The sequence below is a fragment of the Chiloscyllium plagiosum genome, chromosome 26, assembly GCF_004010195.1.
Source record: "Chiloscyllium plagiosum isolate BGI_BamShark_2017 chromosome 26, ASM401019v2, whole genome shotgun sequence".
NCBI classification, from domain to species: Eukaryota; Metazoa; Chordata; class Chondrichthyes; order Orectolobiformes; family Hemiscylliidae; genus Chiloscyllium; species Chiloscyllium plagiosum.
The window spans coordinates 31,372,213-31,444,301 of record NC_057735.1 but is presented as its reverse complement, the minus strand read 5'-3'; the positions used below and the strand labels follow the sequence as shown (position 1 = coordinate 31,444,301).

The 72,089-nt window shown below is 40.5% G+C and overlaps 1 protein-coding gene and 1 non-coding gene across 6 annotated transcripts; both read right to left on the bottom strand.

Annotated features, from left to right (window-relative positions):
• Positions 1 to 12,129: 12,129 nt before the first annotated feature.
• trnaf-gaa lies at positions 12,130 to 12,202 on the bottom strand. The gene has a single exon. It is a non-coding gene; the product is annotated as a tRNA-Phe (tRNA).
• Positions 12,203 to 46,700: 34,498 nt separating this feature from the next.
• On the bottom strand, positions 46,701 to 69,820 carry ube2t (ubiquitin-conjugating enzyme E2T (putative)). Of its 5 annotated transcripts, none has more exons than XM_043716814.1 (7): positions 69,756 to 69,820; positions 69,000 to 69,123; positions 64,077 to 64,146; positions 62,717 to 62,822; positions 58,956 to 59,054; positions 49,157 to 49,246; positions 46,701 to 47,101 (listed from the first exon to the last, which is right to left on the bottom strand). In XM_043716814.1, the coding sequence occupies exons 2-7, from the start codon at positions 69,106 to 69,108 to the stop codon at positions 46,967 to 46,969; spliced, it is 609 nt and encodes a 202-aa protein (XP_043572749.1). In that variant the 5' UTR covers positions 69,109 to 69,123; positions 69,756 to 69,820; the 3' UTR covers positions 46,701 to 46,966. The 5 variants fall into 5 exon arrangements, with proteins under 5 accessions (XP_043572749.1, XP_043572746.1, XP_043572744.1 ...); XM_043716811.1 differs by having other exon boundaries at positions 69,702 to 69,780; XM_043716809.1 differs by lacking the exon at positions 69,756 to 69,820 and adding an exon at positions 69,440 to 69,740.
• Between the last annotated feature and the right edge of the window lie 2,269 nt (positions 69,821 to 72,089).

Genomic DNA, 72,089 nt, shown 5'->3' with positions numbered 1-72,089 from the left:
ACGTTTTGCAATCAGAGAGGCAACAAATGAATTGATCAAATTCATTCCAGTTAAATTAATTTTGGAGCATGAAGTAAGAGGACAGTTAAAATTGATTAAGGAGAAATTAATAAGTCAGACTTCAGAGACCACTCATTTGGTCTAGGTGTCAAATTTTAAAGAATGATTAAATAGAGCTTGAGAGTTGGTTAGATGGCATTTAAGAGTATCACAGCATACAATGAAACAGGAAATGGATAAGTAATCACAAATTTGCAATTTTGCAATTGGGGATAAGGTATTAGTGTTACTTCTAGTTACAGGTGATCCTTTAAAAGCCAGGTTTTGTGGACCTTATCAATCAAGAGGAAATTAAGTGAGGTGAACTACTTGATAAGAATTCAAGACAGGAAGGAATCTCTCAGGGTGTATCATGTAAATATGCTCAAAAGGTACTTTGATAGGGAAAGAATGCACGAGGAGAAGTTGTTAATGATTACAGCACAGAAGGAAGAACCAAGTTCAGAGGATTCTGAATTGGACATTCCTCAAATCAAATTGGGCAATGAGGAAGTTGTCAATAATTGGGATAAACTATTGAGTTACCTTCCACAAGAAAATCAAAATGACCTGAAAGAGTTATTATTATCACATAGGGAGATATGCGAAAATAAACTGGGGAAGTATTAACCTAATTGTGGTGTAGATGTAAGAGATGCTGTTCCGATTAAGCAACATCCTTACAGGCATAACCCTCTAAAGTTGACACAGGTTCAAAAGCAGATAGAGCACATACTTCAAGATGGTATAATCGAAGTGGGTTACAATTACTGGAGTTCACCCATAATCATGATGCCAAAGCCAAATGGTACCAATGGTGATGTGTGGACTATTGCAAAGTCAATGCCGTTACAAAGAATGATGCGTATCCAATTCCACAGTTAGAAGACTGTGTTGAAAAAGTCTAAGTAAATGAGCAGCACGGTGGCACAGCGGTTAGCACTGCTGCCTCACAGCGCCAGAGACCCGGGTTCAATTCCCACCTCAGGCAACTCTGTGTGAAGTTTGCACATTCTCCCCATGTCTGCGTGGGTTTCCTCTGGGTGCTCCGGTTTCCTCCCACAGTCCAGAAATGTGCAGATTATGTGAATTCGCCATGCTAAATTGCCCAGAGTGTTAGATATAGGGGAATGGGTCTGGGTGGGTTGCTCTTCGGAGGGTCGGTGTGGACTTGTTGGGCTGAAGGGCCTGTTTCCACACTCTAAGTAATCTGTCAAGTTGGACTTGCTCAGAAGCTACTAGCAAGTAGCTCTGTTAGTGAGAGCAAAGGCAAGTTTGGCTTTTGTAATGCCAAATGGACTATATTAGTTTGGTGTGAAAAATGCTCCAGCCACACTACAGAAACTGACTAATAAGGTCAATGCTGGGTTACCCAATTGTGTTGTTTTCATTGATGACCTAGTGGTTTTTAGTCACTCATGGAAAGAACATTTACAGTATTTATTGGACTTGCTCGATTGACTTCAGAAGGCAGGGTTGGTGGTAAACCTATCTAAAAGTGAATTTGCTAAAGCCCAAGCCACCTTCCTGGGCCATGTTATTGGACATGGTCAAATGGCTACACGGAATTTCCCACACCGTTGACGAGAAAAGCAGTTCCTGGGATTGAATGAATTTTACCAAAAGTTTGTACCAAACTTTAGCAGTGTGGCTGCTTGACTCACCCAATTGTTAAAAAAGGCAAAAAGTTTCAGTGGACAGTGGACTGTCAAAAAACATTTGACAGTCTAAAACCTGTGGTAGCCAGTGCCCCAGTATTAGCCACACCAGATTACACAAAGCCTTTCAAGGTGGCTAGATGCCAGTGATGTGGGTGTTGGTGCGATGCTCCTGCAGGAGGATGATGAGGGAATAGAAGACTCATTGGGTATTTTTCCAGGGAGTTGGACATTCATCAATAGAAATATTCAATGGTGGAAAAATAGACCTTGAGCTTGGTGTTGGCAATACAACATTTCAGTGTTTATATTATCAGTAATGCATCTGAGACAATCATATACGCTGATCACAACCCATTGACATTTGTGGAAAAATTTAAGGACAAAAATGTCAGACTGTTTACACGGAGCTTTTTGTTGCAGCCATTCAATTTGACAATTATGCATTTGGCAGGTCGCAAAAACCGGGCTGTTCGGTGGCGGGTGTGCCACGGCCTGAATTTGCATGTGATTATGCATTTTTGCCTGTCAGTAGTTAGCATAGTGTATATGTGTGTTTAGACTACTAACTGGGTTTTTGAAGGGTTTTAAAATAGAAGCCATCTTTTGATATCGATGGTTCTTTTTTTTTTAGGGAGGTGTCACAACACTCTCTTTTTTCTAAAAGCTGTTCCTTTGGTCCAGAAATTAAAGGGTATTGAGAAGCCTTTTGTTTATATGTAAGCATGAGACTTCAGGCCAAATTGGTCATGTTTTAGAAGTGACCTGTATAATGAAAGGGGAGTGGTCAGCTCTCTAGCTGAGCAGTTCAGTCCAGAACTAGTTAGGAGTTCAACTGTGTGGAAACAGGCTCTCTCACTCTGTCTCTCTCTTTCTGCCCTTCTAACTTCAACCTGTAAGGATTTGTTCAATTTTTACTCTTTTTTTTAAGAGGGTTTGCTTATTAGGACTGTTGTGTATAATTGGAATGGCATAATTAAGTCTCGTTTGGACAGACTAAGTTCTGTAGGGGTTCTTTATTCTGTCCTTTGTATTTCATTTATAATTTTGTGAATAAATTTTTGTCTGTTTTAAAACCTAGTAGTCAACCTAGCTAATGTACTCCAGGTCATTTTCACTGTACACTTATCAAAACACATTGCAAAGTTATGGTCTGAGCTGCCTGCTTAAGAATATTTTGAGTGGTCTGGCTTAGTCCATAATAGTATCTTTGTGTAGTCAGCAAATTTAGCTATCATACTTCACAAAATCATTAGTGTCATGGTCAACCATGAATTATTGTGCACAGTATGAAAATGATATCATATTAAAACCATACAATAAAGTCCACATTAGTTGTATATATGTACTGAAAATCCTTCAGATCATGAGATTATGTGTTGATTCCTAATGTCAAAGGATTAATTTACAATGAAAGACTGGAAAAAAAATCATTAGTCTTCAAAGTACTGAATTGAGGGGCAGTAAGGTGTTAAACTATTAAATAGTATAAATCCAGAATACTATTTCAAGGCAAGTCAAAACTTGAGGAAGGGCTAATTGAGTACAGGCGGAACATCTTCATACAAATAGTGAACAAAATTGGATTGATCTTCTGGGTAATGTAATAAAAATGGAGACCAAAAATTTATTCAGAGAATAAATAACTTCATTTATTTTAAACTCATGAGCAATCACCACTAGATACACACTCCAAGAATAAAAAAAGACACATCCTATCCATAACATTGACAATAGAAACTTTACAGCATAGGTCTTAGGAAAACGAGTAGGTCATTCAACTGTTCGCCATACAATGTACATTTAGTGTCCCTTCCTAACTGCTCTTTGAATGCGATGGTGAACTGTTTAATGAACCTTGATAATCTTTGTGGTGAAAGCAGCAGTTTCTTTGAGGAAGCATCTTGTCTCAGTAATAATTAAGGAAAGGCATTATATTTCCAGCCTAGTATGTATATTACTTGGAAGGATCTCCGAGATGGTGGTATGCCCATGCAACTGTTGCCAGTGTCCGTTAAGGAAGCAAGAGCCAAGGGTTTGGAAAGTGCTGTGAAAGAAACATGGGGAGTTGCTGTCATGTGTCTTGTTGATGGTATGCTATTGTAGACATAGCATTCCGCCCCTCCAGTAGAATGGTATCAGTTATGAAGTGAAGCGCTCTGGCAGTTTATCCTTGGACTTCAAAAAATTTAATGGCTGTGGACAGGGCTGGTAAGGCCAGCATTTGTTGTCCATTCCTAATTGACTTGGACTGAGTGGCTTGCTAGGCTATTTCAAACTGGATTTAAAATTCAACCACATTGCTTTAGGGCTAGAGTTACATCGAGACCAGATCATGTAAAGTCAACAAATTGCCTTCATTGAAGAAAATTAGTGAACTAGACGGATTTTATGCAAATCAATGATAGTTGTCTTGGTCACCTGCTTTTACAATTTGTGTTGTGAATTGAATTTAAATGTAAACAGTTGTCATGTACTGGCATGCATTGGATTACACTTCTAAATTGTGCCTTGCAGATGGCAAAAATATTTTGGGATGTTAGAAGTCGAGTTACTAGCTGCAGAATACCCAGTATCTGACCCAAACTTGTAAAGATGGTATTTATGTATTTGGTCCAATTAAGTTCCCTGTCAAGTTTCTGGTAATCACCCATAACATGCCCAGGATGTTGATGGTGGGTATTTCAAAGGTGCTAACACAATTGAATTTTGTTGGTGTAGTTGTTGTTCAGATAGCTAGTTCTCACATGGCAGACCTATAATTCCTTGAATTATTTCAATACTTTAAAGTTTAAATGAGAATCTTATAAAGTGAAGAGATTCACAGCAAGTTTCTTGTAGTCAAATATCTAAACGTTAGTGCTAAGATAAACTTTGAAACTGGTACAGTTTTAAGTATGAATTTGTTTAAATTAATCACAGGTGCCTTAATTTATCAGTTATTTTTGCCTTCAAGAGTTTTCATCCGTTACATTGATCCCTTGCTTTTGATTATCCTAAATTTTAAAGCTGAAGAAACAATAACATTGATATGATAGCAATTATCAGCCAACTGTGCAAAAATGAGAACTCTTTCAACTTACAAGAGTTGAAAAGGGTTCACTGAAAAAGGAGGGAAGTTTCTACATCATATTTATATTTAGTAGTTCAAAGAAGGAGAGAGTTATTTTAGTTACAATTGCAATTAATGGTTCACAGTAGATCTTATGAGCAGTGACTGCTGATCAAAGGATTAATTGGTACTCAGCATAATCTTTTCATTGACTTTATCAAATTTTTGCTTTAGTACATTAATTCTTATTCTGAAGTAAATTAATAACTAAATGTTTGTCACCTTATCAATTAGTCATCGCCACATTCAAACAGGCAAAACCATAATGTTTTATCTCAAAACATTTAGTAGATATCTTGTTTAGTATATAAAATGTAAAATTCCCAACATAGTTTATAACAGTTTATTTTGAATTCATTCATGGGACATGGGTGTTGCGACCTGACTGGCATTTATTACCAATCCCTAGTTGTATTTGAGAAGGTGGTGCAAGTTGCCTTCATGAACCACTGCAGGTTCTATGCTGTAGGTAGATTCACAATTGTGTTACAGAGGAACTTCCAGGACTTTGACCTAGCGACAGTGAAGGAATGGCAATATATTTCAAAGTCAGGATGGTGAATGGCTAGGAGGGAACTTGTGTGTGGTGGTAAATCCCATGTATCTGCTATCCTTGTTGGGTCATAGATTTGGATGGTGCTGTCTAAGTAGCCTTGGTGAATTTCTGCAATATATCTTGTTGATAGCACACACTGCTGCTACTGAGCACCAGTCGTGGAGGGAGTAGATATTCATGAATGTGTTGCTATTCAAGTGGACTGTCTTGTACTGGGTGGTGTCAAGTTTCTTGACTGCTTATGAACTGTATCCATCCAGGCAAGTGGAGAGTATTGCATTGCCCTCCTGACTTGTGCCTTGTAGATTGTGGGTTGAAGATTGTGGGTTGAAGAGTGTGGTGATGGAAAAGCACAGCCAGTCAGGCAGCATCCGAGGAGCAGAAGAATCGACGTTTCAGGCATAAGCTCTTCAGGAATTTCTGGTTAATAATAACTCCCAGGATGTTGATGTGGAGGAATTCAGTGATGGTAATGCTATCAAATGTCAAGGTGTGGTGGTTATACTGTTTCTTACTGGAGACAGTCATTGCCTGGCATTTGTGTGACATGAATGTTGCTTGCTTAAGTGGATTGTTTAAATAAGAAGTAAGCAAGATTAAAACATGCGACCATGTAGTCTGCATGCTCCACTAGTATTCTTAGATTGGTAGTTGTAGATTGTGAAGCACAGTCAGGAAGTTTGGATAATATTGAAGGCTTCAACTTGCCCTTTCCTCACCAGGAAATGTCTCTAAATGTTCACTTGCATTTGTAATCATCCAATATCTTCAGGGATGAGTAAGTAGTGTTTGTCTCTTGCAAGATTAAAATGTCTCCATTTTACTTTATAAAGTACTGAGAAGGTTCAAGCAACTATCTGAATGCCTGTTACTACGCTACAACTATGCTTCATCTGTGCTAAAATAAAATATTATGAGTTGGCATACCCAGAAGAATATTGGGCCATTTAGTTTCAGTGTGGTCATGACACATATCAGGAGATGATTTCAGTTGTTAATACCACTTTTGAGATCATTAATACTCAAAATTGTTTGGATAGTTGGGAAGGTAGCTATATAATTAAAACCCCATAGAAAAAGGGTTGGAAGATCTCTAAAGAATTTGAAGTTGTCTTTAAAACAGCATGGATTAAGTATTAAAGCAAAAATTAACTTGATAGTGCGGAATTTGGATAGTGCTCAATAAAAGACATATGTTGCTGAAGCTTTTATATTGCTTTCAATAGGAAGAATGTGAGAATGACAAATTTCAAATGATCACAACAACTTATGCTACAAATTCAAAGGATGTTGATTGGTTAACAAGTCAATTCTGATTGGCTGAGGTTTCACCATGGAGAAAGCAGTGAGGAAACTATATGCTTCCTAAGCTCCATGATAAATGAAAAAAAGCACAAGGCTTAAACATATTGCTTTTCTTTGTACAGAATGGGTCCCTGTACATGAACGTTGGTCATTTCTAGCAAGTGTAAATGAGTCATGTTGTGAGTGAATCATAGAATCATAGAACCCCTACAGTGTGGAAGCAGGCCATTCTGCCCATTGAGTCCACACTGACCCTTCAAAGAGCATCCCATTCAGACCCACCCTGTAACCCTGCACACAATGGGCAATTTAGCATGGTCAAGCCACCTTAACTGAATATCTTTGGACTGCGGAGGAAAGTGGAGCATCCAGAGGAAACCCACACAGACATGGGGAGAATGTGCAAACTCCACATGATGATGTTTCCCTTTTCAGCAATATTAAGCAAAACAAGAATGGAAATTTCACTTAACAGTCGTGGTGATAGACTACAAGAATTCAAAGTATCAACAATACTAATTAATACTAAAATGTAAAAGCTCAATTAAATGTGGCTATTACATTAGTCTGAAACAGAATAAAATTTGGAAATAGATTGGGTTTCAACCCTCATTTCATTCTGTATGAATCTAGCTCTGGTGAAAAGCTGAAAGCCCTTTGCACCCAAACTAAATTTATACTGTAAGTTTGCCTTCAGTTCTGTGATGAGTAAATCACTTTCTAGTGTCACATAATTGTTTATTAAAATAAGCTAATTCCTACTTTCATCTCAATATTCAAGTTTTCAGCATATTCAAAATATGAACTAATGCAGATCATAACTGAATGAAATGTATTGTCTTTTACGGTGGCCAATATTTCATTCAGTAGAAACTCTCAAATAATAACACAATAGTCATTCCTGCCATCCAGTGGACATTTGTTCTCAGAAATAAATTGAAAAACTAAAAGGCAGTGTTTTTATTTCAAAGCATTTTAGCACATCTTTTAGATGTGTATGGCATAGAATATGATTGATCTGTCATCAATTAACTCTTTAGCTCTGACTTATCCCACAATCCATTATATTAACACAGCAGTTTGGTAAATCAGAAGTCACATTGTGATTATAAATATCTAATCTGTTGAGACACAAGACCACACCTCTGGAGTAGTTGGGACTGGAACTCAGGGTTCAAGTTTTGGTCCAGAATTAAGGAGACTACCACCAAGCCACAAGAGTCCTTGGAAATCAGGTTACATGCTTGTCAAGTTAGATTATGAAAGCTACATTGCTAAAGGTTCTGTTAAAAAGCATGAGATTTTAGGCCATAAACATGGAGTTTCTAACAACCTTAATGTTTGTCTTTAAATCATTTTCTGCCAGAATATTGCAGCCAGGAACAATAAAATACCTTCCCTACAAATTTTGCAGTGGTGTTGTTTGGAGTCCAGAATACTTGTTCAAAAAGCAGTGACGTGCAAGTCAAAGATTTCCTATAATCGAGTTCAGCTGTTCTCAATTTATTTTAACATGTTGGAAACCAGATGAAATGATATGGAGCAGGATCTTTGTATGGACATCAAGTCTCCAATATGGATCCAAAGGGGGATCCCAAGTCAGCCCTTGCCAACAGTGAAGACTGGCTCTGCAATTTTCCCAGAGGCAGCCTCAGGTGAATTGCTACCCATTTAATGACAGCAGGTGCGATGCAGTTGCTGCTGGGTCAATCAAAGGGCTGGTAGTCCTGTGGCCTCGGCAACCTCACCAGGAGAGGTCAAAGCTCTTGACGCAGGTCAGAAATCAAGAAGACTCCTCAAAATGGCCAGAAGTGAAATGGCACTATATGTGAAAAACTTAAAATAAGATGAGCCAGGCAAACAGCATTCCCATAATTAGCACAGGAGAGCCATGGAAGTGCTTTTCCTTCCATTTGGTTCCCTCCTTAAGAAATGGGTTCTGCAATAAAACTGATCCCACAAGGACTTTTGCTGAGCAGCCACCTCTCCATGAAGCTGGAGGCCAACTGCTTCAGAAAGGCTCAAATTTGCACCTTTAGTTATTTTAATGCCTATTTCCATTTAGTGGTCAGCTGATCTGCATCCAATTCCTCCATGGGAACACATTCCTAGTAGCCGGATTGTGCCAAATGGCTCCCTTCTGTTTTCCTGGCCCACTACAGCTGGAAAATGCTCCCCATCTTCCATGGGATCGAGGATTTTGCTTTCTATGAGGCTTGCATTGTTCTTATCAACCTCTCTGATCTCTGTGAATTCCGGTCACTTGCTGCATTATTATGAGCAGCAGTGATGAAGGTAAATACAAAATCATTTAAGGATAAGTGTGGAATGTGACATTCCAGACAGCAATCTGAAAGTGCAAATGAATAGCAGACTTCTTGAGCTTCAATGTTGTGATTTAAGGTATCATCTTGAAGCCTTCAGTTTGAATGTCTGCCTTGCAATCCATCCCCATCTATTGAGGATCCAGTGCTTAATGAGAATTGGACATGGTGTTGATTTGAACTTGGCAGATTGTAAATGGAATGTATGAGCACTAGTACAAAGCATTCTCTCCTCATGTTGTAAACAGCTAATTTAAATTAGGCAATGTTTCTTTTCTCTCAATAATTCTATGGTTTCAAATAAACAACTAAAAAAAATCCAGTTTTACATTGCTGTAGTAGAAAACATTATCAACCAGATAAATGAATCAAAAGTTTTTTTTTATTCAATAATGGGATGTGAGCTGCCTTGACAAGGCCAACCTTTGTTGCAAATTCCAAATGTCCTTAATAGGATGGTAAGGAGGTGCCTTCTTACTGCAATTCCACTTGCTGCAGTCCATGTTTTAAAAATACACCTACAATATTTTTCCGCAATCAGTGAAGATAGACAACTGCACCTCCTCTATGATAACATTCAACACTAGAGCCTGCAAGGATGCATTCTCAGCTCCCTACTGTATACCCTGTATACCCATGACTGTGCAGCCAAATTCCAAACAAACACCATCTACAAGTTTGCTGATGACACGACCATGGTAGGACGCATATCAAACAGCAATAAGTCAGAATACAGAAAGGAGTTAGAGGGGTTGGTGAAGTGGTGCAATAATAACAACCTCTCTCAATGTCAGTAAAACAAAAGAACTGATCATTGACTTCAAAAGAAAGGAGGAGAACACGCCCCTGTCTAGATCAATTGAGTGGAGGTTGAGAGGGTTGGGAGCATTGAGTTCCTGGGAGTGACAATAACCAACAATCTGTTCTGGACTTTCCACGTGGGTGTGATGGACAAGAAGGTACAAAACCGCCTCTTCTTGCTCAGATGGCTTAGGATATTTGGCATGTCCCTACAGACCCTGGGCGGCACGGTGGCACAGTGGTTAGCACTGCTGCCTCACAGCGCCTGAGACCCGGGTTCAATTCCCGCCTCAGGCGACTGACTGTGTGGAGTTTGCACGTTCTCCCCGTGTCTGTGTGGGTTTCCTCCGGGTGCTCCGGTTTCTTCCCACAGTCCAAAGATGTGCAGGGTCAGTGAATTGGCCATGCTAAATTGCCCGTAGTGTTAGGTAAGGGGTAAATGTAGGGGTATGGGTGGGTTTCGCTTCGGCGGGTCGGTGTGGACTTGTTGGGCTGAAGGGCCTGTTTCCACACTGTAATGTAATCTAATCTAAAAAACCCTCACCAACCTTTACAGATGCACCACAGAAAGCATACAATCCAGCTAGAAATGGTCTGGTGCAGTATCTGCTCTGTCCAGGCCCATAAGAAACTATAGATGGTTGTGTGTACAGCCCAGACCATCACAGAAGCCAACCTTACTTCTATGGACTCTATTAACACCTCTCATTCCCACAGAAAGGCTGCCAACACAATTGAAAACCCATCCCACTTCTGTAATGCTCTCCTATAACCTCTTCTATCAGGCAGAAGATACAGAAGTTTGAACACACCCACCAAGAGATTCAAGAACAATTTCTTCCCTGTCGTTATTAGACTGATGAAAGAACTCTTCACATAATGTTGATCTTGCTTTGTGCACATCCTGTGTGGTTTAACCTATATGTCGCACACTGTCCAAATATTTTGTTCACTCTATGACCCATATGTCCTTGCTTACTATGATCTGCCTGTACTGCTTGTACACAAAGCTTTTCACTGTAGTTAGGTACACATGACAATAAATCAAATCAAATCTTTATATAAGATCATAATTTTGAAGGGGATTGGGAAAACGCTGAACATTTCAAAGTTTTGTTGGGTGAAGACTAATATTCCCAGGTCTCCCAACTGTCTTAGTAATGAGATCTAACTTACTTGTAACTTGTACTTGATTGTTATCATACAAAGGACTACATCTTGTTTAAAATAAAAGTCTTTTGTCATTAAGACTCCCCAGTAGTCAATATTTGCTCTGTATTGCATGGACATTGGGAGGTTTGGCACATATTGATGGAAGGAAATATTACATGGCAAATTACTAATACTTTTCCTCTCCCATTGTAAAACCAAGGTCCTGGAACCCAATCATGGAAAAGGGAATGGTGGCAGCAAACTACTCTAACCACAAGGTGGCAGTCGTTGTTATCACATAATAGCAGTAGGTGTTGAAGCTTAATAACACAAGGTAACAATGGTGAGAATTCCAAATGACTCAGAAGCATTTACAGCTCAAACAACTTCACAGCTTTAAGAATTACACATGCAACTACCGCAGTTGAATAGTCAAACAGCCTGCAAACTAAAATTCATGGAAAAATCAACAAGGAAGAAACATCAGCTAAAGTTCAAATGGTGGCACAGTGGTTAGCACTGCTGCCTCACAGCGCCAGACACCTGGGTTCATTTCCCACCTCAGGCGACTGACTGTGTGGAGTTTGCACGTTCTCCCCGTGTCTGCGTGGGTTTCCTCCGGGTGCTCCGGTTTCCTCCCACAGTCCAAAGATGTGCAGGTCAGGTGAATTGGCAATGCTAAATTGCCCGTAGTGTTAGGTAAGGGGTAAATGTAGGGGTACGGGTGGGTTACGCTTCAGCGGGTCGGTGTGGACTTGTTGGGCCGAAGGGCCTGTTTCCACACTGTAATGTAATCTAATCTAAAATCTAAAAAAAACCTTTTACTTCACACCTGGAAAGAGAAATACTGAAACAAGTTTGAGCTTCAGAGACCGTTTGATGCATTCACAGATGTTCGTCAATGAACAGTCAGAAGAATTTGATTTGGTGCAGATTTGAGGGTTTGTCAATTTGATTATTTGACTGTTTTGGAATACTCGCTACGCAGCGAGTGAGAAGAAATTTGCCAAGAGACAGGAAGCAAAAGGTCCAGAACAACACATCTATTACTACAGGGGCACAATGCAGAGTGTGATGCAATCAAATCAACCATTGTGCCAGCAACACAAGGTGCAGAGCTTCAAATTCACTTGCCTCCATCACAGCTAAACAAAGGAGGGAGCACTCAAGCAATGCTGCTTTTGCCAAAACCTGGGATTGCACCAGAGACCTTTAGATCTTCAGTCTAATGCTCAACCAACTAAGCTATTTCAGCTATGGAGAGAAGCTCATCGGATCTAGCACTTTGCTCGCTGCCACATTCACTTGGGGTTTGCCCTGCATATTTGTTCCAAACCTCCTCACAACATCAACTTCTTCCTCCAAAATTCCTCGACATCATTCACTCTGTTTTCTCGCTGGGCAGGTTGCTTCAGCCATTGCCTCTTTACGCCAACCTCTCTACACTGTCATTCATTCTGCACAATCATTTCTGAAGTTGACAGCAAGTTATACCTAGCCATTGTTGATTCCATCAAGAATTAAGAATCTGTTTGAAAAGTCCAGTTTAGATTCACAGCCCTGAAGCAAACAGTTACTGGACCTCCATGAGTAAAGTAAAACACTGTTGTGTTGAGGGATAACTTTAAATTAATGCTGCAGAATATAATGACAGAGGTTCAAGAGAAATCCTTTCAGAGCACAACCACATTTGCTACAATTATGATGACAACAGGGAAATTTAAATGTCAGAACAGAAAGAGTCTAACAGAACAAGATAGCATGTAAACACAGTTGAGTCTGTGATATCAGATCCATTGCCTAAACAATACCAGGTTGGGCAAATTTGTGTTTTAGTTCATTCATGGAATATAGGTATCTCTGGATGAACCAGCATTTATTGCCCATCCTTAGCTACCTCGGAAAAGATGGTGCTGAGCTGTCTTCCTGAACCATTGTGGTCCATTTGGTGTATGTGCACCCACAAAGCCATTCAGGAGAGAGTTACAAGATTTTGACACAGCAACCATGAAGGAATGTCAGTATATTTCAAAATTTAGATGGTGAGAGGTTTAGAGAGGAACTTACAAGTAATGATGTTCCCGTGTGTCTGCTGACCTATCCTCCTTAATGGTATTGGTGATGGGGTTGGAAGGTCCTTTAGTTAGTGGAAAATATAATTGTACATGTATATGCATTCATGTTACCTGTCAGAAAAAGCATATGAGAAGGTTTTGCATAATGTAATGATTTTGAAAGGATTAATGTTTGAAATGCATTCAACTCCACCAAATCTGATAATGTCATAAAGGGAAGATCAGAATTCCTGTTGGGTGAAGACCTAGCAATCTTCACAACATCTAACTTACTAACCTAACTTATACGATTGCTACCATGCAATGAACTATATTTATTTAATTAAAAAGTCTGGTCATTTTACTCTACCGCTGTGAACCAAGTGGGCCCTGAGACACAATTATGAACGTTATCAAGTTTCTGAGTGCTGTTGCAACAGAAAGTGAAGGTTATTCCATCACACTCCTGACTTGCACATTAGTAATAGTGGACAGGCTTTAGGGAGCAGGAAGTGTGTGCTTCTGATTTGCTATTGCAGCCACAGTATTTCTATGGTTGGTCTTGTTAAGCTTTTGCCTAATAGTGACTTAGAGGGTATTGAGGCAATCATCAGGGCACAATGCCACTTCCAACCTTATTGTAATATAAAGAGAATGGATATAATAATGCATTGGTGATGTATAGAACAATGTAACAGCAGTAACAGACGTCATCAGCAAGGGACTATGAAGGAAGAATGGGGCAACCTGTACCTGTAAGAAATGTACTTACAGGAACAGTAGTATTATGTGTGATAATGTGAATAAAAGAGTTTGCAGAAACCTACCAAAATAAGACTGTATTTAATCATAGTAGAAAATCATTGTAGTCATAAATCACCAGAAGAGACAAAGATAGTGACCTCTCCATTGTGCAGAATTGAATAATAAGTTATAAGTATCACAAGTATCAAGCCACAAATGAGCATCATCTCCTGATTCGGGTTTCTAATGAAGTCATCGTACCAATCCAAAGTGAATGCACATTCTCAGTACTCTGCATGATTTCAATATAGCGATACGATCCTTTGTTATTATTGTTATTGAGATGATAACTTACCATGAGAACTCAAGTAAATCAAACTTTACCATTCCTGCATGACCACAGCATCAAAACTCTAATGCCTGCATTACTTTTGATTATTACAGTCCATGCATACTGCCATTAAGTCACAACATATCAAAAATCACACATATTGCAATGTCAGATATATCAACATCTGGCCCATTTTATTCTCTCCTAATTAACCTATTAACATGACTGCATGGTTCACATACGCTCTTCATTCTCTTTATTATGACAAACAGTCAAGAATATAAAACCAAGACCCTCAGGATGTGGATGAATTATCCTCACTTATTCCTTCAGCTTCTCATCCTCACCTTGTCAAGCTTCATAAAGCATTCTTGTTCACCATAGAGTCATAGAGATGTACAGCATGGAAATAGACCCTTCGGTCCAACCCGTCCATGCTGACCAGATATCCCAACCCGATCTAGTCCCACCTACCAGCACCCGGCCCATATCCCTCCAAACCCTTCCTATTCATATACCCATCCAAATGCCTCTTAAATGTTGTAATTGTACCAGCCTCCGCCACTTCCTCTGGCAGCTCATTCCATACCCGTACCACTCTCTGTGTGAAAAAGCTGCCCCTTATGTCTCTTTTATATCTTTCCCCTCTCACCCTAAACCTATGCCCTCCAGTTCTGGACTCCACCACCCCAGGGAAAAGACTTTGCCTATTTATCCTATCCGTGCCCCTCATAATTTTGTAAACCTCTATAAGGTCACCCCTCAGCCAGGCTGAACCCACATACATCTCAAGATCTTATTTTACAACAATGATACAAATCCACATTCTCACATGGGGGACAGTAGCAAGCAGCCAAAGTTTTCTTTTACAAGCCATATCTGACTGAAGATGATGCAGATGTTTCAACATTGGCCTTCCCTATCATTGAAGATTTGAGAACTCATTTAGTCAGGTTTGCTGTTTAATTGTAGAACATCATTCAAAACTGGAAGTAGTAAAACTGCAGAGTTTTGGCCTGATCCATAGGTTGTGGGATTGTTTGCCAGTGAGTAAGCAGTTTTGTACAGATATAAGTCCCATTGTGAAGCTTCATCAGATCAACCACTTCATTGTTAAACATCCCTGATATTCCTTCTGGCATTGAAATAGTGTTGGTGCAGTAACTTGATGGTAACATTAGGGTGAAGGGATATACTCAGCATTGGGTTAAAAGTTTGTTTCAAATGCAGTTCTGCTGCTGATGGCCCATAGTCCATATGGATTCCAGTTTTCAGATGCTAAGTCTGTTCTTATTCTTTACATTTTAACACATTGATAATAGAAGCTATCTTCATTACTAAGAAGGTAGTTCATCTGCACAAAGACTATGAAGTAGTTGCTCCTCCCAATACCATTATGGTCAGATGCTTCTGCAACAGGTAGATGGGTAAGAATGAAGTCAAGGTCAGCAGTTTTCTTCCTCATATTGATCTTTTGACAATTGCTACAAGGATTTTCTTTTTTTGCCAGGTTAATTATTTAGGTTTTCCAGCAATGAACTCTACACCTCCCCAATAATTTTCAAACAAGCAAATTTATCTCAGGGTAGAATATATCTATAGGTATACAGCAGGGTAATCCCAAAGAATCATAGGTTTTTATATCAAGAGAAGGGTTTCTTAGGATATAACTTTGAGACCATAATGTTATCTATAATTGTTTATGAACATTTAATATTGGAATGAGTTCTAAATTGCGTTGTTAGAAATAAATACCACCTTATATGGTTTGAAAATTATTGGGGAGGTGGAGAATATAATACTTAAAGACAGTCAATACACTTATACAAATAGTGGCTATTAAAGAAAAGTAAATAATCAATGTTATATTATCTTAATAATAAGTAGGAGCTATAGAATTAATTAAGAATAGTTATAACATGAATATTCTACTTTAGATTTACATCCAGTGTTTAAATCTGGCATAGATCTGGCATGCATATGCAAACAAATAAGATGTAGTGAAAACTATACTCACAAAGGAGATATAGTTAGTAAGTTTGCAGATGACACCAAAATTAGAGGTGTCATGGACAGTGAAGAAGATTACCTCAGAGTACAACGGGATATTCATCAGTTGGGCCAATGGGCCAAGGAGTGGCAGATGGAGTTTAATTTAGATAATTGTGAGGTGCTGCATTTTGGAAAGGCAAATCAGGGCAGGACTTAGACACTTAATGGTCAAATCCTGGGGAGTGTTGCTGAACAAAGAGATCTTGGAGTGCAGGTTCATAGTTCCTTGAAAGTGGAGTTACAGATAGATAAGATAGTGAAGAAGGCATTTGGTATGCTTTCCTTTATTGGTCAGAGCATTGAGCATAGGAGTTGGGAGGTTATGTTGCGGCTGTTCAGGACATTGGTTACGTCACTTTTGGAATGTTGTGTGCAATTCTGGTCTCCCTCCTATATGAAGGGTGTTGTGAAACTTGAAAGGGTTCAGAAAAGACAAACAAGGATATTGCCAGGGTTGGAGGATTTGAGCTATAGGGAGAGGTTGAATAGGCTGGGGCTGCTTTCCTTGGAGCATCAGAGGCTGAGGGGTGACCTTATAGAAGTTTATAAAATCATGAGGCACATGGATATGAACAACGTCTTTTCCCTGGTGTAGGCAAGTCCAGAACTAGAGGGGATAGGTTTAGGGTGAGAGGGGAAAGATTTAAAAGGGAACTCAGAGGCAACTTTTTTGTGCAGAGGATGGTGTGTGTATGGAATGAGCTGTCAGAGGAAATGATGGAGGCTGGTACAATTACAGTATTTAAGAGGCATATGGATGGGTATATGAATAGGAAGCATTTTGAGGGGTATGAGCTCAATGTTGGTAAATGGGACTAGATTAATTTAGGATATCTGGTTGGCATGGACGAGGTGGACCGATGGGTTTGCTTTCGTGCTGTACATCTTCATGACTCTATGACTTTAATCCAGTGTAATTTCTTTAGAGTATCTTTGTCTCACCCTAGAGGAATTGGTGGTAAAGTTGACCCTTTTATGTCCTAAGATTGCTCTGGCTCTCTGTTTGTATGTACATGTGTATTGCCTTTTAACACTTCCAGGCTAATTCGGCACCAGTTTGAATGATATTTCATCATTCATTCTTATCTATAAAACAAACAAGTCTTCACTTTGCTTAGATTGTCTCTTTATGAATAATTGACGTTTAACTGGTCCACCCATCTGGCTTTTGTCACAAGTGCTTGGCAAATCCCTAGCCTCAAGGATATCAAGAAATTCTCAGAATTTCTGTACACTGTTTCCTTTTAGTGTTTCAGCATGCATTCAAAGGTTCCTTAGACAACATCCCGTTTCTATTAATTCATATTAACTTAATTAACAACTAATTTTTTTCACTAAATTGTCACTTCCTTTATAATTTTAGAAGGAGCTTAACATAAACAGTGTTATGATCCAAGCAGATGTTGTTACTGGAGAAGTCAGATTCCAGTCATGAACCTGATATGTTTTTAATTGTTTTTATTTTAACAAAGTGGTCTCTTGCTGAACCATAAGCATACATGCTGCACATTTTGCTTTCACAATAATTTGGACATGTGTTACAAAAAGAGCATCGATCCGGTAGAATAATCCAGATTATCTACATAAAATACAAGTTCAAAGATTTTAGACACAAAGTAAAAGTAGAATCCATTACTACCAGAACACTCCTCTCTAAATGAGAAAGAAACAAAGCAGCTTGTGTACAGCAGCCAAAACATCCCTTCTGGTACAGTTTACAAAGCACCACTTATGTAATGATTTGGAGATGCCGGTTTTGGACTGGGGAGTACAAAGTTACAAATCACGTAACACCAGGTTATAGTCCAACAGGTTTAATTGGAAGCACTAGCTTTCGGAGTGCCGCTCCTTCATCAGGTGGTTGTGGAGTGCACAGTTTATTTGCTATAAATTCTGTGTCTTACAATTGTGCACTCCACATCCACCTGATGAAGGAGCGCCGCTCCAAAAGCTAGAGCTTCCAATCAAACTTGTTGGACTATACCCTGGTGTTGTGTGATTTGTAACCACTTACGTAACATTCAGACCAGCTTCTCTGTATTTAAAAGCTTGGTAGGCTTACGTCACTTGTTGCTTCAACTTTTAAACTGGAACTGCAGATGGCTTCAACCTGGAGCTATCACAGACTTAAACTTCAAAGTACACAGCTAAATAATCACTGTTGGATTTTTTTTCCCTACATTCTAGTCTGTGTCTAACACTAGTGTTTAATTCCAAGGTAATTCAATTCACTAACCTATCATTTCCTTCTCAGAAGCACTGCTCTATTCGGCCATTTTAACCCAAGGTCTTCACAGGACTAAGATTGCCCAAAGTCAAAATTGAAACGAACATGTTCTCTCTCTCAGTTAAGTGTATTTCCCTTAAAAATAAATGAAAAAAAACAGATTCCAGAAGTCTCTAACCAATCTTTAAGATTCCATTCTTTATTATGTTGGGTCACGAGCAATCTGAAGTGAACAGAATTGTGCACAAATTCATTGATTCTATAGTGAGGCTACAAAAATTATCTTTTAAAATAAATCATCATAGTTAGAGAAATACATACAAGTTAATAATTAACTTCAGATGCATACAAAAGCCCACCAGTTTCTAATTCAAAAACAGAAATTCAAGATTACAGCAAATAACATTAAAAATTATACATATAAATTCCACAGTTTACCATCATAACAGCAACAGCAAAATGATTTACAATTGTTCCTTTCAACAACTTTCACCATATTCAACAGGTCTGATTCTTTCAATTACTGTCTCTCCTCAAGGCCTTTGAACAAACTGATTTGGAGATGCTGGTGTTGGACTGGGGTGTACAAAGTTAAAAATCACACAACACCAGGTTATAGTCCAACAGGTTTATTTGGAAGCACTAGCTTTCAGAGCACTGATCCACAACCACCTGATGGAGGAGCAGTGCTCCCAAACAAACCTGTTGAACTATAACCTGTTGTTTTGTGATTTTTAACTTTGAACAGACTGAACTTTAAGAAATGCTCTGTTCACTTAAACCACTAAAAGAGTTTTAAAACTCCTTTCCAGCTCTGAAAGCTTGAGCTGCACTTTCCAAACTGCCCTTCCACTGGTATGAAACAGTTCTTCACACCTAAAATCTGATTGTGACTATAGATCTGTTTTCCTGTGTGTCATAGAAGTTGAACTTTGTAAACATTTCATCATTTATCTCCCCAGGTCAAACCTAGACCTAGTCATTTAGCCTGAGTAAGTTACATATGTTCATAGAAATTATGCTTAAATTCACTGTTTGAAATCACTTCCTGACCTTTGTCCAAAGAAATAAGCTACCTTCTTAGTGCAGAAAATGAAAATCTATTTTAATTCAACATTAAAATTGTCATTTCCCAATAATAAAAATCATAATATTTATTTTAATACATTAATCACACTAGCTTGACCAATAATGGTCCCACTAAATTAGACTTGGTTATAGATGTTGAAATCTCTCATCCAGCAATTATTCTATGTCCTTACTTCCCTTAGTGTTCCTTCCAAGTTGTGTTCACCATGAAGGAATAATGATTCATCAGCTGAGAGAAGGTGATAATCAGCACCACATCTGATCTGATGCCATTGGATTTCATTGGGTCCAAAGTCAATGCAGAGGACTCCAGGGCCACTTCTTTACAACTGTATATCATTGTTCAGTCACTTCTAATGGACACACCTGTGGATACTGATGAAGGACTCGCCAACGTTGCTTGAAATGTATGCTTCTATGAGTATAATTACATTAGCCTATTGCTTGATTCATCTGCTGGAGTGCTCTTGCAATTTTGATACAAAACTTCAGTCAGAGGAGGACTTTACAGAATAAATTGGACTGGGTGTGCTTATGTTGTATCTGAATCCAATGTCCATATTAATGTTTTATCATGGCAATTTACTTCAATTGATTGGCTGATGAGGCCATTTCACAGAACAGTAAAGAATCAACCACATTGCTGGGGACTGGAGATACATAGGAGATACATTGGGTGAGAATACCATATTCCTGCCTTAAAGGATACTTAGGAATCAGTTGAGTTTTTAATGGAAATCTGGTAGTTATGTGATCACCACTATTGATTTTTTAAATTCCAAATCTATTTAATTGGAGCTTGTGTCTCTGCAGTATCAGATCAGGCCTCTGAATTACTAATACAATCAATTAACTAATAATTATTATAACACCGCTCAGAATAATTTGGATTTTTTGACCCTTTATCACATTTAATGCAATTCTAATCAATTTCAGTGTACCAGTTATGTCAAATATGATTTGCCTTTTGATTTCTCAACACCTCTTCACCACATATGAGCCTCAAGTCATAAAATGATTAAACATTTATCATTTATTTAGATACATCCACACCAATACTTAAGAGACTTGTGCCATCTAAGCCAAAGTATTCTACTTGATCCCTGCCAACCCATTAGTCATTGATGCACTGTGCTCACAACATGTAATCTCTATAGGATGCACAGCTGGAACTTTACCAGAGTTACTTTGCCAGTATTTCAAATCCCCAATACCTCTGCTACTAAGAAAGGTCCACCACATTGATGCAATGGTCAAGAAAGCACAACAACATCACTAATTCTTCAGGGGGCGAATGAAATTCGACATGTCCATAAAGACTTTTACCAATTTTTATAGATACGCCATAAAACCATTCTATCCAGATGCATCACAACTTGCTATGGCAACTGTTCTGCCCAGGACATAAGAAACTACAGAGAGTTGTGAACACAGCCCAGTCCTTCATGCAAGCCAACATTCCATCCATTAGCTCCATCTATACATTGCACTGCCTTGGAAAGGCAATCAACATAATCAAAGACCCCTCCCACCCTGGTTATAATCTCTTCCAACCTTTTCTATTGGGCAGAAAACACAAAATCTTGAACACAAACATCTTACCAAAAGAGTCAAGAACAGCTGCTTCCCCACTGTTGTTAGACTTCTGAATAGACCTCTCAAATTTTAAATTTAATATTGATCTCGGTCCATGTGCACTGTCTCTGCAGCTGTAACATTGTATTCCTTGCTCTGTTCTATTACGCATATGCACTTTGTATGGTATGATCTGCCTGTACTGCATGCAAAACAAACTTTCCACTGTACCTAGGTACATGTGGCAATAGTAAACCAAATCAAATCAAAAAAGGTGAGATCAGCAGTTTAATAGGGACACCATCACATTTTTCATTTTTAGTCACACATCATTCTGACAGGGATGTACACCATAATTTCTTTATCACTCCTAAATCAAGATCCCACAGTTTCTCACCAAAACTACTGTCAGAAGATCATCTCCTAAAGGATAGCATTTCAAAGAGAGTGCATGACACCACTTTCTCAGTCTTATGATACCCAAAGCTGAGAACATTTTTTTTCAAAACCTAATAAAGCATGTAGAACAAATGTAGAAATGGTGCAGATTGCTTTGTTAATTGTGGAAAAGCAGGCAGTCCAAAATCAATTCAGTGTAAATAATCTTATATTGGTCAATAAAATGTGTTACTCAAACTTTAAACACAAAGATATCAATTTTGAGGTTGTACTTCAAATAATGAAGACTAAGACATTGGAACATCTGAAATAAGAAAAACAAATGTAAGTATTGCTGAAAAAGATGCATTTTATCAAAGCTTTTCATCCCACACTCATCAAAACACTTCCCAAGAATAACAATGTAAGGAGAAACAAATATTTACACTGTATGAGAAGTGAATACTGATTGACTATCAAGTGGAATCTGATTGGTAGAAGTGTCGACGCGAAGAATGCACCAGGTTATGATGACTGACAATTAACTACCAAGCTATGTTTGAATTTTCAATCAGGCAGGTTGACTCTGATTGGACAAGGCCTTATCCTGATAACTTAATTAGTCAATGCTTCTCATTTACTCTGTTGGATTAAAACAGGTGCAGCATGTATGTACATGTTCTTTATGTCTGCAAAGAACAGAGTTCTGTTCATTAACATGTGGTTCCTAGTTACACACAAATGCACCACACTACAAGCCTAACTAATAATCCTAAATTGATTGTCAGTATTGTTTTTTGTAAATTCTGGATAATTCAGTAAATTTTGAATAATCACAGAATCATATCTAATGTTGAATATTGTATTTAAGTTTTGCAAGTACAGCCTGGTTGGAAACAGTTAGTTCCTTGTGTATTGTAAATAGCCAAAGAGATATGCTGTTTGATGTGATCTGCTAATTTCTGGGACTTGTCCTATGGAGCCAAATTCTCCAACAGACTGTATGCAATCTCTTTAATATGCAGATGGACTCTGCCCTATTTCTTTTAATGTTCTGCAAAAAGATTTTGCATAATTTCTCCCTGAGGTAAAACAATGGAACTCATAAATCTATTTAGTCTTTCATTTCAAGTATTCAACATTGGCTGCTTGCTAATTCCCACAAGTGAAATTTCCCTTGTCCCAGCAGCACATGAATCATTGTTTCCAAAGCATATTCCATCATCTCATTCTGTCCATAACCGAACAGCTTCAAATTGCTAAACAGAGAACAGTCTAGATCTTTCTTGACAGAGTTAACTTTCTTTTTGGAAATCTGATTATATTTATTTCTTGTGTAAGAAAATAAACATTTTAGACAGATTAAAATGAACAACTCAGGTTGGATATCACTGTAATCAGCAACAGAGCATGAATGCTCAACATAGTCATTTGACATTTCTCTATCCAATGGAGTGTGTTGATCCATCAATGTTAAATTCACCATGTAAAGTTGTATTGAAGTCTATACAAGCATGCTGACGTTAATGGATAGTATGTGCATAATTAACAATTTAGAAACTCTTCTAAGGCTTAAAAAAGATTTATATAATCTTAACCACTTTTAATAGAAGCAGGCATTTACTGCAAGCAAGCTAACACGGTGTATTACATTTAAACACTGAGAACAGTGATTTAACAATGGCGTATAACAGATTAAATATTACAAATACTTGGTAAAGGGTCACAATTTTGATGGAAGTCTTCTTCTGATGCTCTTACTTCTTTCCGTCTTCAAAGTCTCTTCACCATATCACTTCTTTTATCTTAATTGGTATATGCAATCCTTGAAAGGATTATTCGCCCATTTTTAATCATGACCCTAAACCTACTTGAGTTTAGATTAGATTCTCTACAGTATGGAAACAGGCCCTTTGGCCAAACAAGTCCACACCGACCCTCCAAAGAGTAACCCACCCAGACCCATTCTCCTACCCTATATTTACCCCTGACTAATGCACCTAACACTATGGGCAATTTAGCATGACCAATTCACCTGACCTACACATCTTTGGATTGTGGGAAAAAACTGGAACACCCAGAGAGAATGTGCAAACACCACACAGATAGTCGCCTGAGGCAGGGATTGAACCCAGGTCCCTGGCCCTGTGAGGCAACAGTGCTAACCACTGAGCCACCATTCCTTTGATCATGTCATGAGAAAATAATATACTGTATGGCATTTCCTTATCAAAGATCACTTCAAGTATATAATGAACAGGCATTTTATGATTTACCTATTCCTGTTTTCTGCATGCCTGGTAGCTGCTACATGCATCTCATTTTATTAGTTTGACTGTTAAGAATAAGTATAAGTGAAGCTGAGGACTGCAGATTCTGGAGATTAGAGTCAAGAGTGTGGTTCTAGAAAAGTACAACAGGTCAGGCAGCATTCCAGGAGCAGGAGAATCGACGTTTCAGGCAAAAGCCCTTCATCAGGAATGAGGCTGTGAGCCAAGGGGGTGGTGAGGTGGGAAGGAAGATGAATTGGTAGGACAGGTCAAGACGGCTGTGCCAAGTTGAAAGGTTGGAACTGGGATAAGGGGGGGGGAGGGTAAATCAGGAAACTGATGAAATCCATATTGGGCTTGGAGGTTCCTGAGGTGGAAGATGAGGTGTTCTTCCTCCAGGAATCGGGTGGTTAGGGAGTGGCGATAGAGGAGGCCCAGGACTTGCATGTCCTTGGTGGAGTGAGAGGGGAGTTGAAGTGTTTGGCCACAGGATGGTGGGGATGGTTGGTGCGGGTGTTCCGGAGATGTTCTCTGACATGGACTGTGTAAGTAGGTGTCATGTTTCCCCAATGTTGAGGAGAGCATCAGGAGCAACAGATACAGTAAATGACATTTGTGAAAGTACAGATAAAACTCTGATAGATGTGGAAGGCTCCTTTGGGACCTTGGATGGAGGTGAGGTGTGGGCACAGGCTTTGCAATTCCTGCATTGGCAGGGGAAGCTGCCAGGAGGGGAGGGTGGGTTGGTGGGGTCATGGACCTGACAAGGGAGTTGTGGAGGGGATGGCCTTTACGGAAAGCGGATAGGGATGGGGAGGGAAATAGATCTCTGGTGGTGGGGCCCGCTTGTAGGTGGCAGAAATGGCAGAGGATGATGCGATGTATACGGAGGTTGGTGGGATAGAAGGTGAGGACCAGAGAGGTTCTGTCCTTGTTGTAGTTGGAGGGGTGGGGTTCGAGGGCGGAGATGCGGGAAGTGGATGAGATGTGCTGGAGGGCATCATCAACCATGTGGGAGGGGAAATTGCAGTCTTTAAAGAAGGAGGCCATTTGTTGTGTTCTGTGGTGCAACTGGCCCTCCTGGGAGCAGATGCGGCAGAGGCAGAGGAATTGGGAATAAGGGATAGCGTTTTTGCCGGAGGCAGGGTGGGAGGACATGTAGTCCAGGTAGCTGTGGGAATCGGTGAATTTGTAGAAGATGTTAATGTTGAGTCAGTCACCGTTGATGGAGATGGAGAGGTCTAGGAAGGGGAGGAGATGGTCCAGGTGAATTTAAGGTCAGGATGGAATGTGTTGGTGAAGTTAATGAAGCACAAGGTGGGGGCACAAAGTGGTGTAGATACAGTCATCAATGTAGCCGAGGAAAAGATAGGGGTTGGTGCCGGTGTAACTGTGGAAGATGGACTGTTCCACGTACTCAACAAAAGACAGGAATAGCTGGGGCCCTTTCGGATCCCCCTGGCTACCCCTTTTGTCTGGAAGAAGTGGGAGGATTCAAAGGAAAAAGTATTGAGGGCGAGGACCAGTTCAGCCAAACAAGTGAGAGTGTCAGTGGAAAGGTACTGGTGGGGATGTCGGGAGAGTCAGAAATGGAGGGTTTGGAAGCCTTCATCATGGTGGATGGAGGTGTATAAGGACTGGATGTCCATGGTGAAGATGAGGTGTTGGGGGTCAGGGAAACGAAAGTCTTGGAGGAGGTGGAGGGCGCAGGTGGTGTCTTGAACGTATATGGGGTGTTCCTGGACCAGGGTATAAGGACAGTACCGAGGTATATGGAGATGAGTTTGGTTGGGCAGGAGCAGGCTGAGTCGATGGGTCGGCCGGGGTAGTCAGGCTTCATGGATCTTGGGTATGAGATAGGACCAGGCAGTGCGGGATTCCCGAACTTTGAGGTTGGAAGCTATGGGTGGGAAATCCCCTGAGGTGATGAGGTTGTGTATAGTCTGGGAGATGATGGTTTGGTGATAGGAGGTGAGGTTGTGGTTGAGGGGGCAGTAAGATGAGGTGTCTTTGAGTTTGGTGATCTGACCTCTGCACCACTGAAGTCAAATGCCAATTCTAAATGCTGAATATAATGGAAGCATTGTAAGGCAACTTGCACATTTTCTTTGGATAAAACGTCCTTGCCAGTATAAGATAGTTTGAATGTTTCCCTATATGTTAGCTCATGTAAGATATACAACAAAGTCTGGGGATGGACTTTTTCCAGACTCTCAATCATGCTGAGGACAATTATAAGACAGTTGGGAAATCATAGCAAGAATGGAAAAGTTAGATTCTTGACATTGAGAAATAAAAGTCCCGTTTTCCACATAAGCTTTCAACAGTTCGAGGATAATCTTCCTAGTGAGGGGCAAGAGGCCTTTTGCATGCAATGACATTTCATTATTAATCTCAACTCATTAATGCAGGTTGCTACTTTCCCAGGGTGCAGAGGGAAACTAAATAACACTAAGTTCTAACATTACAGAAAGCATTATCCTGGCACTGAAGTTCATCAAAATCTTCTCCAGGTGTCATCTTGACCAGCTTTTTCCAACATCTTAGGGCACAGTCCTTGGGAAGTGGTACTTCGTCTAGGGAGGTTGGTATCAAAAAACACCAGCCTTCCCACATCATCAAAGCACATCTCCAAACACTTTTTAGCACTTCATCACTGCACTTTGAAGCTCATCAACACTGACATTGCAAGGCTGCTACCAGGCCAATTTGAGCACAGAGACAGGCACCCATCTTGTGCATTGGTACAGGATGCATCCTGGGGCTCTTAGCTTACTTTCTTAGCATTCATTCACTGTGCCTACTAGGATACTGGCAGCATCTTCACCTCGCCTTGCTTTTTAGTGCATAGTCACTTCATTCAGAATTTACAGCCTCACAATGGTCCCATCTTGCCTTGCTTTTCAAAACAGACACTAAAACTGGCAATTTATCGTATTTGACAAGTAGTCAGAAAAGAAGGTGAACTTGTTGTTTATGGTACCATGCTATGAAAATGTCACATCTAGAACATGTGCAAGCAGCTTACATGTTAGATACCTTGAATGTGCTTCAACAAATGGCCATGTCTGACTTGGAATGTAGTCTTTTGTCCTGTCAAATGGCACTAAGGTAATTCCTGATGAAGGGCTTATGCCCAAAACTTCGATTCTCCTGCTTCTCAGATGCTGCCTGATCTGCTGTGCTTTTCCAATGCCACACTTTTCAGCACTAAGGTCAGTCAAGGGTAATGTTCAATCTCAGTCCAAGGTCTTGAACATGGTCAGTGAAGCACTTGCTGAGATGATTATTTGGGGATCCATCTCATTATAGCTCGGGAGATTGGTCACAGGCTGAGAAGCCCTTCAGCTCAAGCACATCCCTCCAGGCTTAAGCGACGGGTCAGCCGGGGATCGCAGCCACCAAGATTGGGCAGGAGTCTGGTCTGTTATCAGTCAGGGATATGATTCCAGGTTGGTCAGGGGCATGGACCACAGTCAGTCCTGTGGGGTTCTGTATGAAAATTAAGGTGGTGGGGGCACGGGTTATTGGGGCTACTGCTGTGTTGGAGAATCTGGGGAGGCCAAGTGTGAGAATTGGAGTTTAGAAAATGGGATGAAGAGGGAGCATTTACTATGAAGGGGCGGAACTCAACAGATATGCTAGGAGATAATAGAGCATTGGAGGGCATGGCATACTACAGGGGGTGGAGGGGTGTCATCGAAAGTCACCACCATCCTGGTTTCAATGAGGCTATAGTGCATTACCTTGTAAATAAAAAAAAAACTTTGGATGATAGAGCTCTGAATCAAACAAAAATAGAATTGCTGGAGAAACTCAATAGGGCTGGCAGCATCTGTGGAGAGAAAGCACAGTTAATATTTTGAATCCAGTGACCTTTTTTCAGAACTGATAGAAGCTAGGAAAGGTGGTGTTTATGCTGAGGTGAGGATTGGGCAGGAGGGGGATGAAGTCAAGATTAGAGAGGTGCTGGAAAAGCACAGCAGGTCAGGCAGCATCTGAAGAGCAGGAAAATTGACGTTTTGGGTAGGAGCCCTTCATCAAGAATAAGGCTGGGGGCCTCTGGGGTAGAGAGAGAAATGGGAGGGGGGGGGTGGGGGGAGGGGAAATGAGGAAACTGATGAAGTATACGTTGATGCCCTCGGGTTGAAGTTTTCCGAGGTGGAAGTTCTTCCTCCAGACATCGGATGGTGAGAAAGTGGCAGTGGACAAGGCCCAGGACCTGCATGTCCTTGGTAGAGTGGGAGGGGAAGTTGAAATGTTTGGCCACGGGGTGGTGGAGTTGATTGGAGCGAGTGTCCCGGAGATGTTCACTAAAGCACTCTACGAGAAGGTGTCAAGTCTCCCCATTGTAAAGGAGACTACATCAGGAAATAAATGACATGTGTGGAAGTGCAGATGAAACTTTGGATGTGGAAGGCTCCTTTGGGGCCTTGGATGGAGGTGAGTGGGGAGGTGGGGCGCAGGTTTCGCAACTCCTGTGGTGGCAGGGGAAGGTGCCAGAAGGAGAGGGTGGGTTGTTAGGGGCGTGGACCTGACCAGGTAGTCACGGAGGTAACGGTCTTTGTGGAAAGCGGATAGAGGTGGGGAGGGAAATATATCCCTGGTGGTGGGGTCCATTTGTAGATGGCGAAAATGTTGACGGATGATGCGGTTTATGCGGAGTTTGGTGGGGTGGAAGGTGAGGACCGGGGTGGGAGGGTTCTGTCCTTGTTGCAGTTGGAGGGGTAGGGTTTGAGGGCGGTGATGCGGGAAGTGGATGAGATGTGCTGGAGGGCATCTTCAACCACTTTGGGAGGGGAAATTACAGTCTTTAAAGAAGGAGGCCATCTGGTATCTTTTGTGGTGGAACTGGTCCTCATGGGAGCAGATGCAGTGGAGGCAGAGGAATTGGGAATACGGGATAGCATTTTTGCAGGAGGTAAGGTGGGAAGAGGTGTAATCCGGATAGCTGTGGGAGTCGGTGGGTTTGTAAAAATTGTCAGTGCTGAGTCGGTCATCATTGATGGAGATGGAGAGGTCCCAGCAGTCACGTGGAGAGGGAGCCCAGAAAGAGAGAAAAAAAGATTAGGCAGATAAAAAAGTTGAAATGGTAAGTCAGGGAAGAAAAGAAGCAGGGGTGTCTTTTTTACAAATGAATAAGGTCTTGTTAAGACCGCAACTGGAATATGACATGCGATTTTGGTCTTCTTATCTGAGAAAGGATGCTCTGACTATGGAGTGAGTGCAACAAAGACTTGCCAGACTAATTCCTGGGATGATAGGACTGACATTTAAAGAGAGTCTGGATTGATTAGGACACTGTTCACTGGGGTTTAGAAGAATGACGGATATCTTATAGAAATCTGAGATTCCAACAGGGCTAGAGAGGGTAGAAGCAGGAAGGGTATTCCTGATGACCAAGGACTCCAGACCAGTGGGAACAATCTAAGTATGTGGGGTCAGCCATACAGGATTGAGATGAGGAGAATTTTCTTCACTCAGGAAGTGGGGAGCCTGTGAAAATTTTCTGCCATACAAAGCAGTTGAGGGCAAAACGTTGAACGTATTTATGAAGTAGTTAAAGATCATTCTTAAGGCTAAAGTATAAGGGGAGAAAGCAGAAATAGGGCACTAAGTTGGATGATTAGCCATGATAGAACATAACAATATCGTGTGCAACAATCCAGACAGTTCTTATTTGACAACTGCTCCCAGTGGAACTGAGTTGGGTGAAGTCATCATTCATTGATTGATTGGAAATTTGTTGATGCTGGACAGGCAAGCAGCCTCTGTTTATTCCCAAATATAAATACAGTTTTTTGGTTTGTTCTTTCTTTGCTTTTCCTGTGGTGTAATAAAAGTCAACATTAATAACTGTTGGAAGGGTTCACAACATCTGATGTTCCCACATTCTGACATGACAAGATGTTGTACTCCAATGGGCACTATGTCAAGCATTACACTCCTTCAGGCATGTTTCTAAAATAGTGTGGCACAACAGAAGGGAGACAGCCTTCATTCTTATAGCTGCAACTAAAATACCAGTTCATTGGACAGGTGATTATACAAAGTACCAACATATTCATCAGTGTGAGATTCTATATACAATAGGTGTCAACATTCTTTCCCTTTTTCCTATCAACGCATCTATTTGCAGTCCCAAAGTCAGCCACTAGGGTAGAGCCTATTGGCCTTGTAGTTTAAGTTGGACAACTTTGGTGTTTGTTTGTGGTGAGAGGATCCAGACAGACTCAGTGTGTGCTGGTCAGATGCAGGTTCACCCTCCTCCACTTGAACTTCCATTGTATTGAAAGTCACAAGTAGAGTGAAGTGCTAGGCACCACTGGAATGTCCTGAGAAAACACTTCTGGGGGCCTTGTGCCTGGATGGTCTTCTGGCGGATGCCTGCTGACATCAAGGTAAAAACAATGACTGCAGATGCTGGAAACCAGATTCTGGATCAATGGTGCTGGAAGAGCACAGCAGTTCAGGCAGCATCCGAGGAGCTTCAGCAAAATTGACGTTACAGGCAAAAGCCGAAGGGCTTTTGCCCGAAACGTCGATTTTGCTGAAGCTCCTCAGATGCTGCCTGAACTGCTGTGCTCTTCCAGTACCATTGATCCAGAGCCTGCTGACATCACCCTGTTTCCTTGTGGGGAAGGGGCTGCTGGAGTGTGGTCAAATCCCTTCAGTAAATTCCAACCTCATTGTTGCTGCTGTTATACGCTTCAGATTTTTATCATTGTGAGATGAATGTAAAGATTGGATTCTGCATAACCCAACTTATATTACAAGAAGTCTCTACCATGTTGCATTTCCAGTCTGGAGTTCATATTTCCAGTCTTACTGTTGCTTTCATCTGTCATCAAAACACTCAGAGCTGTTTTAGAGTTGCTGGCTTTGTTTAGGATTTTGTTTGTTTGGGGCTTATTGAACAGTTTTACTAATTTTTCAAGTTGACATGGATAAGCCAGAGGGTTGCTGCAGCACTCTGGTCACCTCATCAAGGCTGGAAGTAAACGCTGAGTGAATGTTCATGTCTAAACCTCGATACCCAGCTTCCTATTCATGTTGAACTAAAGGTCATTTCGATCTTTTTGTAGAAAATCCATTATTTCTTTTTCAACTAATGCCTGCCTAAACAAATTGTTAATCATTGTTTGTTGGATGTTGCTTTGTGGAAAATAGTTTTATTTTTTATTATCTATGGCAAAGCCATTATTGACCCATTTCTAATTACTTTTGAGAATGCTGTGGTGAGCCACCTTTTTGAATACAACTGAGTGTTTGCTTGGCCATTATGCCGCATTACAGAAGCAAGTAATAAGAAAACCATGTTGCTGTAGATCACATATAGATCTGTCAGGTAAAACAGTAGTTATTCTTCCCAAAGGATATTAATGAAACAATTGAGATTATCAGAATAATGTGGACACCATCACTGATATTGGTTTTTTGTTTCCCTGATTAATTTATTTAACAGAATTTGAACTCATGTTTCTGTATCTAGCTCAAGATTCTAGTTCAGTAATATAAGCACTATAGTAACAAGTTCAAAACAGCCACTACATTTCAAATTATTGTGTGAAAATACTTTGGGATGTTTCCAAGAGCCTTGAAAAACAAATATATTAATAATACTCACTCTTTGTACTTAAGATACAGGTCTTGCTGAGAAAATAACCAAGATTTCCCATTGGGACAATATTCAGGAGCATACTTGTGTTCTAAAGATTCTCTGAATGGACTCTTGAGCTGAACCATTTGTATATCCCGCATTAGAGAAAATACCTTGATTAATGAATTGAAGCCCCACTGCCCAGTACTGCCCAGGGGCCATTAAGGGGTAGATTGCTGTTAGAATGCCTGCAGCACTCATTATGGCATGATGGCATGTAGCACTTGTCTTAACATCAACTCCTAACAGCAGCCAGATGTTTGGGAGTGAACTAAGCATCAATGTTGATTTCTAGCACTACTTAAAAGAATACTCATATTCACTTGCTAATAGAGCTGTATTAGGATTCCAACTGTTGGTAATACTAGTCAAGTCAAATTCGAGAGTGAAACCTGATAGAAAGTTTAGTTTTTGAATCTGGTTATCATCACACTCAGTCACTAAACATACTCTCAAGAATCCTTCAATGTACTTTTAACAAAAAGGGCATCAATGTGTATTACATACAAAAAGAGGAATTATTTTACACCATACACATATCAGTAGAAACAGACTTATTACAAATATCAGAAGTAAAGATGCAACTCTTTTACTTTCAATCACAACATTACACACGCTCAAATCTCAGTTAAGGTCATCCATTTTCCACTTTGAACCTCCTTCTATAGCTGCACTTAGTTTATTTCTGGTAAATGTCTGCAAGCAGAAAAGCCATAAAATCCAGTTGCACAAAGTCAGATTTTTCTTTCCCTGAAATGAGTTCAAGCAATGAAGCCCAATAATCTCCTGGTTCTAAAATATGCCTTGTTAAAGTTAAAAAAAGTTCCACTATACTTTCAATGGCCTCTTTTAAAACAAACCGTTTAGGTATCCATACCCAAAACTCCTCAAACTCAACTCCACAAAAATGATTAAATATAAAGCCATCATGCCACATTGTTAATAACAAGCCATTATTAGCGAGTTTAGGTGATACAGTCATGTCCAACATTTTTACACAGGGAGAGCCCATTTCAAAGTTTTTCACATTCAGGTGAGCAAAATTCAGAAAGATCAGTACAACAGTACAACAGTAGCACAACAGTGGCACAACAGTAACTATTTCAAATCAATACATAGTGAATACATTGTAAGTTAATTGTAATTTAATACATTGTAATTTAAGTAAATATACAATTTTTTTAAGAATTACCATTCAAAATGTAAAGCAGCAGACTTTACTAATAAAATATTTTATTGTATCTTTTTAGGTGAAACAAGAAAAAAACAGACTAGGCCCACAATCCTGGTTACCAGGTAAGAACCAGGGACAAGCTAAGGAATTGGGATTTAGTACCACCGACTTTGTTTTCCCCTCTGGTGGCAAATACTGCAGGGTGGCCTCTGTGAAATTCAGCAGAAAGTGGTGTTCAGTGGCAGGTTGTCATTTAACTTGGGTCATTTAACTTCTTTTAAGGCCTGATTTCAGGGAGGAAGAGAGGAAAGATAGGTGTATCCAGCTCACTCAGTCATCCCGAACAGAAACATACCAAATAATGTACAGCACATTGTCATCCATATCATCAAAAGTTCCCCAATTTACTTTCTTCTTCCTCTCCCTCCTACTCTGTCCTAATGTACTCCTTGGTTCCCCCTCCTTGGGGTGGAGTTGGCCTGCTTGGGATTGGAACCTGTTGGTCCCGTCACATGACATCAGAGGCTTTTTTGTCTGGACAAGCCAGATACGCTGAGGGTCTTTTTGTCAGAGGTTTGAAATTTCAAGGTTGAGAGAGAATGGAGGTGGAGGCTTTGGCGACCTTCGTTGCAGTTATTCACGGGATGTGCATGATTGAAAATCAACTAGTAATTTCACCACAATTTGGGAACCTACATAAATGTTTACGATTTGGGAACCTACAGAAATGTTTATTGCCCACCCCTAGTTACCCGAGAGAAGGTGGTGGTGAACTGCCTTCTTGAAATGCTGCAGCTTATTTTGGGGTAGTTAGACCATATGTCGTTATGGAGGCAGTGAAGGAATGGCAATATATTTCCAAGTCAGATCATTAGTGGTTTGGAAGGGGACTTGCAGATAATGGTATTTCCCTGTATCTGCTGCCCTTGCTCTTGTAGGTGGCAGGGATTATGAGCTTTGAAGGTAATGTCTAAGGATCTTTCATAAATTTTTGCAGTGCATCTCATTGATAGTACACACTGCTGAATGTTTATAGATGTGGTGCCAATCTAATAAGTTGCTTTGTTGGATGGTGGTAAACTTCAGGCGTGTTGTTGGAATTCAGGCAAGTGGAGAGTATTCCATCACACTCCTGACTTCTGCCTTGTAGATTGAGGGCAGTCTGGGGGGAGACAGGAGGTGCATTATTCACTGCAGTATTCCTAACCACTGACCTGCTTTTGTAGCCACTGTATCTATTTGGCAAGTCCAGATAAGTTTCTGGAAAATGGTAAAACCTCAGAAGTTGATTCACTGATAGTAATGCCATCAAGGGCCAATGGTTAGATTCTGTCTTGTTGGGGATGTTCAATCGCTTGCCACATCTGGCATGAATATTACTTGCCAGGTGTGAGCCCAAGCCTGGATATTGTCCAAGTCTTACTGCATTTGGACTGCCTCAGCATCTGCTGAATCACAGATAACTGCATAATGTTCAGCGCTATCAGTGGACAGCCACAATTTAGACTTTGTGATAGATGGAAAGTTATTGATGAAGCAGCTGAAAATATTTGTGCCTAGGAACTACACTGAAGAACTCCTGCAGAGAAGTTTGCAGCTGTGATGACTCTTTCACCCATATTCCTTTATGCCAGGTATGACTCCAAGCAGCAAAAGGTTTCCCTCTGATTCCCATTCACTCCTTGATGCCGCACTCAGTCAAATGTCATTCCTATGCCATTACTGTTACTTAGCTCTTTTATCCATGTTTGAGCCAAGGCTTTATTGAAGTTAGAAATTGAATAGCCCTGGTGGAACCCAAATTGTGTGTCAGTGAACAGGTTATTGATGAGCAGGAACTGTTTGCTGGCATTGTTGATGACACTTTCCAACACATTACAGATGATCAGGAGGAGAACCAATGGGACATAACTTGGCAAGTTGGATTTGTAGTGGACATACCTGGGCAATTTTCCACATTGTGGGGTAGAGCCAGCATTGCAATTGTACTGGAAGAGCTTGGCTAGTGGAGTGGCAAATTCTGGAACACAAGTCTTCAGTACTACTGCCAAAATGCTTTCAGAACCCTTGGCCTTTGTAGTATTCAGCCATTTCTTGACATCATGTGGAGTGTGTTGAATTTTCTGAAGATTGGCATCTTGGATACTTGGATGTCTGGAAGAAGCTGAAACAGATCATCCATGTGGCAATTCTGATAGAGAACTATTGCAAATATCTTATTGCCTTATCTTGCACACTGATGTGATGGACCCCTATTATTGAGGATCAGAATATTTATGTAGTCTTCTCCCTCAGTTACTTATTTAATGGTTTACCATCATTAATGAATGGATGTGGCAGGATTTCAGAGCTGAGATTTGATCCATTGCGGAATCTCAAGGCACTGTGTATCGCTTGGTTCTTAAGTATTTTGGCTTGCAAATAGACCTGTTTTGTAGCTTCACTCAGTTGACTCCTAATTTTTAGGTATACCCTCCTGGGTTCTTCCTTGAACCAGACTTGAACTATGTTAAAGTGGGCCAGGAGGTTACAGATTGTGGGTGAATACAACTCTGCAGCTGCTGATGGTCAACAGTGCCCCATGGATGCAAAGTCTTGAGTTGGTAGAGCTGTTCCAAACCTATCCCATTTAGCACAGTGATAGTGCTACACGTTACATCGGAGGTCACTTACCTGGAGTGTCCTGATTGGAGACTTCTGAGGGGCCTGTGGGTGGTCCTGCCTCCAGCTGGGTGTTTTCTGACAACATCCCTGTGTCCTCATAAGGTAGGGCACCTGAAGTTCATGCAAAACTCCCCCCATCCTCGTTTGCCATGTGTTTGGACCTGAGGACCAATAGCTGGATTGCTGGAGTGCAGAATTGTGTGTCTCTCTAGCAGACATTGAGGGTGCTGGACCTGGCTTCCTATGGCAAGCTCCAATGTGTACATGGAGGTAACCAGGTAGTTGCATAACTCTCTGCAAAGCTACTGCTTCTGGACAATGAAGGCCATTGCTGAGCAACTAAGGGATGTAAGATGCAGCTTTGATGATGCTTCCTCTGATGTCTCCATAGTGTCCTCATCAAAGATCAAGGAGGTGGTTTCTGGGAGAGCCAGCCAATTCTCTGTGGTACCTGCAAGTCAAAAGAGGGAGAAGGTTTCACCTACCTAGGCTCTTTCAACCCAATTGTAGGCTATGTTGTCCTAAAATGAGAGAAAGGGAGGGATTGAGTGAGGTGAAGGTGATTGGCACAGCTGCTTGTGCTGGTTCAGGTGGAGAAAGGTGGTGAGGTGTTCCAATGGAGTGAGAAGACTGCACAAAGCCAGTCATGGGGGAATTTGCAGTGGTGTGGGTATACTGTTGGGGGGGGGGGGGGGGCGGAGGGGGTTTGTGGTAACAGTGCATGTGGGAAGATGTTGGTTGTATCTGGAGAGTTTGCACCTGGGCCAGTCTGGTACTGACACCCTGAGGGAATGTTTGCTCGTGCAGTTGTGGAGAGATTAGACAAAAATTCCAGGGGAACAGCACCTGAGAGACGGAGACAGCAGAAAGGGAATCAAGAGTAAAGACAAAAGACAGAATGGAAAATAAGAAAAGTGACAGGTGTAAAATCCATGGGCAAGAATCAAATAGGCCCACAGTGCAAAATAATGCAAATGGAATGAAGAATGTGTCACTCGGTCTGTGTCAGAGAATCATGGTGCCATTTTCCTCTTTTCAGGCATCTTCAGAAAATATCCTTGATCAAGGAGGGTAACTTCAAAATGCTATGATTTGGAGATGCTGGTATTGGACAGGGGTGTACAGAGTTAAAAATCACACAACACCAGGTTATAGTCCAACAGGTTTAATTGAAAACACACTAGCTTTCGGAGGGCCACCCCTTCATCAGGTGGTTATCTGATGAAGGGGTGGCACTCCGAAAGCTAGTGTGTTTCCAATTAAACCTGTTGGACTATAACCTGGTGTTGTGATTTTTAACTTCAAAATGCTAGTGCTTGTCCATGGTGCCAGGGATCCTAGTCTCTCAACAGACATTTGGTAAGTGAGGAATTGGTCTGGAAATGCACATGGTGAGGTGGGGTTAAGCATCGTAGCAGTCTTTCAAAACAACTCGATGCTACTCACGCTTAGAAAAGATAATGTAAGTTTCAGCCCCATGTTTCATGATGTATTGATATTAAATTTTAGTATTCTGCATTAATATTAAAATTGTATTCAGTCCAGGTATTTTTCTTCAATAAAACCTGGGCCATTCGTTCACTGACTGCAGAAAGTAGCAAAGGCACCTAGCCATAACAGAGTTGTTGAAAATGAATTGTGCATCATATAGCTCACAAATGCATCATCCATTTTGGATATCTAAAAATAATTTCATCAATGACTTCACTCTACAAAAAACATCGCTCTACCTTGTTGATAGTTGACATAATTTTTCACTTAATCAGGAATGAGGCTTTTGGGCGGGGGCTGAGAGATAAATGGGAGGGGGTGGGGCTGGGAGAAGGTAACTGGGAATGCAATAGGTAGATGAAGGTGGGGGAGAAGGTGATAGGTCAGAGAAGAGGGTGGAACAAATAGTTAGGAAAGGCATGGGTCCACATCGGCCCCAGCAATGCCCGCCTCTTTGTCGAGTATGTGGAACAGTCCATCTTCCCCAGCTACACCAGCACCAGCCCCCACCTTTTTCTCTGCTCCATCGGTGACTGTATCGGCACCACCTCATGCTCCAATGAGGAGCTTAAGCAGTTCATCAACTTCACTAACAATCTTTCACCCCAACCTCAAATTCATCTGGACCATTTTGGCTGGACCATTTCGGACACCTCTCTCTCCTTTCTGGATCTCTCCATCGCCATCTCCCGTGACTGACTAACCACGGACATGTACTACAAGCCCATTGACTCCGACAGCTACCTGGACTATACTTCCTCCCACCCTGCCTCCTGTAAAAATGCCATCCCTTATTCCCAATTTCTCTGCCTGCTGCATCTGTTCCCAGGATGACCAATCCCAACATAGAAAATCCCAGATGGCCTCTTTCTTCAAAGACTGAAATTTCCCCTCCCATGTGGTTGACAATGCCCTCCAGCACATCTTCTCCACTTCCTGCACCTCTGCCCTTGAACCCCATCCCTCCCAATGCAACAAGGACAGAACCCCCGGTCCTCACCTTCTACCCTATCAATCTCTATATACATCGCATCATCCTCCCCCACATCCGCCACCTACAACAGTCCCCAACACTAGGGATATGGTTCCTTCCCCACCCCCATCCGGAGAGACCATTCCATCCGCGACTCCCTCATCAGATCCACGACCCCCACCAGCCCTCACCTCACTCCTGGCACCTTCCTTTGCCACCGCAGGAAGTGCAAAACCTGTGTCCACACCTCCCCCTCACCTCCATCCAAGGTCCCAAAGGATCCTTCCACATCCAACAAAAATTTACCTGTACCTTCACAAATGTCATCTACTGTATCTGTGGCACCCGATGTGGTCTCTTCTACATTGGGGAACAGGACGCCAACTTGCGGATCATTTCAGAGAACATCACTGGGACACTTGCACTGACTAACCCCACTGCGCCATGGCTGAATACTTCAACTCCACCAAGGCCATGCAAGTAATGGGCCTCCTCCATCGCCAAACCCTTACCACCTGACACCTGGAGGAAAAACGCCTTATCTTCCACCTTGGGACCCTCCAACCACGTGGGATTAATGTGGATTTCACCAGTTTCCCCATTTCCCCTCCCCCCACCTTATCCCAGTCCCAAGCCTCCAACTTGGTACCGCCCTCTTGACCTGAAAAATGTGTTGCTGGAAAAGCGCAGCAGGTCAGGCAGCATCCAAGGAGCAGGAGAATTGACGTTTCAGGCATTTCCCCTCCCCCCACCTTATCCCAGTCCCAAGCCTCCAACTCGGCACTGCCCTCTTGACTTGTCCATTGTCTTTCCCATTTAACGGCTCCATCTTCCTCTCCGACCTAACACCTTCTCCTTCACCTTCATCTACCTATTGCATTCCCAGCTACCTGCCCCCAGTCCCACCACACTTCCATTTATCTCTCAGCCCCCCCCCCGGTCCACAAGTCTCATTCCTGATGATGGCCGTCTGCCTGAAACATCGATTCTCCTGCTCCTCAGATGCTGCCTGGCCTGCTGTGCTTTTCCAGCACCACACTCTCAATTCTGATCTTCAGTATCTGCAGCCCTCACTTTCTCATAATTTTTCACTTCTCTGGCATTTGCAAAGCAACAATCGAAATCCATTTATGAATTCTTTGTCAATTAAATATAGAATTGGGCACAGTGAATCACATTGTTGAACAAAGAAGTGTCATATATAAATAAATGCAAATTTTTTATGGTGTTTATTTTTTAAACAGTCTATTTTCTAGTAAGTGATAAGTACCTTTGTACTGATGGTAAATGTAACAAATATTCTTTACTGAGTAACATTGTAAAACAGGCAGCTTCCCATTCCTTTTTAAAAAAATATTTATGGGATGAGGGCGTTGCTGGCTGGGTCAGCATTTATTGCCCATCCCAAAGGGCAGTCAAGAGTCAACCACATTCCTCTGGGTCTAGAGTCACATGTAGTCCAGATGAGGTAAGGATGGCCATTTCCTTCCCTAAAGAATATTAAAGAACCAGAAGAGTTTTTCCCAACAATTGGCAATGGATTTATGGTCATCATTAAGCTCTTATCATAGAATCACAGAATGCCAAATATGTGGAAGCAGGCCATTCAGCCCGTTGAGTACACACTGACCCTCCGAAGAACATTCTACCTGGATCCACTGCACATCCGAACCCTGTAATCTTGCATTGCCCATGGCTAATCCACCTGGCCTGTACATCCCTAGACACTGAGCAATTTAGCGTGGCCAATCCACCTAATTTGAACATCTGTGGCTGTGGGAGGAAACCCACGCAGACACAGCGAGAATGTGCAAACGCCACACAGACAATCATCCGAGGCTGGAATCAAACCCCAGTCCCTGGCACTGTGAGGCAGCAATGCTAATCACTGTATCATCCCACTTAATTCCAAATTTTTTAAAAAATTGAAATCAAATTCCACCATCTGCCATGGCAGGATTCAAACCCAGGTCTCCACACCATTACCAAGTTTTCTGGGATTAAAGTTTAGTATTTATACTACTGGGCCATCGACACCCCTGTTGACTGCTGAATGGTTGTTTCCAAAGTAATGTTTTATTTTATTGTCTATTTTCAATCTTTTCTACTTTTAATATGCTTTTTCCAAGCATAATGCAATTAAAATTTGCCTTAATTTTTTGTGATGTGCTTTAAATTTATTTTGAGATATTTTGGACTCTTTCTCATAATACGGCAAGCTTTTCTTCAATCTGATCTCTAGCAACCAATCATAAATGATCTGGAAATGCACATACAAGAAAATTTATGACTGTACGTCCCCTTATTTCAACTTGTCTATAGTTGAAACATAGCTTGCTATATTGTGTCTGCTAACATGAATATTTTTCATACTCCAGGAGCTGTCCTCTGAGAGATCTTTGGCAAGTGGCATACACATTTTCACAGCTTAACGCATCAATCGAAATTACCACCCATTTGTGATTCTTTATTAGTTCAATATCTCAAATCAGTGTGTTGATCTTTCTGGAACAGATCATTTGCCATTACATAGACTTTTGTTTAGTGAAGTTGGCTAAAAATGTTTTTGTGTTGCAATTTCTGAAAGTGCAGACTGATAATGTCAATGCAAGATCAATGAGGCACCTGGTAACTTGAAAAATGTGGGATCAAGGAAAGACACTGAATTATTGTCAATTCAAAAAACAGAAGAGTAACAATAAAAATGTTTTACATCTCTAAGAACTTAGCACATGCAGAAATGAGATTGAACACTGGTCGACAGCTGCATAAGAGAGATTGATTAGCATCACCTGAACAATCGTTTCATTGGGTAAAAAGATTTTTTTATTCATTCATGGAACGAGGGCGTCGCTCACTAGGCCAGCATTTATTGCTCATCCTAATTGTCTATCAGGCAGTTAAGAGTCAACCACATTGCTGTGGGTCTGAACTCACATGTAGGCCAGACCAGGTAAGGCTGGCAGTTTCCTTCCCTAAAGGACATGAGCGAACGAGATGGGTTTTCCTGACAATCAACAATGGATTAATGATCATCATTTATATTCTTAACTCCAGATTTGAATTTTTTAATTGAATTCAAATTCTATCATCTGCAGTGGCAGAATTTAAATGCTCCCAGATCTCTGGATTAATTGTCCACATAATACCATTAGGTTATATGATAAATGCTGCAAGTTATCCAACTCAACCTTATGCAGAGTGTTTTGTTAAGATTACTGTGCAAATCAAGTAAGTTCTTAAAAATAACAGGAAGCTCAGAATGAGTTGCAGTTTCTGCAAAGGAAGTGTTGGAGTGGTGCAAATGAACCCACTTACTGTGTATGTAATGACACCACATAGACTACAATAATTCAAGACGTCAGCTCACCAACAATTTCTGAAGTATAATTTGGAATGGGCAACCAAATGGGCTCACCTTGCCAACAATGCAACATCCATAAAAGTATTTAAAATAAACAAAATTCTTTAGATTCCCAATTCGTGATAAGCCTATTGAAATTACTTGCTGATTTTCATTTCAACATACCATTGGTTTTCCAGCAAAATGTAGCTCAAAGAAATAAAGCAGGAAGCTAATTAACATGGAATAAATTTGTTATGAGTGCAGGAATTAATTGGACACATCCAAATTGGATTATTTTCTCCAAGTATACTAAATGCCCCAACTTCATTTATCATGTTCATTTTCAAAAAAATGACTCCAGTGCATGTACTACATTGATAAGAATGGAATTTGAATAATTTTCTTGAAACTAAGCCAAAATCTTTGGAATTTTTAGTATTGCCTCAAGTGTAATGATTGTATGTTTTTGGTTTGCCCTCTATTTCATAACATTGCAATAATAGCTTCGTGGAGTACTTTTCAATTCCATCGCAACATTTCTCAAACTTTCTATCCTGAGCCACATGAGAAGCAGGAAGACATTGAAGCCTAGAATTTCAAAGCTCAAGAATTTTGAGCAAAAATTCCAGCAATGTGGATTTTTGAAAAATCTCTCTAAAGGAAGCCGTGACAATGATTCTAATTCTTGAATTAATAAGGGCAGAGAGGGAGTTGCTTAACAATTATGATCAGATGAGGTACAACATGTAGACATTGTGCTTTATAGTAAAATTATATATGTCTGGTGTTAAATTGGCTCCTGAGTGGTGAAGGAAATGACTTTAAAAAAGAACTGTTAAACATCAGTGTAAAACATCTGCACGTATCTCTTACGGCTGAGCATTTGACTATTCCAGGGACATGTGCAAAGTTTGTCCTTTATATAATAATGAAAACAAAATAATAATTTGATTAATAGGCATGAACTTTGACTGCATTTCATATTTTCTGAACATTCCTCATTACTTCATGATAAACTTAAATTCAATCTATATTCTATTAACTATATCCTAATTCACACAATGTCCAATTACAGCAGCATCCATGTGCTCTCCGGCCCAAATGGTTGGGTATAGAATTCAGTAAAAGGAACTGTGAGGAACTTGCACAGTTTGATATAGGAAATGAGGAGATATTGGAGACTCTGTTGGACTTAAAAACAGACAAATCCCCTGGCCCAGATGAATTGCATCCCAGGCTGCTGTGGGAGGCAAGGCAGGAAATTGCAGGGGCTCTGACACAAATATTTACTTCCTCTCTGGCCACAGGAGAGTTGCCAGAGGACTGGAGGATGACTGATGTGGTTCCACTTTTCAAGAAGGGTGGTAAAGATGATCCAGGAAACTACAGACTGCTGAGTCTCACATGAGTAGTGTCGAAAGTATTGGAGAGAATTCTGAAGTAGAGAATTAATATCCACTTGGAAAGGCATGGGTCGATTAAGGATAGTCAGCGTAGCTTCATCAGAGGGAAGTCATGCTAACAAATTGATTAGATTAGATTACTTACAGTGTGGAAACAGGCCCTTCGGCCCAACAAGTCCACACTGACCTGCCGAAGTGCAACCCACCCAGGCCCACTCCCCTACATTTACCCCTTCACCTAACACTACGGGCAATTTAGCATAGCCAATTCACCTAACCTGCACATTTTTAGACTGTGGGAGGAAACCCACGCAGACACTGGGAGAACGTGCAAACTCCACACAGTCAGTCACCTGAGGCGGGAATTGAACCCGGGTCCCTGGCGCTGTGAGGCAGCAGTGCTAACCGCTGTTAGAATCAAGTGTGCGGTTGAGGGAAGTTCAGTTGATGTAGTTTATATGGATTTTAGCAAAGCGTTTGACAAGGTACCACATGGGAGAGTCATTGAGAAGGTTAAAATACATGAAATTGAAGGAAACTTTTGAAAATATTGATTATATACACAAATAAAATAGATGAAAATGTGGGCAGAATGTTAAACAAATTTGCAGACATCAAGATTGGTAGAGTTGTTAATAGTGAAGATGGTTGCTGTAAGTTATAGGAAGATATAGATGGGTTGGTCAGAGGAGCAGACAAGTAGCAGATGGTATTGGAGCTCTTTGAAAGAAGAAACAAGATGACAGAATTTTTTTAATTTATGAACAATAGAGCACTGGGTAGCTTAGAGGAATGGACCTTGGGGTAATTATTCACAGATCCCTGACATCAGCAGAGCACACCAAGATAGTTAAGAAGACACCTGGGACACTTACTTTTATCAGTCATGACAGTGTATAAGAGCAAGGAGGTAATGTTGGAGTTGTACAGAGCATTGATTAAGCCATAGCTGGAATACAATGTGTAGTTCTGGTCACCTCACTACAGGAAGAATGTGATAGCACTACAGGTGGTTAACCAGGAATGGGCAAGTTGAGCTATAAAGAGAGAGTAGATAGGTTTAGTTTGTTTTCTTTGGAGCAGAAAAGATGGAGTTGGGATATGATTAAGGTGTAAAAGATTATAGAGAATATGGACAGAGTGGATAGAGCGCAGCTGTTCCTCTTGATTGAGGGGTTAATCACAAGAGGGACAGTGTTAGAGTAAGGGGCAGGAGATTCAGGGGGGAATCTGAGGAAAAGCTTTTCACTGAGCCAGTGGTGGGAATCTGAAATGTATTGTCTGGGAAGGTAGTAGAGGTTGGAAAATATTTGGATGAGCACTTGAGATATTGTAACTCCTCAGGAATATAGGACAAGTGCAGGAAATTGGTATTAGTATACCTTTAGTGGTAGTTATGTCAGTGCAGATTCGATGGCCCGAATGGCCTTTTCTTTGCTGTGTAAATTGATATTGACTTCTAGTCCTTGTCCAGCAATGCCATTTCAAAATTCTCAATGTTTTCAAATGCCTCAAAAAGGTACTTTGCAACCTTTTTACTTAGTTCTACAACCTTCCAAGATCTGTGCTCCTTCACTTTGGCCTCTTAGAAGTCCCCTATTTTCATTATTTCAGCATTGGAATTGTGCCTTTGGCTGCTTAAGCCTTAAATTCTGAAATACCTTCCCTCAAACTTTACTTATCTCTTGTCCTTTAAGATATTTCTTAAAACCTAATCTTTGAGCAAGGTTTTCATCATCTAACATTTTTCTGGCTTAGTAACTGATTTTACTTGGTAATGTTTTCATGAATCACCTTGAGAAAGTCAATTATGATAAAAGTCATATCAAAAATACTGTCCTTGGGAATTAGCTGTCACACTATAGCTAAACAATAAACTAACTCCAGTGGGGTCACTTCCAGATGGACATACCTATAACATGAACAATTGCGGCCTTGAGAACTGACCCCTTCCCCAGCCAATAAGATTATGATTTAAGTAGCATGTACAGCTGAATTTAGGAGGCATTAATTTTCTAGGCCATAGCTTTATTAAAGTTGTCTTTTTTATTTCACTGCTCTTCACACATACTTGCATAGTTTTGATAGTGTAGATTTATCTCTTACAGCCGAATAGAAGGTTATTTCTGGAGAGAATCTCAGCACAATTATCAGTCAGATCAGAATTTACAGATTTATCCCAATAATGCTTCAATAATCCGCATAGTCTTTTAAAAAACAATGTTTTGAAACTTGCTCTTTAGTTTTGTTTTTCCATGGTCAAACAAAAAGGTTTAATTGCTGTGCATTCAAGCCAGCAATAACTTAGTTTGCAAAAGCTAGTGTCATTATTTCCTGTTTATTGCTGTGACTAATTTCATAAAATATTTATAGTACAAATTGTCATACAAGCTGCTAGATAACAATTGGACATGAGAATTCAACATTTTTAATTGAGTCACATGACCATTGAATTTCAAATCATTTTTCAGAAAGTTTATCAAATCCTTCCTTTATTTTTCCTACCACAAATCCTTCCCAAAAACATTTCAATTCAGTTTTCCCTCTTTCTAGTTTGGTTCAGTTTCTGAATTGGTAGTTATGCAGTTAGACAAGCATCAGGTTAATCACTGGCACAAACAGAAGGATCAGCAGACTAAAAACAGCATATGAAGTAGTTTATTTTGCTTAGTACATTGTTAGCTTGACATGCATTCTATTATGCCACATATGGTTTTAATTTATTGCCAGATTTGTTTTATTTGTAAAATTATTTAATGAGGCTTTCACTGATTTCATGAATGCTTTGTTCTGCTGGATGACTGCTAAATTAATTCTTATGGGATTGTGTGGAACCGCTTGCTGCAAAATTAGGCTTTTTGATCCAATTTACATTACAGAGTAAAGGATGCCAACTCCAACTGAAACCATCAGAACTTTATCAACCAAAGAGAATTACTAATGAAACAAGAGAAAATGGCTATCAAGGTATAAATCAATACTATATATTAATGCAGTCAGCTATATTTCTCCTAGTTAAAAATCACAACATCAGGCTATAGTCCAACAGGTTTAATTGGAAGCACACTAGCTTTCGGCATGCCACTCCTTCATCAGATGACAATCACCTGATGAAGGAGCGCTGCTCTGAAAGCTCGCGTGCTTCCAATTAAACCTGTTGGACTATAACCTGGTGTTGAGATTTTTAACCTTATACACCCCAGTCCAACACCAGCATCTCCAAATCATATTTCTCCTAAATACCGTCACTAAATCTTTTCTTGAGGCATGACAATTTCCAAACTTCCAGCCTTCACCAGTTTCCTCATTTCCCCTTCTCCCACCTCACCCTAGTTCCAAACTTCCAGCTCAGCACTGTCCCCATGACTTGTCCTACCTGCCTATCTTCTTTTCTACCTATCCACTCCACCTTCCTCCTTGACCTATCACCTTCATCCCCTCCCCCACTCACCTAATGTACTCTATGCTACTTTCTCCCCACCCCTACCCTCCTCTAGCTTATCTCCCCACCCTTCAGGCTCTCTGCCTTTATTCCTGAAGGGCTTTTGCCCGAAACGTCGATTTTACTGCTCCTCGGATGCTGCCTGAACTGCTGTGCTCTTCCAGCACCACTAATCCAGAATCTGATTTCCAGCATCTGCAGTCATTTTTAAGAAATTAGGTAAAAACAAATGTTTTGACTCTTTCCCCTCCCTTCTCCCACCTGTATCACCCAACAGCTCTGTACACCAGCTCCTGTTGCCCAGAGTCCTGCTGCTTGGGCATCTCATGAGCTCATTCCAATCTTTGTACAAACCTCAATGACAGACATTTCTGTCCTTATTAGGTTGCACATTGTTTTTGATTTTGGGGTAGCTGGCGACCTCTCGGACCAACCATCAGACAACATTTGCATCCTTGAGGTTTTTTTGTTAGTTTATAAATGGGAAGTGCTCTTTAAAGATTTTATGCGCTTTAAGATAGTCATACCATAATTTGAAGAGGTATACCTAGGACTGAATGCTTAGATTCCACCTCGACATGAAGGACAGACATGGAATTTCTTGACATGGCATGTGGAATTTCTAGCCCTATTCCACCTCAGCTCAAACATTTGTTGGTAGGGTGGTGGAGGAATCATAGTCACTCAGCTGGCTTTGTTAATTTAGTAATATTACCCTATTGCCAAAGAACAATTGGCATTAGAATCCCTATCTCTCTGGCTGCCTTCATGCCCAAAGTAGCAAACCCCCAACTCTTCCCCACACTTTTCATTAAAATAGGTGGGAAAAAAGGCACCTAGACAGAATCAGAAATTTGTAGCACTAATGAAAGCAATTTGGCCCATGCACCTGATCTAGATTTATTCAACCCAGTCCTAAAACAGCATATTACAGATACTGAAAACGTGAAATCAAAACAAAATACTGGAAATATTGAGCAGCACCTATGGAGAAAAATCATTTACTCATCTGTTTTCTTTATCATTTATTGGTAATTTACTGTCATTGTCAAAAGCTACATTTACTAAACCACGTAAGCAACACATTTACAGGGTAGTTAAAAAAATTAAAAGATATCAAAATACAAATGGAAAGTACCACATTATTTATAAACAAAATTTCTTAGCATTTTCAGAATCACAGGCAGATCTCTTTCTTGATACTGGTATATCCTTATTCACAACCTGGCTCTGATTCTTATCTTCAACCTGGCTCTGATTCTCTTTCAAGCAGCTGGAAATCTGAAATAAGAATAAAGGTTTCAAGTCATCCAATTGGGCCCAGACTTACAATTTACTCAGAAGTGGGATATGAGTTATTGAGCAATACTACTTTGTGAACAATAGAATTGCTGATATTGCCATATAAACGTCAAATTGTTTATGCAACTCCCAACATCCATTTTACAGTGCCAATTAGATTAGATTACTTAGTGTGGAAACAGGCCCTTCAGCCCAACAAGTCCACACCGCCCCGCCGAAGCGCAACCCACCCATACCCCTACATTTACCCCTTACCTAACACTACGGGCAATTTAGCATGGCCAATTCACCTGACCTGCACATCTTTGGACTGTGGGAGGAAACCGGAGCACCCGGAGGAAACCCACGCAGACACAGGGAAAATGTGCAAACCACACATAGTCAGTCGCCTAAGGTGGGAATTGAACCCGGGTCTCTGGCGCTGTGAGGCAGCAGTGCTAACCACTGTGCCACCGTGCTGCCCAGTGTACTAGTTAGTTATACTTTGGTAGTAATACTCAAATCAGAAATTGAATAGTCGAGCATGCACATGCAATTTTATCTGGATCTTGCGCGAGTGGAACAACAAATAGGATCCTGAATGTTAAATCAGGCTCAAAGATCATTTTTAAAAATTTCATTATATACAGACTATAACTCTAGGATTTGGAAGAGGAGTAAACCATATTGTCCATCAAGCCTGGCCAACCATCACACATGACCATGCTTGATCCTGACTACTCCACATATTCTTGAATCCCCGAGACACCAAAAATCTGTCTAACCCAGCTTTAATTGTATTAAATGACAGCACGTGCAACTGTGGTACATAGAATTTGAAAGATTTACGATGACTTGAGTGAAATACTTTCTTCGGCGAAAGTGAGGACTACAGGTGCTGGAGATTAGAGTTGAAAGTGTGTTGCTAAAAAAGCACAGCGGGTCAGGAAGCATCCAAGGAACAGGAGAATCGATGTTTCGGGCAAAAGCCCTTCATCAGGATACCAGAAACATGGATTCTCCTGCTCCTCGGATTCAACCTGACCTGCTGCGCTTTTCCAGCATCACACTATTGACCGAAATAATTTCTTAGCTCAATCCTAAAACATCAGTCTCAATCGGAAGATTATGCTCCCATGTTTTAGACTCTTCAACCAGCAGAAACAATCCCCCAGTGTTCACCCCATTAAGCTCCCTCAGAAATCTTATGTTTCAAGGAGATTGCCTCAAATTTTCCAATCTTCACTGGTGAGAACAAATTTGTATGACCTATCATAGGAGAATCCCCATGAGCTTAGGGACTAATTTATTTGAACCTTCATTGTGCCAACTCTAGTGAAAGTACAGGTGCAAATTTAAATTGTACCCTTCCTTGGCCAGGCAGGTTGTTCAGATGGTATTAATAGTTATTATATACACAACAGTTTTCACGGGCAGTTAAAGTTCTTAAACGTAAAGGAGACAAAAAGGGAGAGATATTGTTTGCACAAAGTAAATAACAGCAGTATTCATCAGGCATCGACATCTGATCATTCAGAACTTATGGCATTTCTTTTAATCCACTTAGCTTTATAGTTTATATTTGTATTATTAATAGCAAACTTTGTTATCCCTCTTTTTCCAGCGAGATATCGACCACTGGGAATACAAGTTGTTTGGGGAGTTGGTGGGAAGTAGTTATATAAACTGAAGAGAAAAGATAGCCTGCATCTCCAAGCCACGTGCAAACTAACAACAAATAATGAGTCTAACTGCATACAGTCAGAGATGTACAGCATGGAAACAGACCCTTCGGCCCAACTCGTCCATGTCGACCAGATATCCTAACCTAATCTAGTCCCATTTGCCAGCATATGACCCATATTCCTCCAAACCTTTCCAACCACCAGTCCATGGCAGGCAGAAAGGCAGGCAGAAAGGCAGGCAGAAAGGCAGGCAGAAAGGATTATGCCTTTGTGCATTTAGCAGTTATTTGCAAAGCAGTTTCGGCCTGCCCTAGGAACAAAGTTACACATTCCACCCATTACCCTGCCAGTTGAGGAAGTTTGAACATACCTCATCTTTTTTTTCTTGTGTTGCATATTTTAATGTCCATTGTTTTGCATTTTCTAAAAAAGACTGTCTGTTGTATTTGAATTCAGATGACTAAAACAAAAAGAAAAACCACATTAAGTACTTAATTCTATCTTTAGAATGCATTTTATTAGCTTGTAGTAAAACTGAAAGGAGACTAGAAAACAATTCAAACAGGGATCTTTGCCTGTTGGAAAGTACCAGTTTGTTAGTTCTCTCAACTAGCCACAAAAAGACATGACCCACTCTCATTCGTATCCTTACATACTGATCAGGAAGGACACCTCTTCAACTGGGACAACACATCCATCCGAGGACAAGCCAAACACAGACACGAGAATTCCAAGAAGGATGGCATTTCAACCGGAACTCTATCAACAAACAGTGATTTGGATCTCATTTACCAACCCCTGGGAAAAACAGGAAATGACATCACCATAGGAAATTGTCACCAACCCAAGGAAACCCAAACATATAAATAGAAAGCGGGCTACACAACCACCAGTGGTTCATCCGGAGGCTCACTGAAGATGTTACCTAGTATGGTAACGAAACATATGAAAACGAACCTTCCAGCTCAGTGAGCAAACCTACATTCAGAACCTCAATCTGACCTACAAATCCTCAAAACTCACTAATATTTCAGAACACATTACAGATTGTTATCAACTTTATTATTTCTAATAATAAATTACTTGTGGAGTTGATTAATCTGATTTTAGCATGATCCAAGGGCCAAAAACATGAAGAAATCTAGTGTTAATTAAATTCAGTAATGTATTGACAAGGCTAAAAGTTTACCAGCTACCTCCTAACAATCCAGATTTCGACTTATTCAATAATTCACTTCTTGTAGGACAAAATTTAAAGTTATGCAACAGATGTGTTTAGCACTGCAATGAACTTGTAGGAATTTCAGAATCTTTCATCCACTTGACAACTTCCATTTATCATGCTTAACTTGGAATTTTCAAAAAAATAATGTAAAATTCAAATCTGCATTTTGTCTATCGGACACAAATTGAGTTAGCTGTTATTTAACAGTAAATCAGTGCATGGGTGCTATTTTGGGTCACACCTGGTTTGTCCTTTTACAGTAGTTATTTTGCACAGAACTGTAATAGCAATTTGTAACACTAGAGGACCTCTGAGCTTAAAAAAAAACTGCTAAAGGCCTGGAATCAGTATGCACTTTTCCAAAAGCTAATAGCTTAAATTAACTGCAAACATGCAACCAATTTATAATATTTAATTAAGATAATAAAAATGTATGTGATCACTGATTAGACTAAGCATTTTCAAATAAAGAATGTTAGCATAACTTAAATATGTTCGCTGGGAGTACTCAAGTACGTTGATGAAATAAATTTTCATGAAGAACCTGGATTTAAAACTTAATTTTTGCTGGAAATTTAACAGAAATTGATAAATGCTAAATAATATGTTTTCAAAAATTAATTCTGATGCTTCCATCTGGCAGGAACAGTGCAACCAGCATTTTATTAAAATATAACTACTCAGCAATTGATTTATTTACACACATCTTAATCCAAATAAAAAAGTGAGAATTAATACAGCAGCTATTTTTGAAAGCTCAAACTAATGTTTAAAACTCAATATGAAAGGAAATAAAATGATAATTACAATAAAAAAAATGTATTTTAAGAACAGGTGCTATTCACTCCTGTATCAAGAATAATAGTGTAGTTATGGTTGGGGATTTTAACTTTCCAAACATCGACAGGGACTGCCTAGTGTTAAAGGTTTAGATGGAGAGAATTTAAGTGCGTACAAGACAATTTTCTGATTCAGTATGTGGATGTGCCTACTAAAGAAGGTGCAAAACTTGACCTACTCTTGGGAAATAAGGCAGGGAAGGTGACTGAGGTGACAGTGGGGGAGCACTTGGGGGCCAGCAACCATAGTTCTATTCATTTTAAAACAGTGATGGAAAAGGATAGACCAGATCTAAAAGCTGAAGTTCTAAATTGGAGAAAGGTCAATTTTGACGGTATTAGGCAAGAACTTTCAAAGCTGATTGGAGGCAGATGTTCACAGGTAAGTGGACGGCTGGAAAATGGGAAGCCTTCAGAAATGAGATAACAAGAATCCAGAGAAAGTATGTTTCTATCAGGGTGAAAGGGAAGGCTGGTAAGTATAGGGCTAAAGAAATTGAGGGTTCGGTTAAGAAAAAGGAGGAAGGAAACATATGTCAGGTATAGATAGGATAGATCGAGAATCCTAAGAAGAGTGTAAAGAAAGGAGTATACTTAAGAGGGAAATCAGGAGGGCAAAACGGAGACATGAGATAGAATTAAAGAAAATCCAAAGGGTTTTTACAAACATATTAAGGACAAAAAAAAAGGGTAACTAGGGAGAGAATAGGGCCCCTAAAAGATCAGCAAGGAGGCCTTTGTGTGGAGCCACAGAAAATGGGGGAGATACTAAATTAATATTTTGCATCAGTATTTACTGTGGAAGAGGATATGGAAGATATAGACTGTAGGGAAATAGATGGTGACATCTTGCAAAATGTCCAGATTACAGAGGAGGAAGTGCTGGATGTCTTGAAAACGGTTAAAGATGGATAAATCCCCAGGACCTGATCAGGTGTACCAGAGAACTCTGTGGGAAGCTAGAGAAGTGATTGCTGGACCTCTTGCTGAGATATTTGTATCATCAATAGTCACAGGTGAGGTGCCAGAAGACTGGAGGTTGGCAAACATGGTGCCACTGTTTAAGAAAGGTGGTAAAGACAAGACAGGGAACTATAGACCAGTGAGCCTGACGTGGCTAGTGGGCAAGTTGTTGGAGGGAATCCTGAGGGACAGGATGTACATGTATTTGGAAAGGCAAGGACCAATTAGGGATAGTCAACATGGCTTTGTGCGTGGGAAATCATGTCTCACAAACTTGATTGAGTTTTTTGAAGTAGTAGTAAAGAAGATTGATGAGGGCAGAGCAGTAGATATGATCTATATAAACTTCAGTAAGGCGTTTGACAAGGTACCCCATGGGAGGCTGATTAGCAAGGTTAAATCTCATGGAATAAAGGGAGAACTAGCCATTTGGATACAGAACTGGCTCAACGTTAGAAAACAGAGGGTGGTGGTGGAGGGTTGTTTTTCAGATTGGAGGCCTGAGACCAGTGGAGTGCCACAAGGATCGGTGCTGGGTCCTCTACTTTTTGTCATTTACATAAATGATTTGGATGCGAGCATAAGAGGTACAGTTAGTAAGTTTGCAGGTGACACCAAAATTAGGAGGTGTAGTGGACAGCGAAGGGGGTTACCTCAAATTACAACAGGATCTGGACAAGATGGGCCAATGGGCTGAGAAGTGGCAGATGGAGTTCAATTCAGATAAATGCGAGGTGCTGCATTTTGGGAAAGCAAATTTTAGCAGGACTTATACAATTAATGGTAAGGTCCTAGGGATTGTTGCTGAACAAAGAGACCTTGGAATGCAGGTTCATAGCTCCTTGAAAGTGAAGTCGCAGGTAGATAGGATAGTGATGGTGGTGTTTGGTATGCTTTCCTTTATTGGTCAGATTATTGAGTACAGGAATTGGGAGGTCATGTTGCGGCTGTACAGGACATTGGTTAGGCCGTTGTTGGAATATTACGTGCAATTCTGGTCTCCTTCCTATCGGAAAGATGTTGTGAAACTTGAAAGGGTTCAGAAAAGATTTACAAGGATGGTGCCAAATTGGAGGATTTGAGCTATAGAGAGAGGCTGAACAGGGCTGTTTTCCCTGGAGTGTCGGAGGCTGAGGGGTGACCTTATAGAGGTTTGCAAAATTATGAGGGGCATGGATAGGATAAATCTTTTCCCTGGGATCGGGGAGTCAGAACTAGAGGGCATAGGTTTTGGGAGAGAGGGGAAAAGATATAAAAGAGACTTAAGGGGCAACGTTTTCATGCAGAGGGTGGTATGTGTATGGAATGAGCTGAGAGGATGTGGTGGAGGCTGGTACAATTAGAACATTTAAGAGGCATTTGGATGGGTATATGAATAGGAAGGGGTTGGAGGGATATGGGCTGGATGCTGGCAGATGGGACTAGATTGGGTTGGGATATCTGGTCGGTGTTGGCAGGTTGAACCGAAGGGTCTGTTTCCACGCTGTATTTCTCTATGACTCTATTTGATGACATCATGAATGACCTGTAACCTATCTTTGTTTGGAACCTTGTCTCCACAACCCTTATTGTCTTATACAAGCAAACACTAAACTTCAGATTTTAAATTAATGAATAAGCATAAAATTCCTTTCCGAGAGAGAGATGGTTTGACACGTCTGCTATTTATTACAGATTTCTCTCCTTAATGGTCTTGCTTGAAGTTTATGCTTATGTCCTCTTGTCTGAGACTCCCCAAGGAACAAAATAAAGGAAAACAACTATCAGTGCCTTTCACAAACATAAAACCTCAATCAAATTACTCCTTAACCTTCTATACTCCAAAAAAAACAAGTTTAGTTTATGTAGCCAATGCTCAACCTAACCCTCAAAGCTCTGTTGGCATGTTTTGTTACTTGATTTTAAGACGCAATGCCCAGAATTGTACTTGATACACCACTTGGTGGACCAGGGCTTCGAAAAGATGTCAAAATAAAACAAAACTTCTTTCCTTTTCTTTTCAAGTCTATAGGGACAGGTTCACCATTCTAGTGACTTTTTCCATTGGATCAATTTCATTCCGAACTCTACCCCATTTAAAAATGAATTAAGTCCATCCTTTTTTGTGCAAAATGGTTGACCCTACCCTTATCTGGTTTGAAATCTTAGTTAATCCATTAATTTTATATTATAGAATTTTATTGTGTGTTGTGGGTGGGAGCAAAAGATAAATGTGAAATCATAATAACCCTACCAGATCATAGGGCTGCTCTTTCATTAAAGAGGATTGACTGGTGGTAGTTTAACAGGAGGGCAACCATGCTTCAGATGGTGGGAGAGTTTGAGAAGGTTGGTTCTTCATGGTAACCTCAGCCAGTGTGGGAATTGAACCCATGCTACAGATATCACTCTACATCACAAACTAGCTGACCAGCCAGCCAAGGCATTGAAAAAAAAAGAAAAAGAAAAAGGAGAAAAAAGTGACTTGATCAGCAGTAGCAGACAGTTAAGCAAGCATTTTATGATTCTCAGTCCTGATTTTTGACTAGAATGAATGCAGAGAAGAATAACAAATATAGTCAAAGAGTTTCTAATCAAAAAATCTAAGCCATATAAAAGGAGCAAAAATCGAGTAGAACAGAGAATTTTTTTTAATGAATCAGATTTGGCTGTTCAAAAAGCTAACAGTGAAGATGATTAATTATGAAAATATGTCAGCAAAACTAATGTGCTGCATCCTAATGTTTTACAGGAAGCGGCTGCGGAGGTAATGGAAACAGATATTGTAAAAGGTTCCGGTGGATTGGAACACTGATAACATGATCCCTATATTCACGAAGGGAGACAGAAAGCTAGTTGGTCTAATATCGGTCATTGGGAAAATCTTGGAGAAGGGACAAACAGCGGGACATTTAGAAAAGTTTGTCTTTGATGATCAAACAAGAACAATTGGTAAAGGGGGACCAGTAGATGCAATGTATTTGGATATTCAGAAGGCATTTTATCAAACGTTACAGAAAATCTTGTTGTACAAGATAGAAACTCATGTTATTCGGAGCAATATAGTAGATGCATTGAGAATTGGTTAACTTACAAAAGATAGAGGTTCAGGACTGATAGGTCTCTTTTCAGGTTGGAAAGGGTTAACTAATGAGATAGAATGGAGAGATGAGAATATAAGGAATCTGCAAGGGGACAATGAGAGGTTGAGGGAGTGAGCAAAACATTGTCATATGAAGTTTAATGAAGGAAACAGAGGTCATGCACTTGTGGTAGGAAGTAGAGTGTGGGGTGCTGGAAAAGCAGAGGTCAGGCAGCATCTGAGGAGCAGGAGAATTGCATTTTGGGCATTAGCCCTTCATCAGGAATGAGACTTTCTCCCACTTGTGGTAGGAAGAATCAAAAAGACAGACTATTACTTAAATGGCGAGAAAAAAAAACGCAGCACACTTGGATCTTGGGTATTATTCTCGATAAAAGATAATGTTAGCATGCGGAAGGTACAAATAATTAAGATGGCAAATGGGAATTTTAGTCTTTAATGCTAGGGATTTGGAGTTTAAAAATAGACAAGTCATATTACAACCTTTATATGCTGCACTTTGAGTACTGTATATAATTTCTGTCTCCTATTTAATAAAGGATATAGTAGTAGTGGAGGCTGTTGAAAAGGATTCATCAGGCCAATTCCTAGGTTGAAGTGGTTGACTTATCAAGAACATTTAAACAAGTTAGGCCTTTATTCATGAGAATTTAGAAGAATGAAAGATGATTTTACTGAATCATAAAAGATTTGAGGGGTCTTAGCACTACAGATTGAGAAAATATTCCCATTAATGGGAGAATCATGAACTAGGGCATGTAATTACCAAATAAGGGGACGCTCATTTAAAACAGAGATGCAAAGCAATTTCTTATCCCAACAATCAGCGATTGTCTGAAATTATGTACTTAAGAGTTGCGGAGACTAGACCACTTCAAAAACTTTAAAAGACAGATACATTTTTGAAATATCTAAGAGGTGGAGGTGCCAGTGTTAGACTGGGGTGGACAAAGTCAGAAGTCACACGACACCAGGTTCAATTTATCATGGAGTCACATTAAATGTTGGACACACTGGTCTGAATTTGTAAAGATCAGCTCATTGAGTGTGGTCACTCTTGTATTTGTAGGAAAGCACCAAATAGCATGCTGCCCGATAGCCTGTCCATGCTCAAATTCACCTTTGAAATGGAGCAGTCTAATGAACTCCCTTACCTCAACGTGGTAGTTGAGAAATCTTTACTTGTACTGTCAACCACAATTACGCTTTGCCTGGTCAACATACATGTTGAGACTATTACAACTCTGTGCAAAAAGATGGGATACAGCAATTTTCTTACCATGCAAGCTAGACATTGAAATAAAAGCATAAGGCATAGGAATAGAAGCAGGACATGCAACACCATTCAACAAGATCACGGTTGCCTCAAATCTGCCAGCTCTGCATTCCTGATGAAGAGCTTTCGCCTGAAATGTAGATTCTCCTGCTCCTCAGAAGCTGCCTAACTTGCACCACTTTTCCAGCACCACATTTTTTGACTGACTCTCCAGCATCTTCAGTTGTCACTTTCTTCTAGCTCAGCATAACGGTCAACTTCCCTTAATAAGATGTAGGAGCAGAAGTAGGCCATTGTAGCTACACCTGTGATACCTATAACATTGTTCTTGCAAATTTCAATCTGCAGCAAGCTCATTTACCTTGTACTTAAATGTGTAGTATATAAAACAAAACCTTCGTTCCACATTAGTCACACTTTTCCCTCAGTTGTCCTCTTATCTGTTGTGCCTGAAGTTAGATTCCTGACCCTTTCCATACTGTCTGCCCTGTTACTTGTTCTGGAAACTTGCATAACCTCTCGTGAACTCTTTCCCCTTCAGTTTTTTTCCATAATTTTCCATGCAAGTCCCCATTATTTAGTTTAAAGCTGAATCTACAGCTTTTAAATTATTTCAGAAACCACACGACACCAGGTTATAGTCCAACAGGTTTATTTGAAATGAACTAGCTTTCAAACACAGTAGTGACCACACAACGCAGCAGCAAAGATAAGAACCATGTTAAGTCAATGTGGAAAGGACGGCATCAGTGTACAAGGACAGGTTAGGATCCCTTGGCCAAATAAGAGGTGACTAGAGAGGATTGGATAAAGCTTAATAAGTGACATGGCTATCAAAACACAGTAGTCACCATAATCAATGTGCAGATGTTTACAAATTCAGAACAGATTACTGTGATTCCAAGATAAGGCAGCAATACTGAACAGTCTCCACTGCTCCAAGGACTATACAAACAAAAAGCTTAAAAATCGGTCAGGCTCACAATATGGCACATTTGTGCTTGCTAGAAGCTACATGTAATATTATATCGAGCTTGTTCTTCTCCAAAAAAGGAATTTGTTCAGGCATTGTACCTTTGCAACTAAACAAATGTTTAGAGGACTAAGTTCCTTGAAGCATTCTGTGGTACATCTTGACTAAGTCAGCTTGACTTTTTTTTTTAAATTTTAACAAAATCATTTGGATAACAGATTCCTGATGCTTTCTCCATGGCAGTGCTTTGGTCAATTATTGTTCACTTACCGGTTCTGATTGGTTTGTGTTTTTCATGCAATATAAACTTATTGCTCCCTTTAAAAAGCTGTATTTCTTACATTTGCCTGGATGAGTACATGGCGAAAAACTTTAACAGCATATCTCTTAATAACAATACTCAATATTAACCATATTATGATTACCATTAGATAAGTGTTGTGTTACTTAGCTAAAATTTGGACTATTCATCAGGAGAAAGTGAGGACTGCAGATACTGAAGATCAAAGTCAAAAAGTGTGGTGCTGGAAAAGCACAGCCGGTCAGGTAACATCAGAGGAGGAGAGTTGACATTGAGCATAAGCTCCCATTTCTGATGAAGAGCTTAAGCTCAAAAATAGACTCTCCTGCTCCTGCCTGACCAGCTGTGCTTTTCCAGCACCACACTTTGATGATTCAATACTAATTCTTAGAAATGAAGATCATCGCACTAGTTCTAGATAATTTTACTCCAGAAATTTACCATCTTTCTGGCTGAAGCGGTCCTGTTCTATTAGAGAAACAAATTGGAGAAACTCAGCAGGTCTGGTAGCACTTAATGCAGAATTAATGTTGAGTCCAGTGACTCTGTCAAAAATACTAGCAGCAAGGCATTTATTCTAAAGCTGAAGTTGGGGGTGGGAGGGAAGGCATGAGGTGAGTGGATAAGTGATGGAGCCCAGACGAGAGAGAAATAAGAGGGGTAGATCTCCTCATTTACCTCCCTTTCCAACTCTCTCTCTGAAGAATCAGCCTCAAAATGTGAACTTTGCTTTCTTCCCATGGATGCTGCCAGACTGGCTGAATTTCTCTGGCAATTTTCATTTTTATTTCAGATCTCAGCATCCAGAGTTCTTGGTTTCAAACTTCATTACAGTCCTTCCAATGAGTTTCAAATTAATACATTCTGATACTTCACTGCCACCATTAGGAGGACTGTATACAACTTGTAATTCAGTTTTAAGTCATCCCTTATTCCTCAATTTTAAATCAGTCTATGCAGCTTTCTTCCTTTACATATATTCTCTCATTCTAGTGTTCAGTACAGTTCATCAATAAGGTTATTTTCCTCTTAGCTTCACTGAAAAATGCTGCACCCGAGATTATTAACTTCCTATTAGTCAGCTTGCAGCCAGTAATGGCCACATCACATATTAAACTACATCCAAGCCTCTCTAGTCACTGTTATATTCCACATATTGTACATTTGGCCAAGGGATCCTAACCAGTCCTTGTATCCTGTTGCTGAAATTTCCACATTAACATGGTTCTTACTGCTGCTGCAATTGCTTCTGTTACTTTAGCATTCCCTTCACTTAGAGCATTGATACCTGTTGGAGATCTGAATTATACTTTTATTCAAAAGTTATTAATCTGTCATTTTCCTATTTTTCTGTCAGGGCTTCAAAAGATTAGTCAGCTAGCAGCCCCCTTTCACTTATGCGTTGCACATTGTCTGCTCACTATCTCAATACTTACTTTTAAAAATATAGTGTGACTCAACATTTATTGCATACCTAAACAATTACATGTTTTAAAATAAATTAACTCACAATATCAGCCATGAGGGGATCATCTGGATTAGGTTCTGACATCAGTAAGTGAATAGAGGTTAACACAGTAGAGAGATTAAGAGATGGCTTCCAGGCACCCTAGATAACAAAGTTACATCTTAACATATGGTTTGCTTTAGTAGTAAATAGAAGATTATTCAAAATAGGCATTTAACATTAGCATGTAAAACCCAAGTCCACATTTGAAAAATACTACTTGCCATCAACTATATTTGAGCATTGTCAGTCAATAAATTTACAAAGCAAATAATTTAGATATTTAATTGTTAGAATCACCATCTCCACAAGTTTATAAAAACATACACAAAAGAAGAAACTAATATATTACTAATGCTTCAGAGTTGAGAGCGATAAATACACCTTATGAACTGCCTTGGTGTCTCATGGCACCACAGAACTTTATTTTTAATTATAGCTACAGCCAATCTTTTGCATTTGACAAATTGATGAAACAAGTAACATCTTTTCAAATAAAGAAGAGAAATGCATATTAATAAAATAGCAACTTCAGATTTAATTGGTCTTCCCAATCTAAAAATATAAAACTTGTCACTATAATACTTGTCATTAAGGCAAGGTAAGCTGAATCGTTACATCTAATACCCATCACTGAATTTCATATTTTAGTGCCAAAGATATCAATGGTCAAAATGCTTTCTCGGTTTTGTCACAGATTAAGAAGTATATTCAAGGCAGAGATAGAGAGATTTTTAAAATCGGTAAGCAATCAAGGACTGAGGAAAAGACAAAACGGCAGTGAGGATTATTGGATCACAGCCATGGTCTCAATAAGTGGTAGAGTGGACACGATGGGCCAAATGATATATTTCAGCCTGTGCGTCTTATGGTCTTAAGGGTAGGATAATGGGATTTCATCAGTTCTTTGTTTTCTAGTGATGATATCACTGTGATCCTTGATTCAGCAGCCATCAGTTGGACTGAAGGCTTTGCCAGAGTTTGAAATTTTTCTTTTCAAATTCTTTTAGACCTGGGTTTTCTTTTATTCAGGGGGAGCAAGTCAGACAGAGCAAGGAAGTTGGCTTTTTTTTGCAGGCTTCTGGAGGTTTCAGCAGTTGCTGTCAGGTTTGTGGAAAACTACAGCTTACGGCAGATCCCAAAGCTGTTGCTGGGCAGTTTCTTTAAACTCAAAGCCAGCAAGTCTCACAAAAGTATTAAATCTAACTTCTCTAAACATTGCATGTTGTTCTAATGATTACCACCCATTCAAATTTTCATTTGGGTTCTTGTATAAAAGAAATTCCAAACTTCCATTTCTCAGTTTACATTTCCAAATACAATGTCAATCTTGTCCACTGAAATCTTAACAGATATTGACAACTATGAACTGATTTTTTTTTAAGTCAGAAAACAATTCTGGTTTTACTCGAGTAGACACTGACAACAGATGCAGAGCTCATTGTCTGCAGGCAGAACTCAGTTAAAACTGATGGATGACACCAAAAGCAGACCAACATTTTCACAGCTGTCACAAGGTGGTGCCAATGACAAAGTTTCCCCCAGATGCTGCAAACAGAAAAGAAACAAAACATGACTTAAGAAAAATCATTTTGGGGTTTTGACAGAAATCATACAATGGGGTTGAGAGAAGGGTTGGGAAGGAGATAGGTGGATGCAGGGTGAAGCTGATAAGTTGGAGCAGAGGATGTAGCAGATAGGTGGGACGTTCAAGAGGGCAATGTCGAGTTGGAGGGTTGGATCTGGGATAAAATTGGGGGCAGGGGAGATGAGGAAACTGGTGAAATCAATGTGGAGTCTGAGGGAAAGCAACAGAAACAGCAGATGTAGTCTCCTCTACATTGGGGAGACAGGTCGCCAACTTGCAGAACGTTTCAAAGAACGTTCCTGGCTCACACGTACCAACCAACCCCACTGCCCAGTGGCTGACCACTTCAACTCCCCCTACCACTTTGCCAAGGACATGCAAGTCCTGGGCCTCCTCCATTACCAAATCCTAGCCACCCAACGTCTGGAGGAAGAATGCCTCATCTTCTGCCTTGGAACCCTCTAACCACACGGCAATGTCGACTTCTAATTTCCTCATCTTCCCCCCAAGCTACCACTGCACTCCCCTTGTCCGCTGGTTTGATAGTGAGGTTGGGGTTGGAGCTGAGGGAGTGAAGGGCTGCACATTGCGAAGGTGAGAGGTTAGAGTAGGTGAGGGGGGTGGACAGGTTGAGGCAATCTGCACTGACCTCTACACCACTGAAGCCAGGTGCCAACTCAAAGACACCTTCTCCTATTGCCCCACCAAACGACAAAGGACTCCAAGCCCTCCGTTTCCTCCTCTCCCAGCGTCCTCATCAGTACCCCTCCACTGACACGCTCATTCGGTTGGCTGAACTGGTCCTTACCCTCAGTAATTTCTCTTTTGAATCCGCCCACTTCCTCCAGATCAAAGGGGTGGCTATGGGTACCCATATGAGCCCCAGCTCTGCCTATCTCTTCATCGGTTATGTGGATCCCCATCACTTCCTAGCTAGTTCCCCCCAGCCCCACCCCCTCCTATTTATCTCTCAGCCCCCTTGCCACCATCCCCCTCACTCCATTCCCGATGGAGGGCTTGTGCCTGAAATGTTGACTTTCCTGCTCCTCGGATGCTGACTGACTTGTTGTGCTTTCCAGCACCACACTTAATGGTATTAAGAGCCAAGTATAGCATAAAATAGGCAGCTACGAAGCTCTCACTCTGCCTCCCTCAACTATGGCTTTTTGAAAATACTTCTGTTCCATAGTCATTTTTGTTAAAAGTCATCATTGTGTCCCTTAAGTAAGGTTAATGAATGTGAATTTTCAGAAGAAGGTTTAATTTAGGATTAAAAATTGGCTCAGTCAAGCCAGGAGTATAGGATGGATTCCAATAGAGAACAAAGGAGGTAAAGTATGTGATAGCAATCTATAGAATCAACTACAATTTATGGCTGAAATACTGTTAATAATCATAGAAGTTTAAATAATCATAGAATCCTTAGTGTGGAAACAGGCCCTTTAGCCCAATAAGTCCACACCAACCCTCTAAAGAGTAACCCACCCAAAACCATTCCCCTACCCTATATTTACCCCTGACTAATACGCCTACACATCCGGAACACTATGTGCAATTGAACATGGCCAATTCACCTAACCTGCACATCTTTGGATTATACGAAGAAACTGGAGTACATGGGGAAAACCCACGCAGACATGGGGAGAATGTGCAAATTCCATACAGACAGTTGCCCAAGGCTGGAATTGAACCCGGGTCCATGGCACTGAGGCAGCAGTGCTAACCACTGAGCCACCGTGATGAGAACGCAAGAATTGGTCTTTGGTATTAGTGAACATCAGATTTCCTGTGGAGTCGAAAGGTATTTTCAAAATACAAAATACAAGCATTTTCAAAAGTCAGCAGCTATTGGCGAAGATCTTTACTCAAGGTATGTTCCCATTGGAAATTCTGCCTCTAAAATTAAACTTTATCATTCATTGTGACCATTAAGAACACTAAAATTAAGACTGATAATTTACTTGTTCGATATACTACATATTGAAGTACTGGTAAAAAGGTAACAGCGATTTTAAGGTGCCACACCAGTTTGTAGATGGTTTATCTTTTTCTGTTATTAAAGAGAAAAGCTCCTTTTAACATTGTGGAGCAATTCTTCAACTTGTCCAATTGCCGAAAGTCACTTTCAAGTGAAAATATCAATTGCATTTATATCCTGAAAAACAATTCTAATTACCTTCGGAGGCAGCTTCAAGATATCTAGGCAGATCCTTCCCGCAGTATCAATGTTAGGATGGTAGATAGGGGTCAGAAACCGAATTTTTGGAGGCTCAAATGGATATCTAAAATCAAGACAATTAAAAAAACACATTAATTCAAGAATCAATTGTTTAACAGATCTTAACATTTATTAGTGAGACAGGATAATATTACAGTTTAGTCATTTTAAAATTAAATCCTCTTGAATTATATCTACATATAGATCAATAGTGAATTACTTAACATATAAACCTAGAAAATCGGACAAGGAGGCCATTTGGCTGATCATATTTACACATATTAGAAAGTGAGACTTAGTTTCACATCAACTATAAATTATATAGTCACACAAACTCATTGTTGATAAACAAGCTAAATACAGAATGTCAGATACTGGACTACGATGGGCATCATCAATTCTGTGCTTACTTTGCAGCAAGGATTACCAGAAAACAGTTAGGATTGAAAAACTGACAAATTATCTTATCCTTGCTCTGTCAGAGCAGAAAATAAGAAGCTCAATACTCTACCACAGTCAGCCAAGAATAGCTAATTCTGTGATAATCAGTATTTAACTTTGAAGACCCGCACCCAAATAATTCAAGACATTTATCAGCAGTCATTAAGGACCACACATCTTTAAAAAAAATAAATGTGTGGAACTGTGTTAGGTAGCTGCTGTAGTATCCCTACACTATAGATTTTTAAAATAAAACTTGGTTTAATTGTGGGATAATTTTGTATATGTCCAACCACCATGCAAGTGCAATGACATTATTGTAGAATCATCATTTTATTTTGGATGGAATCTTGGTCAGTGAAACCAATGCCTTCCCTAGTTCAGCAGGTTTGAATTGGATATCACAAAACTCCAAAATTGGTACTGCTGTGGTAATATCTAAAGTTGCATCAGGTCTCAAACAGCCCTTTGTAAAAAGGCATCACCAGATTAGCTGAAAAGGAGACAAACATTTATAAATCTCCGTAAGGACATGAAGTTAGATATCTATGTCTCCACTTTAAAGAGGAATTACTTCAGCTTAAGATTTTCCCCATTTCACTTCACAGCATTTCAGCAAAACTCAAATTAATGCTTTACTATTAATATATATTAGTTAGAACCAATAAAGTTGTGGCATGAATATATTCAGGTATAGCACATTTTTAACACGAGCGTTTCGATAACTGCTTTTATATTTGGCACAGACATATGGAAGGCGACATTTAACATGCCACTGTCGTCAGTTTATCAAACCAGTGAGTACGTGAAGAGTTATATAGTGTAAATAAAAATGATAGCAAGAAAATTAAAATACTTGATAAATTAAAAATTGTACCTTTCAGGAACAATAATTTCAAGATTAAATATTCCTCCTTCATAGGGTGAATTGACACTTCCCAAAATCTCTGAAGAAAAGGAAGTCGGGAATGTTAATATAATTTTTGATTAGTCCAGAGAGTAGGAGTCAACAAACACATGGATGCCACTCATGACACTTTGGATTAAAGGCAGAACAGTAATTGAAAAACTAGTTTTAATTAACAAATCTAATTCAAAAAAGGGTACTAAATGTTTTCAGCAATAAGAACTGGCAATGTTCTACATTAAGGATAACAAAGGGTTACTAATACACACTAATACCAATCCCCAAGTAATTTTACCTACTGCAAAACATGCAACTATAGGTGAACTTTAAGTTACTATTCATTAGTACAGGGAAATAATTAATACTAATTCCAACAAGGAAAATGACTAGATGCATAACAGCAACATTGTATTTTTGATGACATATCTAGATTTTAATTGGCTGAATTACAAAACTTAGATTCACTTCTAATGTTTATATTTCCATCAGTTTCAACACAAAAGTTTACATATCTTGAATAACCAGGAACCAGAAGGGAATCTACGCAATTAATTGAGTTCAGCAAAGACTTAAAAATATTCATAATTACCCACAAGATGAAAGTGTAAAATATTACAACAATGGTCATAAATAAAGGATCAGAGAATGGAGATTTAACATACTGCAGTTAACATTTAAAAAAAATGAAAATCAAGATACAACAGGAAAGGAATCCCATTATTTTTCATTAAATTGAAGATCTAACAAAATAACAGTACAAAAATCGGATTTCACCAAATATATTACATCAAAGTTAAAAAGTTCATTTTTGGGATTTATTTTTGTCATCGGATGTCATACTGGCAAGACCTGCATTTGTTGCTCATTCCTAATTGCCCTGAAGAACCATGATGATGGTGGTGAGCCACCTTCTTGAACCACTGCAGTCCACCTGGTGTATACCCAGAAGACAACCAGACATTCTACTACAGTCATGTGTAGTTTGTTAGCATCTCTGCACCAACTTACAGTCAAGTACTACAAAACCTTTGAGACACCATTCTGTATGCATTACTGATGGAAACAATTGCAGCTTGACAACATACATTCTCACTGATATTAACGAGCAGTTAGCGATTATAATAAAAGTGACTACCTTTAGAGTTATTAGTTGTTGTGAATGGAGTTAATAAAGTCATACTAATGTTATGGACCACACCAGGCCCCCTCAAAATATATTAAGATAGCCAAGACCCCAACGTTTAAAGGCAAGTGTAATGTGTTGTGTTCCAGATGCAATTCAATAGGTCAAACTAACAGGATTGAGGCAAAGCACTTTATTTTTAAACCATAGTTAAAATACAAACAAATTAAAGAAGAAATTGGAATAACTGATCTCTACTGGAAAACTTAAAATAGATTATTAACTACTAAACAGCTGTTCCAATATAGTGACGTGCCATAAACATACCCTTGGCAAAGGAAAATTCAGTAAAATGGATTGTCTCATATGCAATTCTTACAGCAGAGAGCATTCCAGCTTTTAGCTGTATCAGAGAGAAGAAGAATAAGAGCTTCCACACCCAACTTCAAGATCCCAGCAACTGCTGAAAGTAAAACGAAAATCCTGGTTCCGCAGGAGTTTGACCCTAACCCTTCATTCTGCTTCTATATTTCAAACCCTTAAAAAAAAACCCAAGGCCTCTCAAGTTGTTTATTTTATTGGCTTGGAACAGACCACTCAGTACCTTTGTCTCAATCTCTTCATAAAAAGACCTGGACAAAATACATCTCTTAAAGCCATAATATCAAATTAGTTAATATGCACTTATGTTGAACTAATATCTGTCATCCTTTGGCAAGCACAAGTGAATACTTGCATTACATTCCTGTTGTAGACAGCTTTTGCTTGGTTAAGTCAACTTTTCTAATTCAAGTCATCTCAGCATTACACTTGATACCAGACATATTTCAAATCACATCTAATTTTTTTTTTAAAAATGCACATGCTTGGGAGAGGAAGAGGGGAAAAAAGGCAAAGATTCATCTGATATACTTCAACTAATAAAAGATTTAATTAGTGTCTCCAATACATTCTTCAATCCTTACACATTATATATATTATGCAAGGTTTATTAATATTTCCTATAGGTACAACTGCATGATGAAAGTTAGCCAAAAGGTAGAAATACCCCACATTAGCAGCTATTAAGAGAAAATCCAAGTTAATACTTTTGGCGTGACTTTTAGCTTTGCAAACTTTGGGGTGGGGGAAAAAGAGGAGGAGGAGGAGGAGGAGGAACAGAGTTTCATGGTCATTAAGTACCTCTAAAGCAAATGGGACTTCAACCTGGTCCAGAGGTAGGGAAACTACAACTGCACCACAAGGGCCCTAAAATACAAGTCTACATGAAAATGACAAGTACAACTCAAGTGAAATTCCAACCTCACTCCAGAGCTCATTGAATAACGGCATGTGGATCTTCAATTTATAAATACTGATTTCTGACATGAAACAATCACTTAAATCGATAGCAGTCAGAACTGGTACTTATTCTATAAAAGATCCTACAGGGAAAGAAAGTTTTATCCAATCAATGTAGGCTAGTTTCAGACCTGCACTAAAAAAGGTGAAATAGCACCATATTAACCAATATTTCACCAATTCCTCCTGTAGTCTATCATCTTTATTTAAATGACATTTTCACATTTATTCTGTGGTAGAATAAAATTGGTGGACAAATTGCATACAAACAAGGAAGAATTTTGTGCCTTCCAGTCTAGTGCCTTTCCCAATCTCAAGGCATCCCAAAATACTTCACAGTCAATGGGCTACTTTTATAATGCAGCAAATCATTCACTCCTTGGATGTGGGCATTGCTGGTGAGGCCATCCTTCCTTACCCAACTCTATTTGCGCCTTGAACTGAGTGGCCCCTTTCAGAGAGCATAGTGTTGGGGGTTGGGGTGGGTGGGAGGAGGAGAAGAGAACAGAGGGGTGGGAGAAGTTACTTAATCAGGCAGGAGGGTAGCAAAATGAGGCAGCACCACCAATTAAAGCCAGTGAGTATTAAATGCCCAGTTTAATTCCTCATTGCACCGTCATGGATACTAACCTACTAATAGGTGGGTATCTGCCTTATGGGAAAACACAACTTTTTTCTTGCAGGCTCCCAGAAGGGTGCCTGACAGGAACAGGGTGCACCAAAAACCTTCTCCTTAGCCAAATACCCTGGTCACCATCAGTTTCTAGTGTCTGGATCCTTCCTTAACCCGAGGCCTCAGGCAAGTCCAGTGCCGTCAAAGTCCCCAGCAGTGCTGCTGGGTACATGGTAACTCCCACGTGACCATCCAGCAACTCTTGACTGAGGGGGGATGGGGCTATTAGTTTGTTGAATGCTATAAATTTTCCTCAAAAGGGGTGACACAGGAGTCTCTCCAGCTGGGTGCACAGACAATCATTACTAACCACAGACAGAATCTGGTGGAAGCAATCAATCAATCAGGAACAAAGCCAATTAGGAGGAAAAGAAAAGTCAAAATTCCACTTAAAGCTCTGACTGTACACTTTAAAGATTAGCTGACATTATACTTTTAAAAATCACAACACCAGGTAATAGTCCAACATGTCTAATTGGGAGCACTAGCTTTCAGAGCTCTGCTCCTTCATCAGGTGGCTGTGGAGTATAAGATTGTAAGACATAGAATTTATAGCAAAGGTTTATAGTGTGATGTAACTGAAATTATACACTGAAAAATAGTTTGTTTGTAGAGTCTCATCTATTAAAATGACCATGATAGTTTTACTTTTACTTCTTTCATCTGAAAATCGTAAAACTTTTTTTAAAAAAAAAATTACATTCTCAAGTTACATACTCACTTGCAATTAAACCTGTTTGACTATAACCTGGTGTGTGATTTTTAACTTTGTACACCTCAGTCCAACACCACCATCTCCATATCATTATACTTTTATTAAGGAAAGGCTGAGCACAAATCTCCAAAGTTAAAAAGTCACAACACCAGGTATAGTCCAACAGGTTTCATTGGAAGCACACTAGCTTTCGGAGCGCTGCTCCTTCATCAGGTGGTCGTGGAGAACACAAGTGTAAGGCACAGAATTTATAGCAAAAATTTACAGTGTGATGTAACTGAAATTATATGTTGAAAAATACCTTTCATCTATTCGAATACTATGATAGCTTCGCTTCTTTCATGTGTAAATCACAAAACTTTTTTTTTTAAAAAGCTGCATTCTCAGGCTAACTAACAATTGGTGTTAGCTGGACAATATGTTGAAGGTGTTAGCCCCCTGTGTTCTGTCTGTGCCAGGATGTTTAGATTGATTCTAATCTAAAAAAATGAGATAACAATAGTTTTACATGAATTCATGCAGTTTTTGAGCAAAGTACAATGTAACTTTGCAAGTATAAATTCACCCCACAAACATGTGGATCTTTGGTGTAGAGTGTCTCAAGTCTACAAGGGGGGTGTGTGAGAGTGTGTGAGTATGCATGTGAATGTGTGGGAGCATTTGTATCTGTAAGGGTGTGCCTGTGTGTGTCTGTGAGAGGAGTGTCTGTGCATGTACACAGTGCAATGGTGGTCACCTGTAACATGACATGAACCCAAGGTCACAGTTGAGGCCCTCCCTATGGGTATGGAACTTAGCTATCAGCCTCTGCTCGGCCACTTTTCGCTGCTGCCTGTGCCGAAGTCTGACTTGGAGGATAATCACCCAAAGGTCAGAGGTCAAATGTCCTGGACCAGTGAAGTGTTCCCCAACTGGGAGGGAACACTCCTGTCTGTTGATAACTATAACCTGGTGTTGTGTGATTTTTAACTTCGTACACCCCAGTCCAACACCAGCATCACCAAATCATCACAAATCTCCAGTGTGCAAAACAAAACATACGGGCTCGTAAATCATCCATTTGGTCATTATTTTGCCAACAGGAGACTCCAGGCGGGGGCTGGCTTGCCAACAACTGCATTTCTTTCTTTAACCTCGAAGCTCTTTGCATCTTCTGGCAATCAACCTGCAGCACAAACAAAAAGTGAGAGTTACAGCTGCAAATCACATCAGCATAGCACTTCAGCACAATAAATGTCTCACTCAGACTGTTATCAAAGCCTGAAGTTTGAAAAAAATCACAACAGCAGGTTAAAGTTCAAATGGGATATTTGGAAGCACTAGCTTTAAGAGTGCTGCTCCTTCATCAGGTTTATAATATATTGTATTATATTATAATACTAAATAAAACCATATATTTAAAGAAAACATTTAAAACTATTTATCAGTATACACACACACACAAACTATATATAAAAAGAATCATACATAATTAAAAGCACCTGGTGTGTGATTTTTTAACTGTGTCCACCCCCACACCCCCTGATTACCCAAGCCCCTGGTTGTTAACAGTGCAGCTTTAGTGGTTGTTGTTTGAGTGAGGGGTTCAGGAGGACATTCCCAAATTGGGAGGCCAGGCCCTGAATCGCAGCAGCAAACACTCTCCCTCCGTTACAGACACTCTCTAATCAAACACCTCCTGAAGGCGGGACACTACAGCCCGCCCTGTGAAAGCCCCGGAGGAAGGGGGTCTCGAGCACTGACCGCAACGTCTCCCAATCCCGCAGCACCGCCGCGAGATTTCAAATTTAAACTGACCGCCGCGAAAACGGAACAAATAACCGCCAGGGCGGCAGGAGGGAAGACCCGGGGCTGGATCCGCACGGAGAGGAGGGGGGTGGCAGGAGGGAAAACCCGGGGCTGGATCTGCACTTAGAGGGGGCAGGAGGGAAAACCCGGCGCTGGATCCGCACGGAGAGGAGGGGGCAGGAGGGAAAACCCGGGGCAGGATCTGCATGGAGAGGAGGGGGCAGGAGGGAAAACCCGGCGCTGGATCCGCACGGAGAGGGGGCAGGAGGGAAAACTCAGGGCTGGATCGGCACGGAGAGGGGGCAGGAGGGAAAACCCGGGGCTGAATCTGCAAGGAGCGGGGGCAGGGCAGCAGGAGGGAAACCCCGGGGCTGGATCCGCACAGAGCGGGGGCAGGAGGGAATACTTGGGTCTGGATCAATGTGCCAGGGAGGCAGGAGGGAAAGCACAGGACTTGATCAATTTGGAGCAGAGCTAGGGAGGGCTCAATCCACACAGATCTGGCCGCAGAAGAGGGAGGAAAATCCGGAGCTGGATCGACATGAAGCCGGGCCATCGGAGGATGAATGGAAAACCTGGAGCTGGATCAACATTTAGCCAGGACAGGGAGGAGGGAAACCCCAGAGCTGGGTCAACGCAGAGCTGGGCTGGGGAGGAGTGAGGGAAAATGCAATGCAAGATCCACATAGAGCCAGGCCAGGGAGGGAAAACCCAGAGCAGGATCAATAAGGAGCTGGGCCGGGGAGGAGGAAGGACAAACCGAAAACTGGATCAATATCGGGCCGGGGAGGAGGGAGGGAAAACCCGGAGCTGCATCTAGACACAGCGGGGCCAAGCAGGAGAGGGGGAAAACCCAGAGATGGATTAACACAGAGCAAGGCCGGGGAGTAGGGAGGGAAAATTTGGAGGTGGATCAACTCGGGGCCAGGCTGGGGAGGAGGGAAAACCCGAATCTGGATAAACACAGAACTAGGCTGCAGAGGAGGGAAAAATCTGAGCCGGATCCAGGAAGGAAAACCCAGGGCCAGATAAACATAGAGCCAGGCCGGGTTGATGGGAAAACACCGAGCCGGATCCAGGAGGGAAAGCCCGGAGCTATATAAGTGTGGAGCCGGACCAGGTTTCCCCTCTTGCCCTGCATTCCATGCAGATCCAGCCTCAGGTTTTCCCTCTTGCCCTGCGCTCCATGCAGATCTATCCCCAGGTTTTCCCTCTTGCTCTGTGCTCCATGCGGATCCAGCCCCAGGTTTTCCCCGTTGCCCTGCACACCGTGTGGAGCCAGCCCCGGATGGAAAACACAGAGCCAGATCCAGGAGGGAAAACCAGAGTAGCAGAAGGAGAACCCAGACCTGGATAAGGGAGAAAAAACCCAGAGCTGGATCTATGAGAGTAAACCAAGAGTGGCAGGCAAACCTGGAGCTGGATCTAGGAGGGAAAATTCCGGAGTGGGTGTTAGGGAAATCCCGGAGCGTGAGTTAGGGAAAGCCCAGAGCGGGAGTGTGGGAAAACCAGGGCAGGAGTTTAGGAAGATATGGAGATGGGTCAGGTCAGAAGTCACACAACACCAGGTTATAGTCTAACAGGTTTATTTGAAATCACAAACTTTTTGAGCACTGCTCCTTCATCAGGTGAAGTCCTTGGAACGGTACACTTTCCCCTCACTCATAACCCACTCCTGGCCCTACCTCAGTTCAGGTGTTTTACACATACATACAGTTAATCTGCTCCATACCCAGGAACAAAGAAGATTGACTGAAACGTAATTCAGGGTGAAAGTGGGCTGAATTTTCTAAAATGTTCAACTCAGAGTGGACTAACAATAATTACTAACCAATTGTTCAATAGTCCCATAACATAAAAATAAAAGCAGATTGGCGGAGGCAAACCACCTCAAATAATCTTTACCCAGTATCAAAACTGTTAGAGTGGCATGTATCACAAGATAGCAGGAGTTGTCATCTGGGAAAATACCACAATAATCAGGCGCAGGTCATTAGACACTTTGAACCCGTTCTGCCATGAAATAAGATCATGGCTAATTTGAGGTCAATTTAGAACAGAAATGAGGAGACATTTCTTCAGCCAGAGAGTGGCGGGCGTGTGGAATTCATTGTTACAGAGCACAGTGGAGGCAGGGATGTTAAATGTCTTCAAGGCAGAAACTGATAAATTCTTGATCTCGCAAGGAATTAAGGGCTATGGGGAGAGTGCGGGGAAGTGGAGTTGAAATGCCCACCAGCCATGATTAAATGGCGGAGTGGACTCGATGGGCCGAATGGCCTTACTTCCACTCCTATGTCTTATGGTCTTATGGTCTTTTCTTTCCTGGCAATTTCTGATACC

What these genes read in the sequence shown, in the direction of transcription:
- ube2t (XM_043716814.1), bottom strand. Translation starts at nt 69,108, where the DNA reads ATGCAAAGAGCTTCGAGGTTAAAGAAAGAAATGCAGTTGTTGGCAAGC. An exon ending in AATGGATGATTTACGAGCCC is followed by an intron (nt 64,147 to 68,999) that starts GTATGTTTTGTT and finishes CCTTTTCTTCAG; the next exon opens with AGATTTTGGGAAGTGTCAAT. An exon ending in TCTTGAAGCTGCCTCCGAAG is followed by an intron (nt 59,055 to 62,716) that starts GTAATTAGAATT and finishes TTTGTTATCTAG; the next exon opens with GGTGCCTGGAAGCCATCTCT.